We start from the raw sequence: 72,089 nt of genomic DNA, 5'->3' as shown, positions 1-72,089 counted from the left end.
AGTGTCATGCAATACAAAGATTAATACTGTGTGCAAGGCCTATCCTGCCATATAGTCCCAACCTAAATAATTTCCTCATATAATAGTTATATATGCCAATTTTGTTTACATTTTATTGTAACCTATTTATACATTGCAAATGATTTATAATTAGTATAATTAGTAGCAGCTGTGATAATAGTGGCGGACATTTTTATTATTTATATTTTCACACACACACATAGGGGAAGTGGATGTACAGTTTGAGTATGCCTTATCCAAAATGATCGGGACCAGAAGAATTTTGGATAACGGATTATTCTGTATTTTTATATTTGAATGAGGTATCTTAAGGTATCTTGCATTTACTGTATGTTGTATATACATCAAACACATGAATACACCCAAATATATTTTATTTGTGCATGAAACAAGGTTTTAAAACATGAAACAAAGATTGTGTATTATCTCAGGCACAGAATGTTAATGCCAAGCAATCATGACCTTGCACATATTTATTGCCAGTTACATGTTATTTCCCAAGTATTGCCAGTTAATGCCCCTTTCAGACCGCACTTTTAAAACGGTAAATTGCCGTTTTTTTACCGTTTTAAAACGGTAATGTGTGCGGTCTGAAAGGTCCAGTCCCACTTAACCGGTTAGAAAATGCCGTTTTTTCTAACCGGTTAAAATGCAGGGTCCTACCCGTTTCTGAACCGGTATTTTAGCGCAAAAATCGGCTCAGAAACGGTATTTAGGACCCAGCCAATGAGCTGGGTCCTAAATTCAGCACAGTGAATACTTAATGAGCGCTCATTAAGTATTCACAGCACTGGAGCCCCCCCCGCGCGTGTCGACACCCCCCGCGCGCGTGTCGACGCCCCCGCGCGTGTCGACGCCCCCCCCGCGTGTCGACCCCCCCGCGCGTGTCGGCGCCCCCCCCCGTGTCGACTTACCCCGTGCCGGTATCTCCGTTGTGGTTCCCGGCACTGCAGCTCAGTATGCTCGGAAAGCACTTATGAAAAAAGTGTCTTTCAGAAAATGGCTGCCCCCCATACGGAAGACAGTTTTTTTAAACAGGGTTTCCTATGGGGCAGCCATTTTCTGGAAGACACTTTTTTCATAAGTGCTTTCCGAGCATACTGAGCTGCAGTCCACAACGGAGGTACCGGCACGGGGTAAGTGGACACGGGGGGGGGGGGCGCCGACACGCGGGGTGGGGGGGGCGTCGACACGCGCGGGGGGCGTCGACATGCGCGGGGGGCGTCGACATGCGCGGGGGGGCGTCGACATGCTCTCGGTCGACACGCGAGGGGGGGGGGGAGCTGCACGGAGGGGAGGGCTGAAGGCTGCACTGGCTTTGACCCTGTATTTGGAAAGTTTCCAAAAACGGGTCTGCCAGTGTCAAAAAATCGGCACTTAAACGGTAATATACCGTTTAAGTGCTGCGGTGTGAAAGGGGTTTTATCTGGCAGACCCGTTTTTGGAAACGTTTCCAAATACAGGGTCAAAGCCAGTTATGCGGTCTGAAAGCAGCATTACATGTTATTTCCCCAGTAGTGCCAGTTACAGATGCAGCCAGTAGATTTTTAGCAAAAAAATAAAAAATAAAAGCACATTTTGGAGACTATGGTTTTCAGAATAATTTGGATAACGGATATTTGGATAAGGGATACTCAACCTGTATTGTATCGTGGGTGTCGAATCGATGTGCCCACATAGCGGCAAAAACCACAGGGGGTACATTCGGGTGTTCTTTCTCTTGATGTGACTTTAACCGCATGGCTTCTGTAATGAATGTTTGGATTCAGTCACAAGAATTATTTGGATTTCAAAGTGTTCTTTGTTTGCGCAAAAGGAAGACCATGGGCCTAATTCAGAACTCATCGCAGGACAAATTGTTCTTACAATGGGCAAAACCATGTGCACTTCAGGTGGGGCAGATGTAACATGTGCAGATAATGTTTTTATAAGCCCTGAACACTAATACAAAAAACATTATACATCACAATTCATGCGTGAAAGGTTTATTACTGTCTTCTTACACTTCGCTTTGCTGAAAATAGAACAGTACAGTATTTCAGTATTGCCAATGATTTTGTTATTTGAACCTTAACAAATGTGCACTTATCTATCCACTATGACACGTGTCTAGGAATCTAGGCATATAGTGAGATTTGCTGCATTCCATAACCTCATGTTATAACAAACTAATTATATATTCAGCATTCTGACACAGTTGTCTGAATTGTATGTACTGAAAGCTGCATATGTAATAAGTGTGAATGGCATTTCCATTTGCTGCCTGAAACCCAAAATACAGAATGCCTGCAGTACCTCTATACCAAAGAAGTCAAATATTAATGTACAAATATTACCAAATAGATTAATGCATACAGGGGAGGTATTTGTTTATATACTGAATAGATTCCTATGATTTTGAAATGAAAAACCTGGACAATTATGTGACCTAAAGTTTTCTCCAAATTCCCCTTTCACACATACATGAAAATCACAGATTTTAGCATCAACCCGGGATTTCTGTTTGGGTGACTGCAAATGATCTTAACATTGCTTTCAGACATGTGAGTGGAATTTGCTGATTCTAGCATGCTGGCAAATTCCAAGTTCTCAGCTCCGTGACCATGGTCGGGAGCAGGGTCATGGACCCAGGACCTAGTCCTCAGTTGTTTCTGTTCACACACACAGAATGCCCGGGTTGATGCACATTCGTATAGCTCACGGGTGGGCAATAAGTGGCCCTCCAGCTGTTGAGGAACTACACATCCCATCATGCCTTGCCTTAGTTTTGCTATTTGACCAGGCTGCAACTGATGCAAGGCATGCTGGGATGTGTAGTTCCTCAAAAGCTGGAGGGACGCTTATTGCCCACCCCTGGTATAGCTGCATGTGTGAAAGTGGTATAAGTCCCGACTAGGGTCCTGAAGCTGAGACCAATTAATTTGCCATCTTGCGGTCAGGATGCCGGCAGTCAGAATATCGATGTTGGCATCCTGAAGGAGGGAATACTGACAGGAGTCAGGTAAGTATACTAACCCTCATCATTCCTAACCCTCAGCCCTTCCTGCAGCCTGACCCTACCCCTCCCTGCTAGGGCCTAACCCTAGCACCTAGATTCTGGTGTCAGCATCCCAATCCTGTTCATGATTGGGTGCTGGTTTTCTGGATGCCGACGTTTATATAATGAAAGCCAGCATCCTGACCACCGGGATGCTTACCGCATCCATGTCTAAATAATGGGAATTAATGGCCTATTCTAGTTCCTTCTCAAATGGACAAAACCATGTGCACTGCAGGTGGTGCAGATATAACATGTGCAGAGAGAGTTACATTTGGGTGGGGTTTTACTTCAAAGTGAGATCTATATTGCAGTATAGAAATAACGCAGTCAGTATTTTCCCTGCACAGAAACAAAATAACTCACCCCCATCTAATTCTATCTGCACCTGTTACATCTGCCCCCCTGGAGTGCACATGGTTTTGTCCATCTGAGAAGGAATTTGCCTCTAAGAGTGAACTAGAATAAGACCCTAAGTTTTGTGATGAATACAATTTGAGTAAAAAAGGACAGTCCTGGGGATTTCTGCAGAAAGGATGCATAGTGGCCTTGTACAAGCCTGAAAAAGGCCTGCAAAATTTTTTCTGCCCTGCGATTGGCTGCAAATCCATTCACAACCACCCACCATCAAATTATTTTTCCTGTGTGTGCAGTCTGTGCATAGCCCAGCACTTACTCAGTAGCTGCTATAGAAACAGGTTGATTTGGGCGGGAGCGGACATCATGTGACTTCCCCTAAAACCCCTGGGCACACCTGTGTTTTCCCTGAATTAAAACACTCACAATCCATCTACAAAACTGATTTACATTGAATTCTATATCAAGCTCACACTGCACAAATATCAATGACGGTAAATGCACCAATATATGGGCAGCAATGTAGTGAAGAGTTTAGCACACAGACATTTCTCACAGCTCGATGATTGTAAAGGTAGATTACAGATAATTACATGTACATTATTGTCTACAATCAAACTCTTTACAATATTAGTCTACAGGATGTACTGTAGACGTCAAACTTTTTGTTCATCATTGCAAAACACGGAAATTCTCTACGGAAAATGTAGTTTATGATCAAAGGATAGGAAGTGACATATATCCCCTGCTGGTTGTGGGGATATGTGCTCCCCTATATCTTATGGATTCCCAATCAAGGTGGAAAATTCAAACAGCATGAATGTGAGAACCCTGCGGAGACCAACAGTTTAAGGTACTATAAGGACAAAACAGCTGTGTTATGACTGGTTAAATATTTTGTATAGCTTTTGTATCTATATTTATCTCATCTCAACTAAATGTATGTGAAGTGTTTATAATATGTCTCAAAACTAAAATGTTTATGTATTACAGAAATCCCTCCCTACAAAATACCTTAGGCGTAAGTGGCGTGCTGTTAGTTCAGATGCACATAGACACTACAAAGCTACAACAAAAAGCAGATAGAATTATTTAAACAAAATGGTTTTTTTTAAGACTATTAAACGACCTTGTTATCTGGTTTCATTTTTTAAACATAAATTAGGATAAGATAAAAGTTTTTACGCATTTGTACTGTAAACTATAAATGATAGTTCACGATCTGCAGTCTTTCACTGAAATAACTTATTTTATGTTAAACAGTGACATAGAACAAGGGTAGGCAAAGTATCATCTGCCATACTCACATGTACTTCAGAGTTTTGACTATAGAAATTATTAGAATAATACAAAGAAGATATTTACAACTTTTTAAAAATATATTTGTATTATTCAAATAATTCTTATCGTTTTTTTGGGGAAAGGACTGACAGAGATAGACCAGAGGTGAGGCAGCACTGAAATGAGCCTCCCCAGTGTGATAGTCACAAAATTCCAGGAGATGGGGGCAGGGCTGCACTGTGGACAATAATACTGCACAAAAGCACGAGGGGAGGCAACTAACAGAGCCGACTCAAAGTGGGGGAGTGACTTAATGCAGGAACCAGAGCCGAATTTCCCATTAGGCACGTGAGGCACCGGCCTAGGGGCGGCACATGTTTGGGGGCGGCACTTGGAAGCCTGTGATAGTACGGTCAGCCAAAAATGTACCAATAACTGCAAAATATCCACTGTACTGTACTATATTCCATCTTAAATAGAGTGTAAATGGATAGGACATGCAGATATTGCCCCTATAAACTGTCCTACTTAGTAAACATTATTGTTGTGCCTAGGGGCGCCCTCATCCCTAAATCCGCCCCTGGCAGGAACAAGGGTTCAGAAATAATTATTGGGCAATATTTAGCAAGAAACGTAAAATACCATTACAAATGCCTATAAGCACCACAAGGCAAAACATATATGAACATACTGTATACAAAGAAACTAAAGAGCTAACAAACCCAAATCAGTCAACTCGCTACTTCTACACCAACACATTTAAAATAAGTAAGAATTGTTAGGTTTTCTAGAATATGGAGCTGTAAAAGATTCCATTTCACAATTGTACTGAAATTTAAATTGTAATAATAACTTTATCTATGATAGTTGAAAGGCACTATTTAGGTAGCGGGCGAATCATACTCAGAAGCCAATTTTTTGTGCTATTGGTCTGTATGATCTGAATGGACTTCACCTTGTTTAGGGATGATAACTATTAGGACTTCCAACAATTCAAGACGCAAGCTGCCTAGCCTTGTAGCTCTGTGACCTATTCTAACTAAAATAGGAGCTAAAGCAGAACTGAAAGAAGTATAAAAGCAACTGATAAGCCATCATGGCCTGGCGCTTTACCTCAAGGGGGGTATTGTTGTTTTTTTGTTAATATGCCAAAACACTCTATTTAGAGTTAATGCCTTTTCTTGTGTGCGTTTATTTATAGTTTATGCACATAACCATGCCAATGCTTGTCTTACTTTTCTGTCCTACACTGATGAAAGCATTTCAGGCGTCTACTTGATGTCTTGGGGCTGCTGCAAACTCACACCTGGGTCTGCTTCTTCCAGAACAACTTCTAGGCTCTCAAGAGATGTTACATCATTTGGATGCATGCTCATGCCTGTGTCTGCTTCTTGCGCAGCGATTTCTAGGCTTTTAAGTGATGTTACATTATCTGGCTGTGGTGTTACATGCTGCTAGAAAGGGGTGATTACACAGCGCTCTGAGAACATTAACCCTTAGAAGCCTGCACCAATGAGGGACAGTTCTGGTCCCCCTGGCAAAGTCAGATATACAGAGGGGAGGTGCTGGCGCTCTAGGGTTAACAAAGCCAATAGCTAATGTCAAATCAAAACTGGGCTGGGAATGATGAGAACCGGGAGCAATAACTGTGGGCTGAGTGTTATGGGTGAGGTCCGGCGTAAATGCTGTAACCATAAGGAGTGAAACTGTCCCGTGGTGACAAGGCACTCAAATCTGGCAGACTTGAGGCTGGGGGTTCGCCAGAAACGTCCCTTGCATCAGGATAGGGCTGGGTGATGGTACCTTAGATGATATGGAATGAATTAATATATGGCTGATACTGTAGGTGCAGGTAAAAAATAGTAGTTGCTTACCAGAAGGTGTTGATAAATCAGCATGCATTCCTTGGTGGTGGATGATCCTGCCAGTGTCTGCTTCTTGTGGAACGACTTCTAGATTCTTAAGTGATGCTACATCATCTGGCTATTGGGGAGCGACTTCAAGGCTCCTACTGTATGTTATGTTACATCATTGTTTTTGAGTCTGCCGCAAACAACCTCAACGAACTAGCAGAGACTATTATGGCATATGTCAAATTCTGTGAGGATCTGTGTGTCCCATCAAATCTGTGCGCATCTACGCTAACAACAAGCCCTGGTTTACATCTAAGCTGAGGAAGTTACGCCTCGTCAAGGAAGAGGCACATAGGAGCAGGGACAAACTTAGCTACAGACAGGCCAGGAACTCTCTGACTAAAGAAATCAAGGCAGCCAAAAAGCGATATGCAGACTAGCTTGTGACCAATTTCTCAGAAAACGACCCTCGTTCGGTTTGGAAGGGCCGAAGGGTGGCCACAAACTACAAAGCCTCCACCCCCAGCAGGAGATCAAGCCAAAAGCTTGTGGAAGACCTGAACCACTTCTACTGTAGGTTCGAGAAGACCAGCGACACTACAAACTCCCTGCCGCAGGATACTAGGAAGGAGGCTCCCCCGGGCCTAGCGGATGCTGCACCAATCCCACAGGTGGATGTTGCAGAAGTCATCATGCTTTTCAGCCGGCTGAAGCCAAGGAAGGCACCGGGGCCTGACGGTGTCTCTCCATCCACCCTAAAAACATGCGCAACTCAGCTGCCACCAGTCTTCACATCTATCTTCAACAAGTCGCTCAACACTGGAGTAGTGCCAGACTGCTTCAAGTGCTCAACCATTATACCTGTGCCAAAGAAAACTGTGGCACTTGTGAACCTGAACAACTACAGGCCTGTAGCACTCACATCGGTGGTGATGAAAATGCTGGAATGGCTGGTACTGGACCACCTTAAGTCTGCAGCTGGTCCCCTCCTTGATCCTCTCCAGTTCGCATACAGGGCAAATAGATCGGCAGAGGATGCAGTGAACCTGGGTCTGCACCACATCTTGCAGCACATGGACTCGCCGGGCAGGTACGCAAGGATACTATTCGTGGATTTCAGCTCGGCATTCAACACCATCATACCAGGCCTGCTGAAACCGAAGATGCTACAACTGGGCGTCTCGGAAGGCCTATATCCCTGGGTGTTGAATTTCCTCATGGAAAGAGAGCAGAGAGTCAGGATGGGGAAATTCACCTCTGGTGCACGGTCCACCAGCACGGGAGCTTCCCAAGGATGCATCCTCTCTCCCTTCCTATTCTCTCTTTATACCCAGGGCCGGCGCTACCCACTCAGCAGCTCCTGCAAAGCAGGGAGGCGCCATGCTGAAAAGGCGATGTCTCCCTCCCTGCTCTGCTAAAGCTGCCTCAGCCCTCACTGTCACAGCCTCCTGCACACTGCCCGCAGCGCCTGTCTGACAGCAGGCGGGCAGCAGAATAAAGAGCTGCTCCCTGCACCGCGTGCGGCAGTATGGAGAGGCTGAGCAGCTCCCTGCACCACACACACACTGTCCTCCTCCTGCGACCTGCTCCCTCTTCCTCACGGACACTTGCGCTGAGGCATGTAGCGCTGTCTCTGAATGCCTGGATGACATGTCATGTCCGGATCCGCCCCCTACCCATTGCTCCCTGCGCCTGTCAGCTGTCAAGCAAATGATGAACAGGCAGCAGTGCCACCTCCCCTTCCTTCCCTTTTCTCAATGTGCTGTGCCAGTGCCACTGCCAGTCCTCAACACTCCGCCCCCTCTATCTCCTCCCCTCTTCTTCCATCTCCTTCTACTCTCCCCTCCTTTCCCCCTCAGTCACACGAGGGGTGTAATGCTGCACATACTTTTTGTACTGCTTTCAGATCGCATCGCACACACATTGCATGCATGCCATGTGATGCCATCTAGCCCATAACGTATGAGATTCTCGCAGCGTGTATGGGCACCTTTAGTGCCTGCAACATTTTGCGGACACAGCACTGAGATGGTGTATGCATACATGTACATGCACCCGAGATCCTCCATAGGATCGCATGTTGCATACGCTCCCACAATCGGGCTGCAGCTTGTTGCAATGGCTATGTGAAAGGGTGCAAAATGTATGGTTTGCAGGAGGGCGCCGGACACCCTAGCACCGGCCCTGTTTATACCAACAACTGCACCTCCGTGACACATCGATGAAGCTTCTCAAATTTGCGTATGATACCACGCTAATTGGATTGATCACAGAAGGTAATAAGTATGCCTACAGACAAGAGGTGGAAAGGCTATTCACCTGGTGTAGTGCTTACAACCTATAGCTGAAAGCATCAAAAACTGTTGAGATGATCATAGACTTCAGGAAGAATCCCCCTACAGTGCAGTGGCGGTAGTGGAATCTTTCAGATTCTTAGGCTCCAACATTGCCAGGGACCTGAAGTGGAGGGCCAACATTGATGGCATTATGGGAAAAGCCCAACAGAGACTGTTCTTCCTACTCCAACTCAGGAAGTTCAAACTGCCACAGGAACTCCTGGTGCTCTTCTACTCTGCAATTATACAATCTGTGATCTGTACCTCAATCATAGTCTGGTATGGGTCGGCCTCAGCTTATGACAGAAATAGATTACAGCGAATTGTAAGAGCAGCGGAAAAAAATCATAGGATCGGGTCTCCCGGCGATTGAGGACGTGTATAGGTCAATGGTCACAAAACGTGCCGAAAGAATTATCAGTGACCACTCCCACCCTGCCCATGACTTGTTCAGGAGGCTGCCATCTGGGAGACGATACAGCTCTCAACTGGTGAGGACAGCCAGACACAGAAACAGTTTTTTTCCCCAAGCTACTTCCACAATAAACTCAAAGGTCAAAGGTCAGCAATTCCGACCCATTGCGCTAATCTTGGCACTCAACACTTTACTCTAAATACAACCCTGAAACCCTCCCCTTGAAATGATCCTGTTTGTATTGGTCTGTTATGTATGTACACTGTGTGGGAGCAGTGGTTATCGGAAACAAATTCCCTGTGTATTATGTATGCTGTACATGGATATACTTGGCAATGAAGTGATTCTGATTCTGATCTGGATGCATACACCTGCATGTATCTACTTCTTGTGGAGTGACTTCTAGAATCTTAAATGATGCTACAGTATATCATATGGCTGCATACTGAAGTATCAATATTGTTTGCAGGATCCTCTACTTTATCATCGGGAAACGGTCATCTGTCAGATCAGTCTTAGGTGGACAGTCATTAGGTCGACCCCGGAAGGTCGACTGGCCCCAAGTTTGACAGGGCTAAAGGTCGACATGGGTCAAGGTCGACATGACTTAACGTCAGCATGGGCGAAGGCCGACATGGGTTTAGGTCGACAGTCATTAGGTCGACATGAGTTTTTCACCTTTTTTTTTGAGCCGACATGTGCCGACAGGCGGTATTTCATGCCCTACCATCCACTAGGGCGTGGTGGGAGAATAAAATAGTGTGCCAAGCGTAGCGAGGCACCGTGCCGAAGCATTGCGAGTGAAGCGAGCGATGCGAGGGGCTGCGGTTCAACTCCAACTGTGTCCATGTCGACTGTGTCGACATTCGGGTCAAAAAAGTGAAAAAACCATGTCGACCTAACCCTATGTCGACATTGGCCAGTGTCGACCTTAAGTAATGTCGACCTTGACCCATGTTGACCTTTAACCCTGTCGACCTTGGGGCCAGTCGCCCTTCCGGGGTCGACCTAATGACTGTAGACCTAAGTCTGTTCTGACAGATGTACCGCTTCCGTATCATCAGCATTCATTATACCGAATAGTCTCCTGTATCTCAATTTTATCCTGTTACCACGCGCCTTGGCTGGTCAGTAATGGTTTGCAATGACCAGTGACTATGGAAAAAAGTCACAACTACTGGTGGACAGTACTGCAATGGAAACAATTTAGGGACACTTCTGCGTATCCATGGCGCAGTGGTCTTGATTAAGCACTTTGAACTTGCCATAGAATATTGGTGCTTTTCCCAGGAACCCATATTCTCCCGTTGTCTTGATGGCATGAGTGGGTTGTGCAGCCTCATCTTTTTCCATCTCGATTCGTTTTTTATTGTTTATTCTAACACTTCCTCCATTGCTTCAAATTAACCTACTAAAAGAGCAGTCAATCAGGAGAGATCTCTCACCCATTTATCATAAAATATTTGCGGGTAGCCACAATTATTTAGTATCAGCTAAGTATATGAAGTAGGGATCGCAGTGTATATTTGCTGCAATCCTTCCATTCCCAATTGCAGCCCCCATAGGTTTTCAGGCGCATTTGAGGTCTCTTCATGCACTGAAGCGAGTAGATCACAGGGATGGGCTCCTTTCAGATGCCCAGAATCCCTCACAGAGCAGAGAAATTGGATTGTGGATAGTGCTTTATAATAAAACATTCAGCTCAGGCATGCTTACCCTACTGTCACATGCGATTTATCACATGCAACTCCCAGGGAGCCAGGCAGGGGGAGCCGGGAGTCAAGCTGCAAAAACACAAACAAATGAATAGGAAGCCATTGATTGGGTGAGAGCTCTCCATGCCTATTAGTGGTCTCCCATTTGGGCAGCCGCTGATTGGCTAAGCGAACTCCCAGCCAATCAGTGGCTGCCCATTTATTCATGTCCGCCTCTCTGTGTCTCCTCGCTGGCTCGCGGCGTCTGATGCTCGCCTCTCTGCATCCCCCCTCCGGCTCCCAGGCTCCAGGGTGCACATAAGAATTATCGTCTGGCCTCCGACTCTGATGGGAAAGCACATCGGGTTTGGCGGGAAGTCAAACACATGAAATTTGGTCCAATTTATCATCCCGATCTGCCGAAATCGGGTCAAATCAGACCAAATCTCACTAGTGTATGGGGTTCTTTAACCAGAGTCAGTTAAGCTGTGAGTATAAGATGTACCAAATGCAGAGTAATATCTATTATACAATCCCTATATTGAGAGTAGATTATATTGTGGTAAAAAAAACTCGCTAGTAGTTTTTACATTATGTTTTAATTATCATTTAAGCTTTCATTTTATGAAAACATATTTAGACCACACCTAGAAAAGCACAAACCATTGTGATGTAGAAGAAATCAGCTGACATCTAACCAACGGCTGTACAATGGGGAAATATATTTGTCTTTTACTGCTACAGTTCCTGTAACCTGATACTTAATGCACTTCACTCTTGCTGCCGTGCAAGTCGAAGAACCTGAACTTATATGACTTTGACTATTGTTATTCAGTTGTCACCACCCTTGTGTATTCAGTTGTTGAACCTGATATTGTACATCGGTATGTTTTATGTACCATATTCTACTGTTGAGTTTACACTAGGACACTCAACAGGCATACATTCCAAGAACGTATGTTAAATGCAATTAACATGTACAAATCTATACGTATAACAGGAGCTGGAGGGAGGCCTCTCTTTTTCCTGATATCCTTTGTCTCCAATAATCGGCAAATGAGTGGTGGGTGAGTATATGGGGGTACATGGATTAATTTCCATGCATGCCAATGCAAAAAAAGGGTGCACCAGTGCCTTCAGCGGTGAGAGTCTGCTCTCTACTCCCAATTCCCATTTTCTGAAGCGGAGGAGGGGATGCAGGACCTGGGCCCCTCCAACAGACCCAGGCCCAGGTAAAAAGTAACTGCCCCCCCTCTCGATGGCACTGAATACAACACAATAAACAGACTCCCTTAAGAGGACCCTTAACCCCTTGAATGGTTGGTTTTCCTGGGGCAGGACAAACCTACAAGGGCAGGTTTGTCCTGCCCCAGAAATACTCACTACAGAAGGGGCAGCCTCTACCTTCTGCAGCAGCCCCTGCTCCCCTGGGGCTGCTGCCACAGCAGTACAGCCTCTCTCCCCTGCTCAGCACATGCTGCCCAGTGCCATGAGCTGAGCAGGGAAGAGAGGCAGCTGGCACACAGCCTGCACACCCCCTGCAAAAATTTTTTTTACAGGGACGTGGCCACATACCCTCCAGTTGGTCACGCCCCTCCCATTGACTGCGCCTCTTTTTGATGGGGCCCAGCGGTGCTTTCAGTGGCCCTGGTTGTATTCAGAAAGTCATAAGCTTTCCAACAACATATCACAATACATGAAAACAACAGAACTAGCATGGACCCTAATGACAGCACCCTTAAGGGGTCATTCGCATACCCTTAAACATGACCCATTCCATTAGATACAAAATGCTCTGTTTCTCGACTTCCTACCAGTAGCAGTAGCAGAATAGGGGGTGTAGCACAGTCCAATATTCAAAAAGGGGAGCCACACCTAATGCTACTCCAATCATCACTGTCCTAGACTTACTGGCAGTTGATGTTACTCCCCCTCTTTGAATTTTGGACTGTGCTGGAGTCCAACCTCTGTAACTGCCACTGGCAGGGAAGTCCAGGAACAGAGCATTTTGTACCTAATGGAATGGGTCATGTTGGAGGGTATGCATCCGATTAAACCCATCTTCAAACATAGATTGTTCCTTAAGATGGTAAGGTAGTGTGCAAAGTATGAAGATGATCAGTTATAGCATTCAAGAGTTATCATGGAACATCCATACATACCACAAACATCATTCAATTATAGTTATGTAGATTATAGGTGAAATTTACTAAGATGCAAAATACCCTTCACAGGTCATGTTGCTATGGGCAACCAATCAGAAGCTACTTCTTATTTATTTACCACCCTCTAGAAGATAGTAGACAGGATGTGATTGGTAGTGGATTACAGGGAGAGGCAAGGGGAGACAGAGTGCGACATGGAAAACAGTGGGCGACAGGAAGAAGGTGATGGGGCAGCAGTGGGCCCCCTGTTCTTCAGGGCTTCAGGGTCTCCTGTGCACCAATGGTTATTCTGCCTCTGTGTGTGTGTGTGTGTGTGTGTGTATATATATATATATATACATATATATGTATATATATATATATATATATATATATAAATTGTAGAATAATTCGCGACACTCCAAGGGACTTTTCAAGTAGTTATAATTGAAGAAATAAGTGTAATAAATTTACATCATTCAGGTCAACGCATATGTCGACGTTTCAACACACGGCGGTGTTTTTGTCAAGACTGCATAACCTGACTAGGGCTTGCACGGCGGCAAGCTACAAAATACATGTTTATGTATTTTGTAGCTTGCCGCCGTGCAAGCCCTAGTCAGGTTATGCAGTCTTGACAAAAACACCGCCGTGTGTTGAAACGTCGACATATGCGTTGACCTGAATGATGTAAATTTATTACACTTATTTCTTCAATTATAACTATTTGAAAAGTCCCTTGGAGTGTCACGAATTATTCTACAATTTCTGCATCTACATCGAAGGCACCCAGGGCAATTGCAACCAAGAGGGGAGTGCCGGCTCTTATCCCAAAACTCTCTCTCTCTCTCTCTATATATATATATATATATATATATATATATATATATATATAGAAAAATATATATATATTCAAAGAACATTGGGTACACTTGATCTATGGCACTTTAACGTACAATTTAAGCACATTAACATAAAGTAATTGTTATGCTACTCCAGTCCTTAAGCCTTCATGGTAAATTAGCTGTGGGATATGGGTGTAGCACATAAATCCATTTTTTTTTCTACAAAGTTTTTTTTTGTCATCTAAATTACAAATATCATGAATATTTTTGAGCTTATTAGCGCTGCAAAATGTATTTACATTTTAAAATATATGGGCTGACTGGATAATCCAGTTTAACACATATATAAACGAATGACCTTATCTTGATGTTTGTGCCCACCTTTATATGAATCATATCATTATCCATCAGGATTATGTAACACCCAGTGATATCAGAGCTCCCAAATAGTTGTTGATAAACAGGTCTTTTCCAGTGCAGCGTGTTGGTAGGTGTGGTGGTTAAGGTGTTGGCTCTGTATATATATACGCTTGCTGGGTACATTTCTGTGATTGCGTTTTCAGGAAAACTCACATTGACATTTAAATTGCCCAATACACAGAGCATATGGCGTGTGAATGTTGCAGGAGCATTTCAGAGCATAGCTCACTAACAGAAAAGCGAACCTTCTGAAATAAAAACAATGAAGATGGTTGTGAGTCATTGTACAAAGGAATAGTTGAAGTTGTGTAAATAGTTGATAGCGCATCATCTCGGTGGAGCTTTTTAGGTCAGTAATACAGGTCATCAACAGTGAGATTCTATAATAAAGAAAATACCACAAACCATTTTTCTTAAATTCCATGCTCAATCTAGGATCGTTGTCCACCTTGGTCACACAAATTAGATGTCGGAATCAATTTTATTTATTACTTGTGGACCATGTAGTGTACAAGGTTATACCTATATAATTAAAGGATTTTTAATAAGATAACCATACATACTAGACTATACTATTAATCTTGACTTCATCTTAATGTATAGGCACATTGGCCCTTATGTGATCGCAGTACAAATTTGTTCTCAAAATGGGCAAACCCATGTGCACTGCAGGTGGGGCAGATGTAACATGTAGAGAGAGTTAGATTTAGAGGAGTTATTTCTGTGCAGGGTAAATACTGGCTGCATTATTTTTACAGTGCAATTTAGATTTCAGTTTCAACACACCCCACCCAAATTTAACTCTCTCTCTGCGGATGTTACATCTGCCCCACCTGCAGTGCACATGGTTTTGCCCATTTTGAGAACAAATTTGTACTGCGATCAGGTCTGAATAAGGGCCATTGGCAGCCGCCCGGGATATTATAAAAGACACACGCGCGCCCCGCCATCTTCACTCCAATCTAGGAGAGAGAAGAGGGTAGGTGGGAAAATCCGTGCTCCATGGCCTGTGCCCCGTGCCCTGTGCTCCGTGCCCTGTGCTCCGTGCCCTGTGCTCCGTGCCCTGTGTTGTAGTGATTTATGTAGGCCTGAGCCCTGTGTTGTGTGATGTAACTAACTAGGTGCTGCAGTGCTCACACACAGGGGCTGCAGTGCTGCTGAATGTACACACTGTGTACAGGGGCTGCAGTGTCCATAATACAAGGGGTTGTATCCAGTGTGTCGGGGGCTGTGTCCACTGTCCAGGGGCTGTCCTGTGCCCTGTGGCCCGTGCCCTGTGCCCTGTGTTGTGATTTATTTAGCCCTGAGCCCTGTGTTGTGTGATTTAACTAACTATATGCTGCAGTGCTCACACGCCATGTGCGGGCGCCGGGGGCTGCAGTGCTATAGTTACACCCCGCCGCCCTGCCGCCATCCCCCGCAGTCTTTACCTGTCAGTGTCTTCAGTACGCGCTGGTCCCGGCTCCCTTCTTCTGATATGAGGACCACCACAAAATGTCCGCCCCCATGTAGCAGACAGTTCTCTGAAACTGTCTGCTGCATGGGGGCGGACATTTTGTGGTGGTCCTCATAGCAGAAGAAGGGAGCCGGGACCAGCGCGTACTGAGCGTAGGTAAGACTGGGGATGGGGGGATTGCATGGGGGCGACGAGGCGGGGGTTGGTGCGGCGGGGCGGGCGAGGGTTGGTGCGGCGGGGCGGGCGAGGGTTGGTGCGGTGGGGCAGGCGGGCGGGGGTTGGTGCGGCGGGGTGCGTGGGTGGGCGCCCTCCCTTTAACGGCGGGGGGGCGCCCAAAAGCTAGTTACGCCACTGTCACACGCAGGGGCTGCAGTGCTGCTAAGTGTACACTGTGTACAGGGGCTGCAGTGTCCATAATACAAGGGGCTGTTTCCAGTGTGTCAGGGGCTGTGTCCATTGTCCAGGGGCTGTGTCCAGGGTAACGGGCTGTGTCCATTGTCCAGGAGCTGTGTACAGGGTGACGGGCTGTGTCCATTGTCCAGGTGCTGTGTCCTGGGTGACGGGCTGTGTCCATTGTCCAGGGGCAGTGTCGCAGTGTCCAGGGGCAGTGTCCAGTGTGACGGCTGTGTCCAGTGTACAGGAGCTGTGTCCAGGGGCGGTGTCCAGTGTACAGGAGCTGTGTCCAGAGGCTGTGTCCATTGTCCAGGGGCTGTGTCCAGTGTGACGGCTGTGTCCAGTGTATAGGAGCTGTGTCCAGAGGCTGTGTCCATTGTCCAGGGGCTGTGTCCAGGGTGATGGGCTGTGTCCAGTGTCCAGGGGCAGTGTCCAGGGGCTCTGTCCAGGGGCAGTGTCCAGTGTCCAGTGTCCAAGGGGCTGTGTCCAGTGTGACAGGCTGTGTCCAGTGTAAAGTAAGAAAAATAAATAAAAGTAATAAATAAAATTAAAACACATTTTTGGAGGATGATGGAGAAGAAATAGTGGGAGATCAGCAACCTGATAGAAGTGCTGAAGCTGCTACCACCAGTCATGACAAGGCCGATACCTCTTTGTATTTTTTGCTCTTTGGAGCATTTCTCTTTTTTTGGTATAGTTTATTAAACTGCCACCCTGTCTACCCCTGCAGTGCCGCTCTGCTTCCAAGATGTGCCAGGTTGGAAGTGTAAGGTCCATATGTATGTGATGCCCACTGCTGCCGCTTAGCTTAGTCATCAAGCTACCTCGGTATACCCTTTTGGCCCAACTAGAGTAAATGAAAACAATTTTGTAAGCTGTGAAGTGATCAAAATTGACTAGAAACGAGTGGAAACTAATGTTATTGAGGTTAATAATACTTTAGTGGCAAAAACAGGCCCACGTTCTTATTTTAGCAATTTTTAGCATTTTTTCATAAAAATCCAGATCCAAAACCAAAACCCACAAGGGTGGTTTTGCCAAAACCAATCCAGATCCAAAACACAAAGGGAGATCCAGATCCAAAACCAAAACCCGAAAAAGTGGCCGCCGCACATATCTAGATTAAATTAGTAGCGTATCCATGATGTGCATTTTCAGAATACCACATTGTGGTCAGCAACATCCATAGTTTTTCTATCAAAACACAGATTAGTGATGTTGCCCCTTCCGTAATAGGTGTATAATTACTATGTTAGAACCAAAAATTTTACCTAATATCTTAAAATGCTGGCAAAAGTATTCCAGCAGCCGAGGGCCTCAGCAATCCCCTCAGTGCTATGCCATACATCCTCACTTTCAGCTGCTCCTTTTTCCCCCCAAAAAAAATTTGAACGAAAAAGTGAATTTAACATTAACTTGGTCAGACAAAGGCAACACTTTACTTTTTTTTATTGTATACTCCTGTAGATAGAATGATGTGTCAATTAATGTCAGACGATCAGTCACCGACATGCTTGCCAAACGCACTAAAAGCGTTCTACCACTCCCCATATCTAGGTGATCTTCTAGCTCTGAGGCACTGTTCATACCTCAGACATCTGACAGCGTAAACACTGCCTGGCACGAAGTGACTTTTCAACACATACGTAATCCAACAGTTCTGTCAGATTCATGTGCTGAGCTTGAAGTCAGTGCCCAGAAATGTGACAAACAACATCTTTATCCTTTGCTACTGCTGTAAGCTAAAAACAATGATATACAGTAATCACCCAAAAAACTATACAAATGTAATATTTGGTATACTACTTGACACAAATAGAAATAAAAACATTTAAATTGTACAGAATAATGGTAATGGGGCTGGTGGTGCGGAGATGTTGGCACATACAGGGCTGTGAGTGGCATATCAGCAGCATATGCACCTGAATTACTACAGGTCATTATCATGAGTTTAGTTGCATCTGTAGCAGGTGCAAAAGATACCTCTCCTCCTAACGTGTCTGCATGAGAGCATTACTGTCTGCCTTTCATATAAATAAATGCGTGTGCCCACTCTCTGGGCAGAAACAAATGATTTACGTGCAAGACGGGCATATATAACATTCTACATAAGGCCCATTGGGGCAGATGTATTAAGCTTTAACAAGAGATAAAGCCAAGGGTGATAAGGAGAGATAAACGTCCAGCCAATCACCTCCTAACTGCCATGTTACAGGCTGTGTTTGAAAAAAGTCAGTAAGGAGCTGATTGGCTGGATGTTTATCTCTCCTTATCACACTTGCATTTATCTCTTGTTAAGGCTTAATACATCTGCCCCAATGTATGTAAACCAGCTACACCTAAATACAAGCTGGTTTGTGAAAAAGTGCTATTCAAAAATAGATTTTTAAGATGAATTACTGTAATTACTTTCTAGCTACATTTATGTACTTTTGGTCAGTAAAATCGAGGCACATAATGTCATTTTACATATCATGAAAAAAATATACAGTAATTCTTGTGAATGCCTCATTCTATTTATGCCGGGATAGCTCTTGTGGAAAAGTAGTGTCCTGTCAGAGGCTCATATCTTCAATGTAGCACATCATTTTGCCATTTAAATTTTTTTAAATTAATGATTAGCTGAAGTACCTGGTGTTGCCCAGAGATCAGTGTTGGCATACCTCCCAACTGTCCCATTTTTCCTGGGAACAACCCAGTTTTCAGAGACGTTCCCACATCCCTCCTAGGGCCGGCAGTGTTCCGCGGCTCGGGAGGGGGGGCAGTTGGGAGTCCCCGTCTGTCACTGACTGAGCAGCGCTAAATAGATGCTGTGCGCATGTGCACAGGGTCTATTCCACAGCCAGAGGGGCTGGGGGCATGGCTAGAAGCTCACAGAGCCATGCCCACACAGCATCAAAATGGAGGAGTGGCCTTGAGGAATGCTGCAAATTATAGGTCATACCCCTTTTTGGTAGGTCCCCCCTAATTTTGGGTGTGCGCATATGTCCCTCCTACCGTTGGCTGAAAGTTGGGAGGTATGATGTTGGATGTAACCAGGGGTTGAAGTGGTGATGGGGACAGAATGTAACTGAATTCCACCACCCATAACAGTAGGGGGAACTATATATATTTATATATATTGGAAAGACGTTGGAAAGGGGTATATAGTGACCTATGGTATCCAGGACTTATATTAAAATATACAATAAAAGATATTGCTAAAATTGTTAGCAGTAAAATGTGCTGGTAGACGATGGCTTCCTTACATTTTTTTTACATTTAATCAACCAATAAATAAACATATAAGAATAGCGACCTACTGTATATAGTGGCAGAATGAAGTGTACATCATCACTAGACAACACTAAAGCAATTGACCAGTTTCAGAGCAGTGCTCTCCATCTTCCTGTGCTAGTCACACCCCTAGAATTTGTGAATGGGACTGCCGGAAGGATAGTTGTGTAGAACTGCCCAGATTGTATACACCATAGAATGTCCACTGCATATCATTGCCAACTCTTCTTTATTATGGGTTGGTTCATAGGGTTGACCACAGGAAGGTCAACATACAGATGTAGCGCCGCTCATCCAACGCTGGGGCTCGCCACTACATCTGACTGTTTCCCGCCGGCGGAACCCTGCCCGTCTCTGCTTCAGGGAGATGGGCAGGGTTAGGGGGGAGCGCAAAGGTGGGGGACGGCGACAAAGCAGTGGGGACCCAGGGGGAGCTCCGGTTGGAGGGGATGGACGTGCGTCTCGTGCGCGCTCATCCCCTTCCGGCGGCTGGTGTGGCCTGCTGAATCTACCGCCAGCCCGGGCCTGAAAGGGGGGTGCTAAATCTATATATAAGGTTGACCACTGAAGGTCAACAGGCCTTAGGTCGCCACACTGAAAAGGTTGACATGGGTCTAGGTTGACAGGTTCATTAGGTCGACACAAGCATTAGGTCGACATGAGGAAGGTCTAGTCAAAAGGTTGACATGGGGTTTTCACTTTTTGTCGACACCGTCAACATGGACATGTATCGGTGCACCTTGTCCACTCACCATGCATCGGGCACACTATTTTATTCTCCCTGCCCATCCTTGTGGATGGTAGGGCTTGAAATACTGCCTGTCAGCACATGTAGGCTAAAAAATATGTGAAACCCATGTCGACCTTTTGACTGTTGACCTACTGGCCCTGTCGACCTAGACCCATGTCGACATTTTGGCTGTGTCGACCTACGACCTATCCACCTTCAGGGGTTGACAATGTATGTCGACCTTCCTGTGGTTGATCTAGTGACTGTATGCCCTTTTTTATGTCACTCTCCACCAACAGTACACTTGCTGCAGGGACCGCCCACAATTCCAATGCCGCCTAGCTGTGACATCAGGACGACATATTGAGCAGCTATACTTAACTGAATCGGACACTCTGACGACACAACCTCGACATGCCGGTGTTGTACTAGTGTGTACCCAGCATTACTGGGTACACATAGTAGAACCAATATTTATTTATTAATCATGTTATCTCTAGACTTTTAGCTAAAATAGTCAATTATCTATCATTCAATGTATATTTGTTTAACTCAAGAAAGAACAACATAATAATATGTTTCTCCTTGGCTTGCACCTGGATGTGGTGTGCTCTGATACTCAGGCTTTATAAACACAGTCACACTTGGGCTGTAGGAACGTACTCACTGACCCTGGCAATGTGCCAGCTATCTGCATGTGGCAATGTTGTGTCTTGCTTAGTGTTACAGCGTTCTGTGTGTGACTGGTGAACCTGCACTTAGGGCGTAGTCTATCTAACTGCAACTACTGTGTTTCTGCTGTGTTGTTTTCAATGTTGTGTCAAAACTCGTAGACACAATACAAGACACATTTAAGGAAAAATATATGTCACAGTATGTAGTAAGCAGCGCACTTTTATACTAATGACTTTACCATATAAGACACATTTGAAACTATTAGTGAAATAGTTATTTGTGACTTGCTTATTTTGGGGCATACATTTCAGTACATGGAATGTTTGTAACCTAAGTATTAAGAGTAATACATACTTTGCAATGGCTTGTATTTGTTTCCACTGTTCAACCCCAGGAACAACTCCCCCTCCATTCTGCAGGAGACTCCCTCAAATAAAAGCAATCTCCCTCTCTACCTCATTAGTCTAGCAATCTCCCTCATTTCACCTAGCCCACATTACACTGTTACCTTTTTGGGGAATAAGGAATAAGATATAGGTACATTTACATTGAATCATCTGCTCCATTTCCCAGCACTTTACCAAGTATAGTATCTATTACTAACTGCTTTACGGCTCATCTATATGTGTATAAGTAATTTTACAATATTCCTCTTAGTACACACTCACGATTCTAGGTGCCTCTTTGACAATCCTTTTTCACAATCTCTCCATTAATGGAACTAGACACGCTCACTGGGTGGACATGACCCCTCAATGGGAGCGCTTTGCTAAATTCAATTACCAACTATAATCTCCCTGAAACTAATTTTCAAAAGTAGGCAAGTATGGTTCTATTGAAGTAAATTTACCACACCCCACTGTTTGGTTTGCAGGCAATTCAACACAAGCACTTTTCCTTTGTCCAAGTGTAACTGATGAGCAAGCATTGCTTTAATTGGGTGGTGCTTGTTACAAGGGCTGTAAAGAGCATCACCAGGCCAAGGTACTGCATTGGGGCATGGCCCAAACAGGGGGCGTGTCCACTTCTCCTATGAAAAAATACATACTACTGTACAGATGTGCTGTGTGGGTGGTTGGGGGGCTGATCATGCAACAGCATCATACATTGATCCTAAGAGGGTCACACCTTCTTGGCTGGCGCCATCTTGCCGATGAACATACCTCCCAACACAATGTTCTGCTGCTGGACTTTCTTCCTAATGCATAATTACCATCACCTGTGTTGAACAGGTGAATTGATAAGAAAGGTGTTTCACCACAGGTACTGGCAATCATACATTAAGCGGGAAGTGCAGGAGTAGAGCAATGTGTCCCTCCTGGAGAGGGTCATGTTGGGAGTTATGCAATGAAAGTTAGGAAGATGGCGCATGTGTACTGTAGTTTTTGCATTCACTGTATCAGAATCAGAATCACTTTACTGCCAAGTATATCAATGTACAGCATACATAATACACAGGGAATTTGTTTCTGATAACCACTGCTCCCACACAGTGTACATACATAACAGACAGTGGCGTAAATAGTGTAAGGCAGCCCCCGCTGCCGCTTGGGGGAGCAAGCAGCAGCGGGAACTGCGTGGGCGCCGGCACCCGCCCGGCACACTGACAATCATCTGACTGCCGTAGTGTGCCGCCTGCCATCGCACGGGAGGCGAGTAGCCACACACAGGAGGCAGAAAGCGCTCCTCCGATCCTCCCCATGTAACAGGCGGTGGCTGCAGAGTGGGAGGCTGCAGCATTGGTTATCCACAGCACACTAACAGCCCAGTCCAGGCCAGGATCCTCCCTTTGTAGGTCCTTTGAAGTTTGGCAAGTGCAAGGTACAGTAAGCAGAGTGGGGTCAAGGTTGAATGTGTCTGTCTAGATGTAGTGGGACTACAAGTCCCAGGACATCATGGCAGCTAGATGTGCTGGGACTTGTAGTGCCATCACAGCTGATGTGTGTATGTATATATGTATGTGTGTGTGTGTGTGTGTGTATATATATATATATATATATATTTATGTATATGTATATATATATATATATATATATATATATATATATATATATATATATATATAGTACTGAAGTGGAGAAAGAATGGGCGGCACTCACGGATTTAAATTAAAAAAAGCAACTTTTAGTGCAGGTGTCACGAAAACCGACGTTTCGAGGCTTCTTTGCCTCTTTTTCAAGGTGTTCACACCTTGAAAAAGAGGCAAAGAAGCCTCGAAACGTCGGTTTTCGTGACACCTGCACTAAAAGTTGCTTTTTTGAATTTAAATCCGTGAGTGCCGCCCATTCTTTCTCCACTTCAGTACCTAATCTTCACAGGGAAGGCAACACGGTCCCTCACAGCAGTCATCCAGAGTGCCGACCGACCTCCGCGTTTATATATATATATATATATATATATATATATATATAACTGTGTCTATGGTGCTGATACACCCTGACAAAGGGGCTATTTTTGTTGTTGTTATGCATTCAGTTTGAACTTTAAATCAGTGTGGAGTGCCGCTGTCTGTCTATATTGCAGTCATATAATTGTACACACACACATATTTTTGTTTTGTTTTAGGAGTTCTCTGCTATGTATATATGTATACCTATTCTAATTATATCTTTTGCATATTATTATTATTTTTATTATTGACGTTGAAATTTACTTTGTATATTACTTTTCTTCTAAACTTTTTTCCTGTTTTAATTCCTTTCCTTATCCCTTTTTCTGTCTTTTCCTGTATATACCTTTCTTTTCTACACACTTGCTCTAGCTATTTCTTTCTACATATACACTAGGACAGTATGGGTATGGATCATTGGGTAGACAGCAGGATGGTCAACAAGGGTTAGGTCGACAGGGTCATTAGGTCGACATGGGGTTTTCACTTCTTTTTTTTTGTCCCGAATTTCTACACAGTCGACATGGACACTGAACTGTAGCACCAAGTGAACTCGCTGCGCTCGGCACACTATTTTGTTCTCCCACCATGCCCTAGTGGATGGTAGGGCATGCAATACCGCCTGTCAGCACATTCCGGCTCAAAAAGAATGTCACCCTAATGCTTGTGTCGACCTAACCCATGTCGATCTTCCTGCATGTCGACCTAATGGTGTTGATCTAATGCTTGTCGACCTTCCTGCTTTAGACCTAGTGACCATATCCCGACAGTAAGCACCACGGTTAAAAATGCATCCAAACCTCCAAAAAATGCTGTTTTCAGAGGTTAAGCTGCTTACTGCATATATACCAAGCCCTGGAATGTGATACTGCCAGGGGTGGGATGTGGTGGGCAAGCTGGTTCAATGGCCTTGCTGTATAGAAGCCTACAGTATTTGCTTCTATCGCATTTTCCCACTGCAAGGGATTCAATCGCATACCTTCCAGTACAGATAGAACTCCTGGGAATGGCCCTGTATGTCATGATATAGCGACACAGGGTTATTATCCACTATATATATATATATATATATATATATATATATATATATATATTTATATTGGCGTATAGTGTAAGGGACATTACGTGTGTGGTGTATAGTGTAAGGGGTATTGCAGTAATGTGCATTATGATATGTAGAGTATAGTGGGAGGGGCATTATGGGGGGGAGGGGCGCCAGTAACTTTTTTGGCAGGGGGGAGCAAAATTTATAGTTACGCCACTGATAACAGACCAATACAAAACAGGATCATTTCCAGGGGAGGGCATCAGGGTTGTATTTAGAATCATGTGAATTTATGAAACTTATTTATGAAACTTATTCTATCTTTAAAATATGCAGAAAAATGCTGTTTAAAGCCTAATTTAGTTTCACAATAATAAAGCAAGATACAGTATCTTCAGCTTTGTGAGGAATAGAGCTCATAGCAGCCACCCCCTAGTCTTCTATGTGGACCTTTATTTGACAAGCTCCAAAAAGCTTAGCTTGCAATAGCTGATTGAGGCTATGACATCACATGCAGCCGCTGCAGACTGGAAAATGGCAGCAGGCTACTCTAGTTATGCGAGTGCTTTGCAGTTCTGTGATTGCACTGCCCTGTGGTTGGACGGCTCCCAGCATGTTAGAGAGAACAGTTGTAGTTTTGTGTTTTTCGCAATACTACAACTGATGCTGAATCTGGCCCATTTTCAGACTGCATCACAATTTTTAAGAAACATGTGAGTAATACTTATTTCAAAGCTTAACACAGCCTTAACCTCTCCTCTACACCTGACCTCAACCTCCTAACCCCCACATCTTATATATACGATAACCCTTAGTTGGTGTAACTTACCTCAGCTGAGAAAGGAGCACTTGGGGCAGGGAGAACAAGGGAAGATTTAGTAGCACCCAATAAAGATGTATAGGAAGATGATTAAAACAGAAAATATAAATATAGCATTCAGAGAAGTGGCTACAAAAACTTTCAAATATATCAAGGGTTTTAACAAGGTACAGGTGGGAGACATTCTTCACAGGAAGAGGAGCAGCAGAACACGAGGACATGCACTGACACTAGAGGGAGGAAGATTCAGGGGAAATGTGAGGAAGAATTACTTCACAGAAAGAGTAGTAGATAAGTGGAATAGCCTACCATCAGAGGTGGTAGACGCAAATACAGTAGTACAATTTAAACATGCTTGGGATAAGCATATTGATATCCTTACAAAAAAATAAGGATCAAATATGGTTTGAGGTAACATGTTTAAAAAAAGGGGCAGACTAGATGGGCCAAGTGGTTCTTATCTGCCGTCAAATTCTTTGTTTCTATATAAAATAATACAGACTCAGGGGTAAGACATAGAAAGAGACAACACAGACAAAGCAAGTGAACTAACCCTAACCCTTAGTGACTAACTCTCCCTAAACCTAACACTCCCCCTTCACAGCCTAACACTATTCCTCTTCAGCATGCTTACGACAGAGTGCCAACAGTCAGAGCCGTCTTAACAGCAGTGTGGGCCTCTGGGCAAAGCAATGCACTGGGGCCCATACCCATTCTCCCCTCCTAGGGGTGGGGGGTGGTATCAGCAGCAGCTTTGATGTCCCATGGGTGGCAGGGGGTGCTCTATCTTCCACTCAACATGTAGGAACTGGAGCAGTAACTTCTGCTAATTACTTCTTTACTGCAAAGGTGGTGGGAGGGACAGGGCCGGCTCTACCATTAGGCAGCTTTAGGCAGCTGCCTAGGGCGCCAGGAGCTGGGGGGGGGGGGGGGGGGGGCACCAAGTCTGCCTATCAAAAAAATCATTGATGTCTATGAGGATCCTTGTTGTACTTAATGTGGGTGGCTACTGTGGAACTTCTAAGACCTCACCTCCATACTTTTACTTGAGGCATACATCCCTACTTTGCTGCCCCCTTCTCCTTGTACTCTATTGTGGCTGGCAGAGGGAGGCCTCCTGGGAAAACAGGGGACTTGCCCACATTCCTGGGGGTGCTGGTAGGGTCACCACATTTTTGGGATCCTCCCTGCCACTCTGTAATGTTAGGCAAGTATGCCTTAAGTTGGTGTGAAAGTGTGTATTGGTTGCAGTATGGGGTGGGGGGGGGGGGTGCAAAAGGTTGAAGTTTTGCCTAGGGTGCTGAGAAGGCTTGCACCGGCCCTGGGGAGGGTGAACACTAACGTGTGGAAGAGGGCACTGGCTGAATGAAGGGTCCATTGTAAATTACTTCCAGGGAGGTAGGGGTGTTTGATACGCAGGGGAGGGTTGGATAATGGAGTGGGCTGAATATTCGTCATTTTCCGGTGGAAGGGCAGCTTGTTTGACTGCAGATATCGCCATTATCTGGAAATAGATTTCTTAGCCTTCAATAGTATAAAAACCTAGAGTCCCAACTTTCAAGAGGTGCTGGGAACTTGGGGATCAGAGATCAGGAGCCAGAGCAATCCATTGACAAAAATAAAAAACTGTACACCAGATGTTTGGAGCTGGAGCAGGGTCCGGCTGCTGGAAGGCTGATATCTCTGGTTGTGGGCATGATAGAGACAAGCTCCTAGTGTCGTCAGAAAGGGGAGAGTCCCAACTTTTGGAATATACTCTCAGAAAAACTCTAAGTCAGAGAGAACCTGAGAAATATGACTGGAAAATGCAATTAACAGGTCGGATGTGGACTGCTGCTTTGAAGTTGGATATCTCCAGTTCCCCAGGGCCGATTTTCTAAATTCTGGTATCCCTGGATCCTCAGCTATCAGCATAGGGCCCTTATACACATGGGGCCCCTGGGCAAGTGCCCATTAAGCCCATACAAATATATGGCCCTGCCAACAGTTTGGATTCCGGTGCCAGCATTGTGATCAATGTTAGGGTCCTAGCGCCTGTCTCCTAAGAGTGGAGAAGTGGTCCAGCTGTGATGTTGTCCATAGTCAACAATCAGCTTTGGCAGCAGCTGACTCCCCTGGCTAACTTCTCCACCTTTTTCACTGCTTTGTATATTTCCCCCCTTAATGTGTTTTCAATGGATACAGTTTTCAATGGATCCATTTACCTGAATTAATGCCATATTTTATCACAAATTATGCCACAAACATTGCCAAGATTTAAGTTGTTGCAATTCCCAAATGCATAAAGGTATACAATGCTATGGGGCTGCGATGTATCAGCTTCGAACAATCAAACTTTCAAGAGTTTGTTCCCAATAGGCAATATCATATATAGATTCAGTTGCATATTTCTATACCATAGGTATTTCATAGGTTTCTACCTATGGGCTTCTTTAGCAATGGGGTCTGAAGGGTCCTTCTCTGACCCCACCACAGCTTAAACCCAGAAGTTCTCACAATGGTCGGGATGTACTAAGCCTTGAAAAGTGATAAAACAAAGAGTCATAAACTACCAACCTACCAGTCTGTAACAGAAGCTGATTGGCTGGTATGACTCTTCACATTATCACTTTTCAAGGCTTAGTACAATACAACTCTTGTCAGTGTTAATAAATTTCATTATGCATGAAATAAGTAGCTGGATATGTTGCATGTGAGGTGGCCAATCCCAGGATCAGATTTGTGGGATCCCGGGATTTGGCCCTAAAAACAACAGGATTTAAATCCCGGTATTGGATTTTGCAATCACAGGATTCTGGTATTGGCCTGCACATGTGCAAATCTAATGCCGAGCTCCCACTCAGTCGCTGCCCCTGACCCCAGTTGTGCGGCTATGCAGCAGTGCAAAGCGTGACATGATGTCAGAGGTCATGCTGCACAGCCTGCCTGCTGCTCCGCTCCCACCCACCGCACCACCCGGCTACTGCCGCAATACTGCCAGGCTCTCACCCACACACCACCACCAGTTCTCCCGACCACCACCGCCTGGCTCCTGACCGCCACACCACCGCCTGGCTCCTGACCGCCACCTCACCGACTGTCTCCTGACCACCGCACCACTGCCCGGGTAAGTGACACTGCAGGGCACCCAGTTAGGGGGCGAGAAGGAAGGATTAAAGTCTAAATCATTATATTGACAAACTCAATCCCTGGTATCCCGGGATTCAAAAAATGCCCCGGGGGTGGCATCCCTAATTGCATGCCTACTTACCTATCTTTTCCTCTTCTGGAGGAGCGTGTTTCTCAAATTTGCATAAGGGTGGGGTCAAAACAATGTGTTCCATAGAGACACATCACTAGGCCGCACCTCCTTCATGAGGACCCTTGGATTTCCAACAAAAATCCCCCCATTCTGCCAACTTTACTAGGAAGTGGGTGGGATGCAGGGTCGCAAAGGACTACCCAAAAAATCAGGTGTCTCCCACAGGATCTGGTTGAGTGGTCAAATATGATTGCATGCAATATGCAATGACTGAGATACATCCCACCATATATATGAGAAAACTAACAGCATAATATAATAATTTACTATGACCAATTGTTATTAGCCACTTGAATACTTGGAGTGTTTTCAGTCTATTTCCTCATTTCTCACTTACGCAGATACAGTATCACGCCACTTTTTCCTGGTTCTTCCAAAAATGTAAATAGAAAATTGTATTTAAATGGCTCAAATATTTTCATTCACCAGAAACATCTTGTTGTTTTGTGATTTTTACCATTCCGGCTCAACCAGTAAGCAGCTTTAGGCAGCTGCCTAGGGGCTACAGAATCTGGGGGAGCGCCCTGAGTCTATGACAAAATGAAGGATGTCTCTGATAGAGGCATTGTTGTTGGGCTTAACGCAAACAGCAGCTGCTGAAACTTCTGTCGCCACCTCCACACTTTCACCTGAGGCTCTGGAAAGTCGCTAATGGTGTGTGGGTGGTGGTGGGAGCAGTAAGTTGAAGTTTTGCCTAGGGTGGTAAAAATCTTGCAACGGCCCTGAATTTTACAATTAAATGTAAAACTTTTCTATTGTAATACAGTATATACAGTTTCTGCATAATGTTAGCCATTTCTGCTATGTACTAACAACCTGATCAAAACATTCCACAGATGGTTCCCAAACTTTGTGCCGTGGCACCCTGGGGCACTTGCTGTAACAGGCAAAACCTGTGCTGGTGGCTGCCAATCATAAACTATGTGGTCAAACAGAAGAAAATCATCTCCCTCCCCTCATATGTAGGGGGAAATTTACTAAAGGAAATTTGTAAAAAAAATAGGTGTATTTGTATCCAGAAATACACTTATTTTTGACATTTAGGGGGAAATTTACTAATATGGAAAACCTAAAAATTCGTATTCGTATTTTACCTACGACCGATTACGAATGTGTACGAATGGTATTGTTGTAGAAAAAGTCGTGTTCCGGGCTTTAATTTACTATGTAGTCGTAATTGAAAAATTCGTATTTTTCGATGTCGTAGCCATTCGTATTTTGTTTTACACATGTTTTGTATTTTTGTAGAATCGTAAATTGAAATACAAATGTCCTAGGGAAGTTTGTTTAAAAACCAGGATATTTTACGAATTTTCGTGAAATGAAATATAAAAAATTGTATTTAATTCCACATGCATCACTATGAAAATGAAACCAGAATCGTGATTGGTGTATTTGTTTTACACTTGGGAGGTCTCTCACAGCCATATATAAGTCGTGGAGGCGCCAAAACTTCAGTTTAATGTATAGCACACACTGTTTGCATTACAACACAATAGCACAGGTTAGGTCTGCAGAAACACTGCAAACCACAATACTCATCACTCTTTACAAGCATTTGCCACCATTTCTGCCCTTGTAATTCCCAACGTTACTTTTCCAGATTTTTGTTCCCAACACTTACATCAGACATAACATCTGTAAGTGTGTACAGAACTATATATATATATATATATATATATATATATATATATATATATATATATGCAGACAATAACATAATATCTGCTCATAACCTTCAATACGAATTAATGATTCTCCTCACCTAATTTGACACACCCTTGTTTGCACAGCTCATCAGTGCAGCAGCTGACATCATTTCTTCATTACTCTGAAAGTCCAGAAGGTTACTGCTTTTCATCCTGGTTTTAGCCATTTGCAATATTACAGTGTTGTAAACATTATACCCACTAACTGCAGTTTGTATTGATCATGTGACCTGCTAATTGAATGTGTATTAATGCTGTGCGTCACTGATCTTGTTTAGGAAATCACAGGTTCAATCACATACATGTATGTTTTACTGTGTGAGTGCTTCAGGTGGGCTTTAGCTGCTCAAGGGTTATTAGTGGACATACATTTATTCTGCTCTCAGCACACCAAAATTTCACAATCCACATTTTCAAACTCTTGTACAGTGCAGGTGGGGCAGATGTAACATGGATATAAACAGTTTTATATATTTCTATGATTTTTAATTCCTGTGCAGCCTAAATAATGTACTTATTTGTAAAAACACAGCACTTTACATTTCTGCTTCCACACACCCAAGCCCAGGGCTGGCGCCACCACTAGGCAATGGTTGGAAGCAGGGCAGGAGGGAGGGCTCACTGCGCTGTGCGCAGTTCAGTCCCGATGCATGTTAACGACATTTTCCTCCACGCGTACAGCCGTTCAGCGTCTGAGGGTGAGCCAAGTGCTCAGCGCTGCCCGGCTGAGTGGCTGTACGCGGTGCGGGTGGAGGAAAATGTCAATTAACATGCATCGGGACTGAGCTCTCCCGCCCGCCCGCTCGCTCGCTGGACCGTCACCCGAGGTCCTCCTTAAGGGTGAGTGGTGTCCCCCCCCCCAGGAGCAGCATGGCGGCCGTATTCCTCCCCCACCCCACCCCCCCGTAGAGCGGGTGAGCGCCGGGGCGCTCCGGCGCCTTGCACCGGCACTGCCCAAGCCAATTGTATCTGACTCTGCACATGTTACATCTGGCCCACCTGCACTGCACATGCTCTGACCCACGTTGTTGAAAACATTGAACTACCATCATAACAGAATAATAGGCATAGTGCAACGCTAACACAAAGTCAATTTGTACACTACAAATGTTACATGAACTCAGGCCACAGCACAGCATGTTTTCCTGCATGAGTGTGTGTTCTTCTCACACATGTGTATGGGGCTTGTTCTCCTGGGCTGGCTGGTACCAGGATGTCAGTTGCTGGTCATGTCTTTGATCAACTTAGCTGATGTATGAGTCACCATAACTGCTGGTTACAGCTGACTTTACAACAGTAAGAGTGTGTACACACGGTTCGATGTTCTGTGCGATCCGATGTACGATTCAATGTTTTGTCCGATTTTTACTTTTCCCTTTTTTTTTTTTTTTCTCTACTCCTTAAGATATGCCTTCAGATATGCTTAAGATTTTGACTTTTTACCATACAATTTGCTATGCGATTTCCTATTTGATTTACTATGCGATTTCCTATGTGCCTTAAGATTTGCTTAAGATTTTGACTATGCGATTTTGACTTAACAACAGGATGACTGACAGGGCCCTGGAAATCGTATAGCACATCGCATCTTAAGCATATCGCAAGGCACATACGATGCATGCGATATGCTTGCGATTTGTGCTAGATAGAGTGTGCTGCCCACTCTATCTCCCCTCCGATCTCTCCTTAAACGGGAGCGCGCATCGTGCTAGGAAGCCCTTACAATGCATACAATCAGTATGCGATATGTATGCGATATGGCTTCCGATGTTGACGATATCGTCAACATCGGAAGCCATATCGAACCGCGTGTACACACTATAACAGGTGTATTTGATCAGCTGTGTGTAGTGGTGCCTCGCTGACATCTGTCTTAGGGCCAGATGTACTAAGCTTGAAAAGTGATAAAATGGAGAGTGATAAACAACCAGCCAATCAGCTCTTGTCTGACAATTTTCAAACACAGCCTGTGACATGGAAGGTAGGAGCTGATTGGCAGGTTGTTTATCACTCTCCATTCTATCACTTTTGAAGCTTAGTGCATATGGTCCTTAGAGAGATAGAGAGAGAGATATGGGGCAGATTTATTAAGCTTGGAAAAGAGATAAACTGGAGATAAAGCGGAGAAAAGGTAAAAGGAGATAAAGCACCAGCCAATCAGCTGTGTTTGAAAAAAGACAGTTGGGAGCTGATTGGCTGGTGCTTTATCTCCTTTTACCTTTTCTCCGCGTTATCTCCAGTTTATCTCTTCTCCAAGCTTAATAAATCTGCTCCTATAGAGGGAGACAGAGACAGATTATAATGTATTCATAATCACACAAAAAGCCAGAGAGATAAACACACATGTGTAATCAATTCCCTATATATCGCATACAGCAGTTTATACAGTATTAGAGACTTACCCAGTAGCCAGCCCTCTGCCATTGATCCGGCTTCAAACTCATCAAAGAGGACTGACTGGCCGAGGATATAGGAGTCATGACATGAGCCAGGGTAGCCTGCAAACACACACATGATCTTAAGATTGGCATCACAGACCACCTGCACGTTGGTACTTGTGCTTCCATGTCGGTTATAATAGGAACGGGCAGTATCCCGAGGTGGTCTCAGCGGAATGTGTGTGCAGTCAATAGCACCAAGCACATTTGGCATGCATGCAATGCGATGGAATGCTACCCTAACATCATGCCACTCTGTCTCCTAGCTTGGGAAGCAGATTGTGGCATATATGTGGCAGAAAAGCTTCAAGCACCTGGGTCAGGTACCTGGACAGTGTGGGCTGAGATATGCCAATGCCTTGGGCAATGACATGTTGAAAACTGCCAGACGCCAGAAAGTACAACACAGCCAGCAGTTTGTGCAGGCCTGAGACAGCGCATGAGCGTCCTGTCACAGGATCTAGCTCCAGTCTAATGAGCCCATACAGACGGAGAATGTTGGTACGATTAAGCCGGAACATCTGTATAACCACATCATCCGGCAATGCGTCTAAACATAAACGCGGCCTAAATAAACGAGGCCGACGCAGCCTCTGTGATACCTGCTGGACCTGCTGGTCATGCTCAGTTTCATGATAATAATAATAATAATAATAATAATGATATTTATATAGCACTTTTCTCCCAATAGGACTCAATGATGCCGGCGTCTTCTTCCTTGGCACTGCCAAGACATCAGGTCTCTCAAAGCCCACACTGAAGCACCCTGATATAGCATATAGTCTGCCATGCTAGAAGTCAGGAAGTGTTTGTAGGTAGTTATTTGGCTTTTATAAGGCACACATTTGGGATTATTATGGTCTGTGATGTATTGTTAAAATGATAACACATGTGTCCCATTGAAGAAGGCGAAAGACACTTCAAAATACACCTTGCAAAGGAAGGTGTATTTTTTTTCACGAGTTTGTTTACGAATCGTAGGTGTTTACGTGTTTTAGTAAATGGTGAAAATACGCCTAGCCAATGCAAAAATCAGGCGTATTCTATCGATGGTGTAGACTTTTCGTAAACATGCGTAATCGTATTTAAAAATACGAATACGATCTCAATATGACATGTTTATGACAATACAAATTTCACGAATCTACGAATTTTGCATTTGATAAATGAACATTTCACGAATACGACAGAAATTCACGATTATTTCCCTACGAATACGACTTTTTTCTACTTTAAAATACGAATCCATATTAGTAAATTTCCCCCTTACTATACCGAAAATATGGCAGTTCGTAGTCGTATTGATGTTCTATCAATACGAATACGAATTGCCATATTTTCAGGATAGTAAATGTCAAAAATAAGTGTATTTCTGGATACAAATACACCTATTTTTTACAAATTTCCTTTAGTAAATTTCCCCCATAAGCACAATTTATGTAACTTTATATTTAAGTGTATACAGTATATCTGGAGAACATTTTTATCAGGTCCGGATTATGAGTAAAAAAGACCTGATAAAAAGGTTCTCCAGATATATACACTTGACTATTTAAGATCGCAGGGATACTGGGGAATCACTTCTAATCCCTAATTGTCATTTGACTAGATAGAGTACCCCCAAAAGGCCCGGTGGGTTCCAACTACGGTATCTCTTTAACTGCATTCCTGAAAAGTGACAATATTATTTGTGAACTATTTTGTTATATATTTTTTATAAATATTTCATACATACTGCACATGCGCTGGCCCAAGCTTCTGGGGGCTGCCTTTGCATCAGCCCCCGGAGGCTTGATCGGGTTCCCGGGTCCGGTGCATGTGCAGTATGGCCCGCGGTACTGCACATGTGCAGAACTCGTTTTGGGGGCTGCCGGCATTTGCGCAGAGAGAGGCATCCATGAAGGAGGGAACACCTCCCAATGGGATGCCTTGAATGACTGGCAGGTCAGACTTCCAATAGGAAGTCACTGCCAGTCAGAGCGAAGCCAGTGCAGTCTCACAGACTGCATCTGGCTTCACTTCAGGCAGAGACAGTGGCAGATTTTACCTGGGGGGGCTGCAGCCCTGCAGCCCATAGGTAAAAACCGCCATTGTAAAGTTGTTTATATGTTATTTTTTATTTTACCCTCTCGATGCAATAAAGACTGTGTATGCAAATATAATTTTAAAACAAAGAGGAGTTGTTTTTCATTCTTTATTATTTGGAAATGACAAATAAGCAATTTACTGGGACTACTCTTAACAACGAGTTCTTTATAAACTAAAGGTCCAGCGCTGTAGGAGATCCTCAGATTCTGTGTAAGTTTAACCCAGTTTTCAAGAGGCAAGTTTAAACTTGGTACCTCTCCCCCGCCCCTTAAAAAAAAAGGTACTGTCCTGTTCCCTATACCAGGTGTTAGCAGGGCTCCTGTGACAGAGCCGATTAACTAGTAATGCATTAATGGGTGTGCTGGAAGCCTTCATTGGAAGAGCTGTGGACACACTGTGATCCCACAGGTGCCCCTTTAGGGCTCGGAGCCCGGAGGTAGGTGATTCCATTGCCTCTCGAAGTTACACCCCTGGTCAAGATATAACAGCTTTGGAACAAATAAATAGTGGGGCACAAATCAGAAGTTAAGTAGGGAATCAGGTTGTATGGTTTATTTATGGCCATTCTCACCACTCCTAGGTCATTCTGGTTTGCCCAGGCCAGGGTCCCACGCCCCCTCCCCTGCTGCAGAGAAAGGGCAGTGGGAGTAGAGAGCAGAGGCTGCCGCAACAGCATAGTCTCTCTCCCCCACTCAGCACACACTGCTTAGTGCCATGTGCTGAGTGGAAGAGAGGCAGATGCAGCAGCCTGTGTGCCGGCACACAGCCCCTGCACCCCCCGCTACATTTTTTACAGGGGTGTGGCCATGCCCCCTCTCATTGGCCACGCCCTCCCATTTACCACACCCATGTTTTGGGGCCTGGCGGCGCTTTCAGCAGCCCTGGTTGTATTCAGAAAGTCATAAGCTTTCCAATGACATATCACAAGGCATGAAAACAACAGACATAGCATGGACCCTTATGACAGCACCCTTAAGAGCTCAACCGATTAAACCCATCTTCAAAGTTATATTGTCCCTTAAAATAATAAGGTAGTGTGCAAAGTTTGAAGACGATTAATTAAAGCGTTCTAGAGTTATCGTGGAAAATCCATACACACACATATGTACACACACCCACACACACATGTAAACATCATTCAATTATAGTTATGTAGATTCTAAGAAAAGCACATTTTGTCATGGTGCAGCACATGCATTTATACTGTATCTTCACCATTGGGTGCTCTTTATTTTTTGAAAAGGGGTCCCAGTCATGAGTCTTAAAGCAAATATCATATGTGGATGGCTACAAATAGTATAGTGGTGGTGTAGTGCAGTCACAGTGAATTAAGTAAGCACCAGATCAATTCTTGATTTCAAAACATGGCTTTATTTGCACTCCGCTTAGTCCTAGTCCAGCTCAGTCTGGGCTGGTGCAAGGTATTTTGGCACCCTAGGCAAAACTTCATCTTACTGCTCCCACCACACCCACACACCAATAGCGAATTTCCAGAATGTAAAGTGAAAGTGTGGAGACGGCGTGTTAGAAGTTCCTCACCTGCCATTATGAGCAATAGGGATGTTTCTCGAAGGAGCACCTCTAGTGTCTGTCTCCTTTAAGGCTCCAGCCATTTTTGGAGGGGCGCAGGGTCTCTGCACCCCTGAGGCGCCGATTCCCCTGTCAGCTGTCTCCATCTCCCGGCGCAGCAGAGAAGGAAGGTGAGGGGCGGTGGAGTGCCTCCCTCTTCTCCTCGGCTCCTAGAGCTTGAGCTCCATCTGAGCCACCCTCCCTACTCCTCTGGGTTTCTGGTAGCAGCATAAACAGAAACTTCCTATGGTCTGTCCTTTTAGGGAGACGTAGCCACTTCTCCACCATCTCAATCTCAAGCACTGTGCTTTTCCCTCCACTGAGGGCCTGATTAAGAGTTCCAGGTGCCCTAGGCTAAGACACATGTTTCTTTTGGCTTTAGGCTACCCGGCTGGAGCTGAAGCACAATGTACATAAAGTAATGGTTCCATCAGTTAGACACAGCCATCTGGCAGTCACCTTAATAACTTTACCCCCATAATACATTAGGATGGGTGCTAGCTAACAAGCTTGGAATAAATTAGGCCTTCATTTTATTCCTCGCCTGTCACCTGCAACAACCCCCCCAGTCCTGGCACAGCCTAATCATCCTATTGGTTAATCAGGCACTAACTGTCGCCCACTGACATGGTCACTCACTGTCACGGCTTCACCTCACTCTCCTGGTGATTCTTGTCTGCCTGTGCCAATAGGGAACGTAACCCACATGCCTGCTCAATGGGGGTGTTATATATGTAATGAGATAATATTGTACTATGAATAATGAACTAGCAACTGCAACAATGTTTGTCAATATGTTTCAGATAAAATTATATTTGTTGCACGCTTTGAATAATTGCCTGAGGCTAGGCATTTGAGCCAAACACAAATTGGTAAGTTAAAGGGAGCTTTAAAAATTGTTGAAACACAATTCTCTCTCAGTTGTTTGCAGTGTCATTTGTAAAGACAGCGTAACCTGGCAGCACATCAAATTGGCAGGAGTGTCCTGGTCATGTGTGTATGGCATCACTTAGCAGCACAGACGTGCGCTGGATTACATTCTCTCCTGTCCAGTAATGCAGATAGCTATCCCAGGGACTACTACAACTACGTGTGTACAGTACATTGGCCACCTGCACTAATAAACTCCCACAGGATTAATCTGCTCAGTCTTATCACCGAACACCCTGAAAGCTCCGTACAATTATATAGACATTACAGTCACTGTAACTCAGAAACAATAACACAAAACGTAGATAAAGAAACACACAACTTGGTACTTAGAGTTCTTTATTCTTAATAAATACATTGTTGGCTTTCAAACACACAATGTTTCAACATAGTATGTACAAAATATTAATTAGTGCTAACAATTTGGCATAAAAAGTGCATTATAGTAAACATGAACATTGGAAGAGCACAAGAGTTGGGAACCCTGCAGAGTGTTGACTCATTTTTACATGTTATTATTGTTGAAGTTGTGGATATAAGTATTATGTGACTTTCCTGAAAACTGCTGCAGACTAGTGGATGCATTTTTGTGTTACAGTTTAGAAAATGAAAGCAAACATGGTTGGTTGCCATGGAAACAGCTACTTGTGCACCACTGTTTATAATGTCCTCTAGCAGGTATTATCCACAAAAGAATCAGGGGATCCTCTGTGTTTTATGCGAAGTATCCCCTCAAACAAAAAAAAAAAAAAGGAAAACACAGGAACTACAATGATTCAATTATTTATAAATCTTTAGAATTTAATTGGCACAAATTAAAAAAAAATATGAAGTATCTATATGTTTGTTGGCATATACATAAGTATATCTTTGTGGCAATTCTATGTACACATTTACACAACAGGAACCCAACTCCTGCAAATCCCAGATGCCCACGAAACCCAAATATGAGAGCGCTACAGTATATCTACATTGCTTGCACGAATGTGTTAATTAAAATAACAGTTAAAATGTAATTATTTTCCTTTGACAGTGTCGGATTGTACATACATTATTATCATCATTTAAAGTAGAGTAAGGCTGGGTACACAACTTAATAGTTGATCAGCTTTGTGTTCTGAACAAACAAATTGTACACACACCTTCCTATCTGCTGCCCAACAAGCCTGGCCACAGGGGCTGGTAGTGACACCATTGCTGGTGGTTCCTGCAGTCTACATAGGGGGTCAGTTGGCAGGTTCCTGCACAGACAGATGTACGAATATATCTCCAAGATATTTCAGCATGTGTGGTGCTGCACAGCTGACATTATAGGTCTGTGAACTACATCGTTCACAGACATATCAGTTGTACACTCAAGCCAATGGTCCAGTCGATGTATTCGGATGTACTAATGATTTATCGGCAAGTGTGTACCCAGCCTAATTCAGCAACAATACTGGAAACACCAGGATCAGTTATGAAATGGTATCATAGAACCTGGTGTAGTACAGATTACAGATGCGATTTTATGTGTGTAAAGAAAATGAAGTATATAGTGTTGCTATTGGTTACAACTCTTTGGGAAGCCGTAAGAATTTTTAGGGCTTCCCAGCTTTTCTTTTATCATTTTTATAAAGTGCTCAGAGAACCCAGCTATTACTATATGCAAGAAACTTAAAGTGTTATAGTAATTATTTTATTATATAGTGATATGGATGGTAAAAAAGTCATGTTGCCTTATTAGATATAATTATTTTGTTTACAAGGTGACATTGTAACATTTACAATGAATGTGGCCAACATATAATGGCACAAATGCGTAAGTGCAAAGTTTGCCTGACTGTAAAGTGCTGCCGTAAATCATAGCTTTCAGTGTTGCAACAGATACATTGTGAGGAATATGTAATTGGTAGAAGGTGCAATGTTTTACTGTATCTAAGCCATGTTACGCTGCAGGAGAAGGTCCAAGCGACATGTGCGGAATCATGGCAGACATATTTTCCCACCTACTTTGTATACAGACCTTATTTTATTGGTATCAATGACGAGTGCCATGCTAAATTTTGAGGCATATTCAATGCCCTCGGGGAGCCTAGATGGCGAGCTATATGGCGAGCAACGCTGATAGCTAGCTGTCAGAGTTTCCAATGCCGTCCCTTTCACTCGCCGTTTCCACCTCGCCTGTTCCCTGAAATGAGGTGGAAACAACGAATGTGCCCATCAAAATGGCGAGGCTCACCACAAAATGTAGTGGGCTCGCTGCATTTGCGGCAAACCTAGCCGTTTAAGGGAATCCTCGCCGTCCTCTACAGTGAGGGGGGTTGGATGGTGAGGATGGCGTTTCCACGCCAAAAAAAGCTATCCTTGCCATACAAACCCCCCTCACCACCGCTCGCCGACGGCATTGTATATACCCTTAAACATCACTCTTCAAGTGTCTGCATGTAAGAGGAACAGAGAAACTCAGGTCGCAGAGACCCAGCATTTCCCTGTACTCAAGGCATTAAACTAAACAAAGGTAATGGTAATCTTATTCTGTGCAGAGTACACCTGTGTACAAACAAAAGAATAGCAGCTCAGATGTAGAGTAAATAACACATTGCACAAGCAATACAGCTGTAGCTCTGTCACATTTTAGAGCCTTCTTATATTTTCTATAAAAAAATATTTCAGTCCTTAAAATAATTTTGCCAAATCTAATCTAAACATTATATAAATGCACATAAATTAATATAATTTCTTTAGTAACATATATACAGTACACAAATGTGTGTATTTCTACCACACCTTAAATTAGCAAAAAGCCCAAAGTATTGCCATACACTAATCATTTCCAAAACATAAATAAAACATTTAACAACAGACAACACATAGTTTAAACATGGATTTCCATGAGAGAATATCTTAAATATATGAATATGGGTAAAATGTACAGCAGTATACAATCCAAAACCCAGAGAGTGCTTAGTAGAACATAAACAGCAAATTGCCTAGACACGTATATGCTGAAAACCCAAAAAAACAGTATATCAAATAACACATACTTGCCTACCTGACCCTCTCCTTCAGGGAGAACATGCTCTGTTCCTGGCCTTCCCTAGTAATGTATGATTGCCATCACCTGTGGTGAAACACCTTTCTTATCAATTACCTAGCTCCCCACAGGTGATGGCAATCCTACATTACCAGGGAAGTCCAGGAACAGAGCATTTTCTCCCTCATGAAGAGGGTCAGGTGGGCAAGTATGAAACAACAATACACTAAGGTCAGCAACACTTGCCAAAATAAAATAGTTTAAATGAATGTATTTGTACCATCAAATTTAGTATGTGTTCAAGTGTTTACATGTATTTTTTTAGGCTGTCTTTCCTTCTTCCCTAAACATAGTATATAGAATATAGACTTTTATATGATGCACCACACTAAGGGGGTCCTTCTAGTTGATTCTAGTTGGTGCGCATTCGCACTGGGGAGCAATATTTTGTTTCTGCGCATGCACATAACCATTTATGCACATGTGCAGGCTCTGTTGGCGAATGGACGCAGTGACTTGCATAGTCGCCAGCCCATTCGCACAGAGCAGTGCGGGTGGGGGGTGGCGGGCACTGGTTGCGCCCATGGGAACCCCTATCCAATGCTGGGTGTTCCCATGCAAATGGCGGCGTGATGTGGGTGCCGGCAGCTGGCATCACCAGATGTCAGCTGCCCACCCTGTTCACGTAGCAGGGTGCCGCAAATCACCAGAGACTGACTTAGATTTTCGAGCGCTTAAGAAATCATTCGATGGTCGCTGACCATTGAATAATTTCGGCCCCGCAGGCAAGGCTGCAAATGGATGTTTATGCGAAACACCCATTTGCATGTCTGCAGGGAAAATCAGTGTGCAAGTGGGGGGCGGGTGTTCGTGTGGGCGGCGTTTAGTTGGCTCGCAAAGCTGCAAAATTTGCAGCTTTGCGAATCAACGAGAATGATCTAAATCCACATATATGGCTATAGGCAAATTTGTTCATGTTGCAACAATTAACTGTGTCTGCATTTTCCATCACTGTACAAGGCGGGTTCTAAATGGAAAATATTCATAAGCATTCAGCATTGTTTCTTTAGACTCCATTTCAAGTGAATGGAGAGGCATTTTAGGAATGACTTAGAGCATTAAAATGCTACTAATCTTTTTTTTTTAACGCCCATTGATGAATAATATACAATATTTTTACATTTACAACATCCCTTTTCAATATATATATATATATATATATATATATATATATATATATATATATTATATACAGCACACACACACACACACACACACACACACACACAAGCTTGTGTGTGGAGCCGCACTCCCAAAACAAGATGGTTACTTTGTATACTTTGAATTGTATAACTCCACAATTCTTTCAAGACTTGCAATTACATATGTACTGTACACACATGACACACATTAGCCCTTGGATAACATTCTTCATATACATGCAGTTAATAGTGACTTCTTTGGAGCTAAATCTGTTTTCCTATAAACAAGAAAGGGGGCTAGTCACTCTCTAGAGTCTGAATGAAGTGCATCTATATTTCCAGCTGTTCAACAATCCAGGTATTGTCTATATATATTCGTAAGTAGACGATTTACATCCTCAAACGGATATTATTAATATGGAAAGGTATACTTTAATTCTTGTCCTGAGGAAGGACGCTTGGAAAACAAGCTTTGTGAGGTCTGGAACTGGGCCAGCCAGGACTAGACTGGCTTAGAGTGGGAAGAGCAGCGACGTTTCACTTGAAAGAACTCTGTGGAAAGAGCAAAAAAGTAAATGATTTGAACATTCTAGAGAGGCATATACTCCTGTCAGTAGGTGTATGAGTTCCTAGGTGCTGGGGGATTAATGCTAATACATTATAATGATGATGACAGTTGCCTGCACTAACTAGTTTCCTCTGATTGGCTGACTGCGGATTCACATATGAAGCTGTCAAGTGCTGTAATCATTGATTGTGATATATTATGAAGTTTGCGCTATTAAACCTTAAACCTACTGTCAACTGAAAAGAGTTTTTTTTCGGAAAGAGAAAACATATTTTCATTCCATAATAAGTAAATGAGTTGAGTGAGATCCAGTGAATCTTACAATCAACATAGTCTACAGCTGCAGTAGCAGTTGTATCACTGGGGTTATCATTTGAGATATAGAGGCAGTCCTGGCAATGGCTTACACACCCAATTTTACCATGCATTGGATTTTTGCCCCATAATAAATAGATGAAGTATATGTCCCATATGGCTGCCACAAGAAATTGTGGGGCTCTGGACTAGCAAAACAGGCCAGAGAACCCCCAAACCAGTGGTTCCCAAACTGTGTGCCTAGGCTCCCTGGGGTGCCTCTGGACACTTGCAGGGGTGCCTTGGGTTGGTGGACCAGGATCAATTTATATTATTAATGGTCAATGTCACAGGCAAAACTAATGCTGGTGGCTGCCAATCATAATATATGTGGACAAACAGGAGCAAGTCCTGTCCCTCTCACCAGATAACTGTGACATATAAACACAATGTACTTAATTTAATATTTTTTTCAAAATTCTCGATAAGAAGCATTTGGCCTAGGGGTGCCTTGAAAACATTTTGATGCTCTAGGGTACCGTGATTCAAAAAAGTTTGGGAACCACTGCCCCAAACTGCAGGGTTCTTGGGTGGTCCATCTCCCAGCCTGGGGCAAAGCGAGGAGCTGCAGCATCTTCTGGAGGCACATGGTGCATGTGTCAGGGGCTTAGAGCAGGGCAGATTAACGTTGCTTTGGCTGGAGGGGGCAGAAATGTATGTCCCCTGAGTGGGTAGTGTTTGTCATTGGGCTGAGGGAAGGAAGGGTTGTAGGGTGGGGAGTGTATAACTCGAGGCTTGTGTAGTATAGGTTGAGTGGGGGTGTAGAATAGGTGGGGGGGGGGACCAGGAGGGAATGTATGTCCCTGGAGCCAGGGGTGTGTGTGTGTGTGTGTGTGGATAGTGTATGTCCCTGGGTGGGTGGGACTTGGTGACAGGTTCTAGTGTAGCGGGCCTACACCACTACAAGGCTGTGTTCAGTAATAGTCTGGCATGAAGGCAAGCACTATGTCAGACACCAATGTTACACCGCTGCCCCCCCGGGCTAATGTTAATCTTAAAAGTGATGCAGTCAGTCCATAAAAGGTGCAGCACAGACCAGACCGACAACCAATGTGAAGGTGCCTATACACGGTGCGGGCTGGATTGCATCGCAACGCATGCGTTTCGAATGCGATTTGCGTGCGATGCATTGCGATCAGAAGGCAGTACAAAAAGTGTGCAGAACATACTTTTTGGACTGTGCGATGCGCACAGGAGCACTGTGTATGGGCACCTTATTAGGACAGACTGGCCACTGAGTGGACCCGGCAGTCCCCCTCTTATTGCGGCCTTGCATATTATATTGTATTTTTAAATATTCTTATAAGAGATAGATTATTATTAATAAATAATGAATAATTTTTTTTATGTAAAGCAAAGCTAGCTGAGGACTCTGTATACCTTCCAATACTATGGAATATTTTGAGTTACCTGTAATAAGACTTTGTTTTCGTTTGCGACCATTAGTTTCTGGGAAATCAACTTTCTCCCATTTGAATTCACCTTCAAGTGGAACCTCATTGACAAAATCAAAGTTCCATCTGCGTTTAGCTTCTTCCACAGAATCGCTTATCGCTGCTTTTATAGTCCATTTTTAAGGCATTCATGATCCACAGGTCCAAAAAGGTTACGACAAACCTCTTTACTGATGCTGGCATTGGACTTTAGGATGGCACTGGCTGAACGCATGTTTTCTATGAAATAATAAAACCGAGAGTTAAGCGAATAAATAAATATGATATATATATAAACATACATTTTCACCAGATTACTAAACAAAGCATAAGTATTGTGATTCAATTATAATACAGAATTTAATTGATCAAGATCAATCTTATGTACAGTAAGTAGGGAAATGACAGTAATAAAAGAGCACATTTATAACCATGTGTATATTTTCAATCAGACATATCTAATAGGACCTACACACATGCAGATATTAAGGAATTTTCCAAGTGATTTAAGGCCCCCATACACTACGCAATTTGGCCCCGATTTCACCCGATTCTGGAGGATTGGCCGAGAAATCTGGTGCAATTGTCCAAATTGCGTAGGGTATGACATCTGATCTGATGCGCGGTCCCGTGCGCAATGGATCAGATCCGGATGTCGGACGGTCTGCACATAAGATAAATCATGTGCAGCCATCTGGGGGAGCGGCAGGACCAGGCTGGGAGTGGGGACCGGTCTGGGGGAGCGGCACGAGTGGTAGCGGCAGGCACGGAGCGGGGACTGCAGATGCAGAGACCGGGGGCGCGGCAGAAGAATAGAAAGAAATCCTATTCAAAAGACTGGGCGGCTGCTGATTGGCTGAGTTCCCAGCCAATCAGCAGCCGGACAGTCTTTTGAATAGGATTTCTTTCTCTTCTCCCACCACGCCCCGGTCTCTGCTCTGCATCTGCGCCGCGGTCCCCGCTCCCTGCCTGCCGCTACATCTTGTGCTGCTCCCCTGGACCGGTCCCCACTCCCAGCCTGCTCCTGCTAGCTCTCCTGCAGCTCCCCAGATTTTTACATGTGATAAATCGCATCCGATTTATCACATTTAAAAAATGGCACATCAAGTGCCAAATCTTATCAAGCTACCCGGGGAGCTGCCGGGGAAGCTCAGGGGAAATCGGGGCTGACTTGTCCTTAGGACAAGTCGCCCTAGTGTATGGGGGCCTTCAGCTTAGTTTGTCAAAGTCGCTTAGAAAATGCCCCTACATCGGTGTGTGTGTGGAGGCTATAGTGACAGCAATGCGTGCCGCTGATGCTGGTCGAGATTGATGAGCAGTGGCGCTGTCAGCTCGCTCAGCACACAGAGCTGACAGCTTGCGCTGTGTGTGGGCTGTCAGCGCTTTGTGCTGAGCGACAGCGGTGCAGCACTACCCAACCTAGCATAGCTAGGCCGCCCTACATCGCTATGTGTGTAGGGCCTATAAGAGGCATCACGCTGTACATCTGCATCGCATTTTACTTCAGGAATAATATATGGGTACATTTACAATATGTCACAATAGCGTGTAGGTGGTGCAGGGATTGCGTAGCTAGGAAAGGGATGTGGTTTCACATTGTTAGCAGTAAATTTGAATGACACATAACCCTATTTATACATAATAAAAAATAATGTAGTGAAGTGGCAGACATGCAAGCAGAGTAGTTTAATAGAGGAGGGGGTCGCAGTATGGGCCCCTCCTCCCTTGTGGTGCAGTTGCGAGTATATTCTGCCTCATTCTGGGTGACAAGCAAAGCTGCCAAATTTGCAGCTTTGTGGGTCATCTAAACGCTGCCTTCCCCCCCCCCCCCCCCCCCTTGCATGCCAATTTCCCTGCACACAAGTGAATAGATGTTTAGCATAAACATCCATTCGCAGCCTTGCGTGCAGGGGCAAAATCGTTCGATGGTTGCCAACCACCAAATGATTTTGCAAGCACTCACAGACATAAGACACCTCTCTGGTGTCTTAGATATGCTGGTCCCTGTATGGGTCCCCATGACAATGCTGGGCGTTCCCATGCTAATGCGACAGTGATGCAGGTGAGAGGGGCTCCACCGCATCACTGGCGCATTACCATGGGAACGCCCAGTGTAGTCATGGGGACGCCCATGAATGCTGGGTGTACCCATGGGCGCTACCTGTACAGGGACCAGCATATCTAAGACACAGACAGGTGTCTTATGTCTGTGAGAGCTTGCAAAATCATTCAATGGTCGAATGATTCCGCACGCAAGGCTGCGAATGGATGTTTATGCTAAACATCTATTTGCATGCGTGCGGGGAAATCGGCGTGCGAGGGGGGGCCCGGCATTTGTGCAGGCGGTGTTTAGATGACCCACAAAGCTGCTAATTTAGCAGCCTTGCTTGTCAACCAGAATGAGGACCGCCGCCCCACGCCCCCTGTCCGCACTGCTAGGTGCAAACGGGCGAATAAGCAATTTGCTGCACCCACTCGTACAGTGCAGCTACATATGAGCATAAAAAATGTTTATGCACATGCACAGTCACTAAATATCTCTCCCTTGTGCGATTCTGTTAGGGTTACACAAAATTCATACACCCATCAGCACACGTAACATATGTGTATGTGCTTTCCTCCCCTCTCTGATGAAACATGTATGTGCCAATAAACTTAGTCACTGAGGAATACTCTGTGCAAAGAGAGAGGGAAAACAAATGTGATAAAAATAGTTTTGTTTGCTTGTATCATATTACTACTGTTCCCACCCAGTACAGTCCCATGCTGACATCATTGCAGAGTGAGTCAGGCATGTCCCAGCCCGCTCAAACATGCACCTTGCCCTTGAACTAGAAGAAACATGTCAGTACAAGTACAAACCTCAGTTCTTGTATCCAGATTATAGAGGTCACTTTATCTGCAGTAATAAGGACTTTTTGTGTGCAAACAAATATTGTCCGGACAGCAGATATTATTGTGGCCCAAAGATCCTGCCTCAGAGCAGTAAGGGTTAACTTACTGCTGTACTGGGTCAGTCTCTCTCTGTCTGTCTCTCTCTCTCTCTCTCTCTATATATATATATACACACACACACACACACAAATGTGTTATAGTTAAAAAAAATGCGAGTCACAGATTTGGGGTTTTAGTATTTTGAATAAATTTTTTTTTTTTTTACAGAGCAAAAAATGGAACCATATTCTGTCGATAACAGAAGTGGTAATAATGTGATCCTGAGTTGTTAACCCTTGTGATATAGAAATGCCTTATTGCTAGCAAAAACATGAGACTTGCTTCCTAGTGGAGTGGACAGGATGCAATGATAATACAGTATAAGAATTTGTGAATCCGTGTAGATGGGGCAGGGTTAAATGTCATTTATGTGGGGTGGAGCCAAATTATGTAGGCATTGGCTCCACCCAGAGGCGTAACTAGAACTCTTTGGGCCCCATAGCAAAATTATGCTATGCCAAATTGTGTGGGTGTGGAAAACTAGTTAAATCAACTTGGTCTGAATGCTCTCAGTGTCTAAAAGTCGGTATGTGACAAGTTGACATTTTCAACATAAGAAAATGATGCATGTTGACATAAGGACCATACTATCTAACCCTCACTACAGCCAATCCTAAAGCTGGATACACACACTAGACGACACTGCACTGCTAGTGAGAGGATGTGGGTGGTGCGGGTAGCGAGGGCAGGCATTCGGCAGGGTGGTGCTGACCTGTTCGCTAGGCTAGGAGTATACTCAGCCTAGCGAAAAGGTCTGATTCAGGCCAAAAGTGGCCAGAATTGCGGTCTTTAAAAAGGGTCTATGCCTGTATTCAAAGTTGGCCACACCTATGCGACCACGCTGTCCTCATCCATATGCTGATGCAAGTAGTCAGCATCAGCATGCATGTGCACCATCCCTAGCTTTGGGGTTAGAGATGTGTCTGAAGTTGGATGAATCTCTGCATACGCTCACATCTGAAGAGACAGTAAAGGGCCCTACATACGCAGAGATGTGTGCCAGAGATACATAACGGGAGATTCAGCACAAGAGATTTCACTCTTGTGACTCATTTCAGACAATGAGCCACATACAGAGAGATTTGTGTCAGAGATTCATAATGGGAGATTCAGCACGGGAGATTTCAAATCTGTCACAGAAAGTGAAGTAAAAACACTGCACTTCATCACAAAAATGTTATTATTACTGAACACATCTAGCACATAACTTTATGTCTTCTTTAATAAGTATTCTTTCACCTCCCCTAATATGCTGCCCCCCCCCCCAAAAAAAAAATTAAATCATGGTGGCTAGTGGTTCCCCCTGAACCGAATGCAAACCCATATGCAAACTATTAAACGTTGGTGGTACAGTGGGAGCTGACAAAAAAATACTTACCAAGTCCGGGGTCCAGCGTCTCATCCGCTGTCATACAGACAATAATTTTGTAAAAAAAAATGGCATGGGGTCCCCCCCCCAGGCATGACCAGCCCCGGGCTTTTTGAGTGGTCCTGGTTCCCAAAATCCAGAGGACAAAGTGCGTGGGGTCCCCCAGATTTTGGGGACCAGCACCAGGCTCTTGAGCTGGCCCTGGTTTCCAAAATACAGGGGACAAAATGAATAGGGGTCCCCCATATTTTGGAGACCAGCACCAGGCTCAACTAGCAGGGGGTGTAATGCCATAGCCAGGGGACACGCTTGATGGTGTCCCGTGGCCAAAGCATTACCCACCCTAACTAGTCAGCCCAGGCCGGGAGTTTTTGGGGAGGTGGGGACCCCCCAAATAAGGGGGTCCCCCCTCTCCAGGGCACCCCAGGCCTGGGCTGCAGCCCGGGGCTATCCCCTGCACCCCTGGGCGGTGGGTGCAGGGTTGATAGCTTATTTAACAGTAATATTGTCTTTTACAGTAGGACTACAGGTCCCAGCAAGCCTGCCCCACATGTGGGCACTTGGGAGAACCACAGGTACCAGCATGTGGGGCATTAAAGGCCCGCCGGTACCTATAGCCCCCCTGTAAAGGAAATATTAAAATAAAACAACAAACACTGGTTTTAAATGTTTTATTTAATAAAAACACAAACACAGAGTTTTTAGTATTTTATTAAACTGCATCTGGTCTTCACCTGGGGGCAGCGGCCCCCTAAGCTCTTTTGCATGGCCGCCGCCTCCCAGGGCTTCTGCCTCTTCATCTGTGTTCTTCACCTGGGGGGCGGCAGCCTTTTAAGCTCTTTTGCATGGCCGCCGCCTCCCAGGGCTTCTGCCTCTTCATCTGTGTTCTTCACCTGGGGGGCGGCGGCCTTTTAAGCTCTTTTGCATTGGCCGCGCCTCCCAGGACTTCAGGAGCTCTTCACTCCTCCTCCGCCGTCGGACTGACTGCCCCGACCCTGTCTCGAGCTGGCTAATATAGCCAGCTCTAGGGGGCGGGGCAATGACGCGGCGAGCCGTGATTGGCTGGCCGCGGCCATTTTGAAATTTGAATTTTTTTTTTTTTTTTTTTTTTAACATCTCCGTGACCCGTCCCGATGCCGCCGCGCTGCCGCCGAGAGGAGAGGAGAGGTGAGGTGGCGATGGGTGCTCCTGCTGGTGGGGGAGGGAGGTCAGGGGTGGCGGCGGTGCGGGGTGCGGCGGTTCTGCGGTGCGGGGTGCGTCGGGTCTGCGGCGTCCGCAGTCGCTCAGTTCTGCTCATCTGCCCGCAGCCACACATGCGGGAGATGAGCAGGAGCTTTCTGAGCGACTGCTCTGAATTGTACAGCCCGTCCGTTCTGAATCTTGGACAGATTCAGAACGGCGGGTGCGCGCATGTAAATCGCTGTGTGGGCTATATACACAGCGATTTACATGCATCTTCAGGCATTTTCTGAGCGATTTGTTAGAATCGCTCAGAAAATGCCTGAATATCGTGCTGTATGTGGGGGCCATAAGTCCGTCAACACTCCCATAACACACCCATGGAATGCTTATCCTATGTGCAAGTTTGTAGCTGCCGCCCAGTTACTCTCACTTAGACAAAAGTGGAGATCCAACCAACATATATTCAACTGAGAATCTCACCGGTAATTGCTCTACGCTGAGTATGAAGTCGCAAAAAATTGTGAGATCCGTACACAGACAGAATTGCGTGCAACTCTGATTCAGGCACATAATGAGCATTGCATCCTGCAGTTAGAAAAATAGAAGTGGTACCTTGCAGTAATTCAATATTATATATCAGAAGGCATCATTGGGACAATTCCTCAAGATAAAGCTAGAAAGGGCGGGGCAATGTTTATAAGTAAGTTCTACATGATCCTGGATGTTAGTTAAAAAAAAAATATATATATATATAATATGTGGGGGTTATGCCGCACCCGCTTCCAACGGATAGAACTGTGCCAGGTTAATATTGATATAGTTCCATATCCAAGTAATGTATCCACAAGTCCTCAGACAAACCAGCACCAGTACACTTTTTGCAGGTAAAATATTTTATAATCCATGAAAAGGATCCATTTTCATAAGCCAAAGTCCCAACATCACATGGCAATAACAGTTTAGAGAAAGTGCTCTCAGGTATACATTACGTATCCGGCTTCATTGGCCTCAGAGAGAGTCCCTTAACGGGCCGTTTCGGCGTTACTCACGCCTTTCTCAATAGGAGGATGAGAATAATGTTGCACAAGTCCGTGGAGTGCCTCTGTTTCTGCCTATATATATATATATATATATATATATATATATATATATATATATATATATATATATATATATATATTGGGCAGATGAGGGCACTCCAGAAAAGCTTTGCAGTAGATGCCGGGGTGCAGCAAACAGCGGTGACAGAGGAAAGCGATTGCTCCAGTTAGAAACACAGTGGATAGCAAGATTGGATACAGTCAGACCTAGAGGTCTCAATGAACAATTGTCGTATGGAATGTTCAAGTAACTGACTGCCCCATTCTATCTGCTGCTACCTGCCTCTTAGCCCGTGTACATAGATTGTTTCCATGCAGCTTTCCTATATGTGTGTTCTCCCACTTTATATTATTTTATCTCACTGATTGTAACGTTGTTTCATTATGACTTTTTGGTGTCTCCCTGTCTAGCCCAACCAGTGACTTCTCCGCGTCGGCGTTGCCAGGCAACATGATGCTCCGTGCGGGGATCCCGGAAGCGGTAGAGTGACGTACACCAGCGACATGGTCACCTGACCCGGAAGTAATGATGGACGCCGGCTCGCGGCGGGAGATACGGCACCAGAGGCGGACCCTGACAGGGTTTAAAAGGTATGTTGTCTTGTATGTATGTTTGTTCATGCCTTGAAGACGGATTAAAGTTCCGAAACGTCGGCCACTTCTGTGTGTCCCTGTGCCCGTTATTTAACAAGTCCGTGGAGTGCCTCTGTTTCTGCCCTTCTATATATATATATATATATATATATATATATATATATATATATATATATTATTTTATGAATAAGAAGTAGTGGTGAAACATTGCTACAAATGAGAAAAGTGATAACACAAAAAACCTGGAATCTCATCTCTGTCAGATGCATGTGACTTATTTACATCTATAGTAACCAAAGCAGTTGGACGTTATGGAAAATCCCACTAATGTCTGTTCTCCACAACATTAACACACTTCTTTTTCAGTATCTAATGGAAATGAATCCTGACTATATACTTTTATTACCAAGTACACATTTATATGTAAAGGTTGATGGCGTGATTGCCTCAATGGTTCATTTGAAAGTTGAAAAAACCTATATGTATATATAATATTGACATGTTTATACATAGAGGATTTACATATAAATAAAATGAAACATATTTGTGTCCATATTCTTAATCACTTTCACTTCAATAAAATTACATATTACTCATCAGCATATGTCTATGTTATTGTCTAAAGTGGTTATACCATATAAAGTGGTTCCATGTTCAGGTACAGGTGACTTAATTGGTACCTCAGTCAAATTGATTATACCATCTGTGCACAAGTAGGGCTATCCCTAAAAACTGGACATTTGGGGTGCCTTGAGGACTTTGGAAGTTACTGCTATATGTGTCCAATACATCTAGCCTCCTTGTGTGTTAATCAGCCCTATATGACACACCATCCGGTGGTGTGACTTGGTAGCGCCACAATAGTTTTTGTGTAACTTATTTGTAAAGTTATGTTAATAGAATGCACAAGCAGCTTATGCTGATGAAAATGATATGCAGCGTGCCTATATTCCATGTGCGATTGTGGCTCTATCTGCATACAAAATGCTATGCTAGAGTGTTTGCAAATAAGGGGCATTTTTCTGAAAAAAAAAGTGGCACGAAAAGGTGCTTGGCGCTACCAAGTCATTTTATGTAAGGCAACTTGTAGCGCAAGGAGGATAGGTGTATGGTGGAACATCTGTGTATATTGTATCTGCATTGTGTTCGGTTAATTGCTTATGAGCAATAACAAATTTAGGTGTTGCTTACATGTTGCTTTTTTCACATTGGAAAATGTCTACTAATGTGTTAGCACCTACATCTGCATCTCCTTATCCCTAAGATCTTTTTTGTATTAAATAACACTGATGTAGTAGGTAAGGAGGGAGGGCCTTTATAATTTAATAGCATAACCTCTTATTGCTATAGGCATCAATGAGCTGTCAGATTTAATAAGAAAGTCCAGACCATCTGACTCAATGCCCGTTAAATAATGATGAACCTTTATTTCAGTGATCAATAATTCCTTATTTACAAGCCTACAACACACACATAAGTAAATGAGCTCTTAATGGTAAGTCAATATTTGTGCTTATTGTTTTACACAAAAATACATTGTGTCTGGGCAGATTTGCATCTGTTTTCATTTTTAGGAACTGGCAAGCTATTTTCCTAGCTAAGAGTACTAGCCATAAATACAAACAGAACAGTGGTCCTTATTCTGATCCGTTCGCTGCAGGGCTGCGTTCGCATGGGGACCGATGTTTTTGTACTGCGCATGCAAATTTCTACACATGTGCATATGCAGGGTGCGTGCGCCCACGGCGCAGGACAGCAGGCGGAGGGCAGAGAGAGGCGTGAGGCGGTGTGCGGCCCCATTATCATATGGGAACGCCCAGCGTTTCATGGGCGTTCCCATGCTAATGAGGCCATGATGTGGGTGTGGGGGGAGGGCAGCTGACATCGCCAGATGTCAGCTGCCCGTCCATTTCCTTCCCAGCGTACACGCATATATAAGTGACTTGAGAGTCACTTTTATATGCATGCACCTTCATACGATGTGGAAGATGTTTTGCGTCTCCAACGGAGAACACTGGCGCTGTCAGCTCGCTCAGCACACAGAGATGACAGCTCGCGCTGTGTGTGGGCTGTCAGCACTGTGGGCTGAGCGAAAGTGCTGCAGCAGAGCTGAATTAGCAAAGCTAGGAAGCCCCACACACATCGCTAGGGTTAAAGGTAATAAGATGGGAGTTCTATTGAAGATGAGCTGTTGCTATGGGCAACTAATTAGCTGATGAACGAGGGGGTAGACGGCTTTCAATAAACACATTATATATGCATTCTAAACAGCAATATAATAACCAAATATTGATGCAATATAATAAAACATTATTCATAATAAACTGTTATTACAAAACACTGTTCACTGGGAAAAAGGAACGATCATGCGTTCAGCACTTATTAGTAAACAAGCGCCTAGACAAGGCCTACGTACCTTTGGCCAATAGCCAGTATGTTGCTGCTGTAGGATATGTCAAGTTGTCAGATAACAAAATTAAACAGTTAAGTAAAATGACACCTCATAATTATATATAATAGGTATCCGGTCTATAGGTCGACACATGCAAAAGGTCAAAATGGCAATGGTCGACACATGAAATGGTTGACATGGTTTTTTAAAAACTTTTTAATACTTTGCCATTTACATGGGCACTGATTGGGATCAGTACGGTGTACCGAGTGAGTCACAATGAGGCACTGTATCCAATGCATGGCGAAGTGACCCATGTGAGGGGATGCAGAAAACTAATTTGGGGTCCATGCGATAAAAAGCTACAAATTGACACATAAACAAACATTAAAAACTCATGTTGATCCTGTGCATTTCAACCATTTGGTGTCAACCTAGACACTGCTGACCCTTTATACCAGGGATGGCCAAATTGGTCCTCGAGATCTACCAACTGTCCAAATCACAGCTGTAGTCATTACTAACTGTCACATTTTTAAACAAGCTGCATTCATTCCTCCTATAGATGCACAGGTTGCCTCAGAAACATGAACTGTTTGGTAGATGTTGAGGACAGGTTTGGCCACCCCTGCTTTATACCATAACCACATAATAATGATACTTAAATCACAAAACTTTCTGTTGATCTGCATAACACTAAATCTTGCTAGAATGTACATATGGAAGAAAGCCAGATTAGTAGTAGATATTGAATAGCCACCATGGTCACATGGAGATTTAACTACAATACATGTGCGGAAGTCATGTTCACTCTCATATAATAGCAATATACACATATATATGTATATATATATATATATATATATATATATATACACATACTAAAGGCAGACACATATAACCCACAGATTAGACTCATGTGTAAGAGCTATTAAGGTACTTCCTCATCTTTGCGGCCACCGCTATGCCGGTTACTTTAGCAGCTACTTAACCGCTACGTAAGGATTTTCGGCGAGGGAACTGTTACAAATCTGCTCATTTTTTGAGGTAAAAGATGTTTACTAGATTTAATTTACCACAAACTGAGGAGGATGCGGTGACTTTTTTGAAGCAAAGAGGCATTTACCGAAAATTAGTAAATGTGGCAATGGAAATTAGATGAAATTATATGTCTGGGAGAGTGTGGACGATTAGGCTTAGCAGCACCATTGTCTCCTCGCGGGCCCGCTTCACTCACCATGCTTCGGGCTCAGTGGCTCTTTCCGCTACGATTGGCTCGCCACAACGTTACTTAAGGTAATAGATGGTGGCGTGGACCCAGGGTGGTGTTGCGCAGATTCGTGACCTGATACTGCTTTTTTTCTTGCTGGTTTCTGCTGTTATACGGCCATTTTTCTGGACATATATTATTTCATCTCATGGCCCATTTGCACATTTTCTCATTTGTGTTTAAAATGTTTCTTTGTTCAAGAAAGTTACTGCACCTTCCTCAGTTTGTGGCAAATTCGATATTTTGTTTTTCCTCAGTTTGAGGTAAATTTCAAAATGTGTTCATTGTTAATAAAATAATAATTTGTTTACGGACTTCTTGTACTCTCAGTTTTATTATTTATGCCAATTAACACACTGTAATTGCTTTTTTTCGGTGATCCTCGCTCATACAGTACGGCTCGCCGTACAGTACGTAAGTTCCATAGCGTAAGCGGTAGCCACAAAGATGAGGAAGTACCGCTATTAATTAATAAGCAAAGCTAAAGCTGTCCATGATGAATGGTCTATTGCAGTGGTTCCCAACCATGGTTCTTAAGTACCCCGAACAGTGCACTTTTTCCAGTTCTCCACAAAGAACCGCAAGTGAAATAATCAGCTCCACCTGTGGAACATTTAAGATGTGTCTGAAGAATGAGTGCACCTGCAGCGTGACCTGGTTTGTTTAATCACTGTGGTTTCCATTTCTAAAGCACAACAGAATATGCAGCACTATATCAGAAACTGCAAATAAATAGTAATATGAAGAATGGATACATTTGCATGATGTTCCAGAGTTATTGAAATCAGTGACTGTTACAACTTATCCTTTTGTCCACAAGGTGGCAATATTTGTAGCTCAAACAATAATGTATTACCATTTTCAGTTATCCAGATTTTTTTAAATCAAATGTATCACTGTTTCGTTTATAATAGGCTGTAAACGGTGGTTATATTGATGCACAACAATTCGTAATCCACTGCCAACAAAGCAACAAAAGACAAGGGGCCAGATTCTCTAAGCTTCAAAAGTGATAAAATGGAGAGTGATAAACAGCCAGCCAATCAGCTCCTGTCTGACATTTTTCAAACAGTCTGTGACATGGCAGGTAGGAGCTGATTGGCTGGCTGTTTATCACTCCCCATTTTATCACTTTTGAAGCTTAGAGAATCTGCCCCAATGACTATATGCAGAGTACTGATAATCATCAACACATTCACCAAAATAATCTGTTAGACAACCATAGCTGCTTAATTCTTATGGCATTATATAAAGTGATATTATCATTTATATATATATATATGTCTAGGGTCTGCCAGGGGATACCATGATCTGCCACTATGGGATTAACTTGGTGTCCCACTATGGGGTTAACTTGGGGTGCCACTATGGCAAGCATGTCCAAACTATGGCCCTCCAGCTGTTGTGAAACTACAAGTCCCATCATGCCTTGCCACCGTTTTGCTATTAGGGAATGCTAAAACTATGGCTGGAGGGCCACAGTTTGGACATGCCTGCACTATGGGGTTAACTTGGTGTGCCAGTGACCACTATGGGGTTAACTTGGTGTGCCACTATAGGGTTAATTTGGTGTGCCACTATGTCTTTCTCCTGCAGGCAGGAGATGCGGGTTGGGCTGAGTGGGGTGATCATGCTGCTGCGTCGGCCGGACAGCCGGGTGGGGGTGGCCACAATGGCTTTCGGCGAGGTGACAGCATGATCTCCTCCCACAGCGGCGGCTCCAGCAATCGCAGCGCTGAACATAGACCGTGGCTACTAGTATGGCGAGCCCTGTGCAGGGAGCGGGAGAGCTGGCACCCGAGCAGTGCACAACGAAGAGCATCGGAGCTGGAGGCCAGGGCAGACGAAGGCCCCCCATATCAGAGCAGGTACGGCGGTGCTATGTTAAACCTCGCACCAGATCAGAGCCAATCAGGAGCCGAGCTACCACTGCCGCTTCTGTTGGCTCCCGAACCGCTCACCACAACGGACCTGCTCTTGCCCCTCTCTGGCTCCTATACTGCCAGTGGGAGGAGTGGATGACAACCGCACCACAGGGTACAAGCCCTCCCAGCAAAGACCAGATTCTGCTTCCTACCGCAAAAAAACTGGTAGCCAGGGAGCAGAATCTGGTCACCGTGGCGACCTGGGTTTGTGGAGCCCTGATGTAAAATTAATCAAATAGGGATGGCCATTGTTGCCATTGTCATTGTTTGTTGCCCTCGATGGCAATTCTGCAACTGGCCATAAATAGTGCTTAACTATGCAATGGATGACCAACAATATTTTTACCTATCGATGGTCATCCATTGTGTTTGATTGATTGGCCTGTGGGCAAATCAAAACACGGGGGCGGGGCTTCGTGGGTTCGGGGGCAGAGCTATGCTCCGTGTCTTGGCACTTTGGAGAAAAAAAAGGAAACATTGTTTTGCTATTCCATCAATGGAGGGAAACCATCTGGTTCTCCCCCATCGATGACAAAAGTATTCGACATCGGCCATGAACCATCGATGATTTTGAATCATCGATGGTAGGTGGCCATCCCTAGAATCAAAAGAAAAGCGAATCATGAAAATTAACAAAAAGAAGCAATTTCCCTTTTTAATAAGTGGTCATAAATGCCTGTCGCCTCGGAGGCAATCTTCCCCATAACACGGAAGGAAAGAACTCAGGTAGTGATTACATGTTGTTTACAACAAATCATATAGTCTTATCTTTGCTTCAACCTTGGACTCCACACACTTTCTGCTGCTAGTAAGAGAACACTACAGTATATCATATCAAACAATATCAGATGCTAAATGACAATATGGATGGTACAGTACTTATTTGTATACTGCCGAGCACCCACCCCTAATTGCACAGATTTGTGCTTATAAATATGGGTGGTAATAATTTTAATGTAAATAGTCATCAAATTGGCAAGTTTTGCCATTTGGTCAATATATCAATGAGCAATAGGCCTATTGTTAGTTATTTTGTTTATGTGCAGGGTAAATACTGGCCGGTTTAATGTCAGACTGGAATTTAGATTCTGTTTCAACACGACCCACCCAAATCTAACTCTCTGCACATGTAACATTTGCTCCACCTGCAGTGTATATTGTTTTTCCCATTTTGGAACAAATTTGCCCTGCGATCTGAATTAGGCCCAATTTTTGTTTACATTTACCAAGCTATAATTCCAAAAGCACAATACAAGATACAGGGCCTAATGCCACATACACACTAAGTGATGCCCCCCCCCCCCCCCCCCCCGCACGCGCTGCCGGAGGGGGGGGGGCAGGCATCGGCAAATGTATAGACACTTACCGATACATGCTTCGAGGTGAGCGAAGGCATTAAGGTGGCCGGGAAGCGACGGCCATGCTGTAACTGCAACCTAAGGATGCGCAGGTGTGAGCATTGTTATAGACCGAGAGCGTACACACTAGGCGATATTGTCCACAAAAGCCCTTTCTGAGTGATATTGTGAACAATATCGCCTAGTGAGTATGGGGATTAATTCAGTAAGGGTCGCTAATCAGCAAAAATAACTATTAGCCAATCAGAGGGCGGTCCAGTCTTTTGAAATTATTTTTTTTTACTAGAATATATTTAATTGGAAGAGTAAAGGGTAGTTTTCAGGAAAGGAAAACTAAATAAAGAGGAAGAGTAAAGGGTAGTTTTCAGGAAAGGAAAACTAAATAAAGAGGAAGTGTATTAAAAGTTAAAGGCAAATAATGTACAGGAAGAATTGTGCATAAGCTCTCGTCCTTATTTAGACATGAAAGTGATTATTTCATTCTGTGTTCCTAGAACAGGCACATTTCCCTTGTTGGTGTGTAACGGGCTGAGTCACCCAGCTGCTCACAACACTGCAGCGTCATTCAGTGTCATCTGGGTCCTTGTGTTTAGTCACACATCGTAGGGAGGGGAGAAGCACTGTCTGGGACATGTCCAAGCATATTCCCCTGCATACTCATGCACTACACTATAGCGTTACTGTCTCTGTGTAAAGTTGACTGGAATAAAATGTAAGCAGATTTTTTGGTACATGTATAACTGATTTGATTTACATTGGTACGGTTTGTTGCAACCTTTCAAATTATCCTGTTTTCTGATTATTTATCTGCTTAGTGGAACGTTATTTAACAGTCAGTGAATTATCAGACTGTTTGGCTCCTTAATATTACACAGAGTTGCCTACCCTACCGTAATGGCCGGGGCTTGATGATGTCTACATCAGGCCCCACCCCCCAAAATGCTGCTGACAGTCTCCTCTCTGATCTTCTCCCGGAGAGGAGTCTAATACTAAAGCCCCATACACACTAGATGAGACAGTATATGATATCGCTCAGAAGGGCCTTTTACTCTCTCGTGTAGTGTGTACACACACCATCGTTAATGATGTGCACTCCCGTGCATCGTTGACAACCCCCATGCAGAAGCTGCAAAATGGACATCATTAACAAGGACCTTCCTCATCTGTACATGCAGGATGAGGAAGGTCCTTGTTAATGATGTCCATTTTGCAGCTGCTGCATGGCCCCCGCTCCCCCATTGCTGCCTTCCCTGCCAGCATCGGCCAAAATATTTATATATATACAGTATATATATATATGCAAAATATTTCCCTATTAACACAAATGGAGATACGGTCATGTCCTCATACATAACAGCAAGTGGACCATCTCAGTGCACCAGGTCCCATGAGACTCTGTTCATCTAATGCCCCATACACACAGAGCGACGAAGCCTCCATGCTGAATGATGTAGAGTAGTACATGTCGCTCAGCACACAGTGATTGACCAGCCATGTGTGCAGAGTGATCTGTCACAGGCAGTGTTCTCTGGCTAGAGAACACTGGCGAGGACTAGATTTATACTACAGGCTGAAATGAGCTAGCTTGGCGATAGCGACCAGGCATCGCCATACACACTGAGCGTTTTCATCTTTATTTCTAAGCAATCTAGACAAATCGCTTAGAAAGCAAACTCAGATCTCTATGCCCCATTAGTTGCAACATGATGTACTTAGAATGCACCAGGAGGTGGTGCTGAGTAAGTTCATATCACACTTCTATATCTGTGTGTGAATGAAATGCTACAATGTAGTAGCCGCTGATTTTTTCATACAAAAGTTCTGTCCTGCTCTGTATAAAGACTCAGTCACATACAATAAACAAATTAAACAGAAGAGTCTCCTGATGCGTCCTAGTCACACTGCAATGCAACTAATGCCTGGTACACACTAGAAAGATTGAGATCAGGAGCAGATCGTAAGACCAGTGGCGTAACTACTATCCAGCGACCTCCCCCCCGGGAATTTGGGGTGCTGGATTAACACACACACACCCGCCTGGCGCCGCTGCCTCTAACCCGGACACACAGATCTGTCGGCCGGGTCCCTGGTTCTCCCGACTCCGGCAGCAGTGCTAATATAATAAGTGACACTCGGAAAATGGCTGCTGTAGCCGAAGCCAGGAGAGCTGGGGACCCGACAGATCTGCGTGGTTAGAGGCAGCGGCACCGGCGGCAACGGGGTAAGGAGGGCAGGAGTCGGGACCCGACAGAAGGTAACTATAGTCCCACAGACAGCCCCCCCCCCCCCCCCCCGGCGCCCACACCTTCCTAGCGCCTCCCCACCACGCGGGGGCTGTGGTACTATAGTTACGCCACTGCGTAAGACGATCGTACAATCGTCTCACGATCTGCGCACAATCTGCATACGTTCTGCTCCGATCCGATCAGTACCCAGTTGAAGGGGTCATTTGCAAATCCTACATGCTGCAGGTAGGATCTGAGAAACGATGAAACGACACCCGGGACCGTGCATCGGATCGGAATTGTCTCTGAAATGGCCCAAAACATGCCCAATTTACATACAATCGGAGGCCGGACCTGCAGCACATAGGATAATCGGAATTGGACCCATCAGCGCCACATCGCAGGATCTTTTCAGCACCAGCACCTTTTTGCATTCGATTCCTTTGAACTCCCCTGGCAGCTTCCTGGGAGTCCATTCTATCCTGCCTACCCTACCCCTCCATCCGTTCCCATCCGTTCCTACTTATCCTATTGTTTTTCGTTCGTCCACCCACCTCCTTTTAGTCTGTTAACTCTTTTGAGTAGGGTTCTCCTTCCTCACGTACTCACCCTACCTCTTTACCTCACCTGTGCTCCTGCCCTGTTCTTCCCTTCCTCTACTTCATCTTCAGTCTCCTCGACAATTTCCACACCTACTTCAGAACTGATGCTGATTTTAGTTCTACCAGCTATACCCCTATTTATGCTGTGTTTTATCAACACACCCTGTACGTTACCTTGTAATTTGTTTTTTGTTTGCTATGTACGGCGCTGCGGACACCTTGTGGCGCCTTATAAATAAACGTACTACTACTACTAAATGCGATGATTTGCATGCAAAAAAATTACACATCAAGTGCCAAATTGAATGTGAGCCACAAGTCAGACAAGAGCCTTTCCTTGTTAGCAGTATCTATATTCTACTCTTAAATTATGTACAGCATATTCCCCACAAGCTACAGAGAAATGGGTGCTGGGGAAATAGTATTAGGGACTAGAGACTGTGAGTTCCAGGTTCAGCATTATGTGTCTCACTATAGGGGTTATTCTGGTCCGTTCGCATGGACCAGAAGATTTGCACGGGGACTGATTGTGGGCGTATGCGCATGCGCAGGGTAATTTCTGCGCATATGCATATGCAGGGTGTATGCGGCCACGGCAAACAGACTGTTCGCCGGGTGCACGCACCCAAGGCTGCGGCCGGGGGGTGTGAGGCGGATAGCTGGACGTTCCCATGGTAATCGGCCCGTGATGCTGGGGGCGGGCAGCTGACATCACTGGATGTCAGCTGCCCGCCCAATTCCTCCCGAAGTGACCTCACTAACATATGCTTGCACGTTCCACATCATTCGATGGTCGGCGACCATCGAATGACGTGGGTGTTCACCGACAGGCTGCGAATTGATGTTTATGTAAAACATCCATTTGCAGCAAGTGCGTGCGAACACACGCTGCACATGGGTGGAGGCCAGGCCATCATTTGCAAGGCGGGGTTTGGTGGACTCGCAAAGCTGCAAGTTAAACATTCTGCAATATATCGCATATGATATATCGCATGCACAAAAAGCACTACTTTTTCCATCCATTTCTGATAAATCACAGGTGGAGACTGAACAACCTAGGGGCTCCTATCCGACACTCGCGGGACACGCATCGAATCGGATGGAAAACACAAACGATGTGGCACTTATTCAGATGATATATCTATCGACCCCAATGGACGTAATTGGCCGAAATCGTGCAAAATCGTTCTACTATCTTTTCCCAGCAGTATTATATAAGGAAACCAATGGGCGGTTACTACATAACAGGCATCAAATAAAAACAGAAAATGACAGCAGCTATAAAGATGCATCCGGAGCACCTGTTATTAGATGTCTATTGAACATATAATGCAAACACTGTGACATAATGGGCTAGGGAGGAGACTGTCTAGTTCATCTGGTCTTACAATCTCCCCTTAGATACAATCTCCAAGCTTTAAATGACATGTTTATGATAGTGTGCATGATAGTTTGGTGTGTCACCACTAATTAGGACTTATGCGGGGTACACACCAGGACGACCCGCTCACGATGCACATCGTGAGCGGGTCGTCAGTGTCTCGTCCGACCCGCTCACGATGACGCGGGAGGGCACGACCCGCTCACGATGTGCACCGTGAGCGGGTCCGATCCGATGGCGACCCGCACCCGGTTCTATGGTCGTCATTGAGATCCTACCTGCAGCAGGTAGGATCTCAATAACGACCGACCGACCCGCGGGACCGCGCATCGGATCGGAATCGCTCCACACCAGGTCAGAAAAGGGCCCAATCAGCACACAATCTACATCCGATTGATCGGAATTGGATCTAGATTGTGCTGATCGGGCCCTAGTCGTCCTGGTGTGTACCTAGCATTATACACGAGTTATCCTTAGGTTTCTACAAGCCACAGGAGTCTCAGAGCTTGCCACAGCCACTCCTTATGTTCCGCTTAATACTTTGTGTAGCCATGACGAGCTTCCCCCACCTACAGAAATTATGGGTTATTATTACCAAACTTCTAAGCTTCAAAAGTAAATTAGAGATCTATGTTTCCAAACCTTTGTACTTGTGGATGAGAGACCTGCTAAGGTTTTGTATACACGATGAGGACAGCAAATGCTCAGAAAGATTTGCTTACACGAAGGAAAAACGCTGAGGTTTGGAAAGATCCGCGCACATGAAGAAAGGACCAGCAGTTTTATAGAAAACCTAGAGCAGTGGTGTCAACCTCACAGCACAGCAGCTGTTGTGGAACTACACATCCCAGCATGCCCTGCCACAGATTTTATATATTGGATTGCTGAAACTGTGGCAGGGCATGCTGGGAAGTGTAGTTCCACAACAGCTGGAGGACTATGAGTTCGCCACCACTGCCATAAAGGCTCTAATAAGAGAACTCGTGTAGATTTCTATATCCAAAAGCGCTGAAATGATTCGGGATACGGTCTTTAGGTCATGGTCGACCACTGAAGGTCGACACCTGAAATAGGTCGACATGGCTAAGGTCAAAAGGATTGGAAGGTCGACACAGGAAGTGAGTCGATGTGAGTTTAAAAAAAAAATTGGAGCCGACATGTGTCGACAGGCACGTTCCATGTCCTACCATCCACTGGGACCTGGAGGGAGAATATAATAGTGTGCCAAACGCATGGTAAACACAGCCAGCCAACATTGATGGTGTCAATGTTGACCATGTCGACATTAAGGACAAAAACGTGAAAAACTCATGTTGACCTTTTGACTGTCAAACTTGCCATTGTCAACTTAATGCTTGTGTTGACCTTCCAAGCCTATTGACCTTCAGTCTTTAACCCAATGCATTTTGGCCTAAAGTTGGTCAACCCAATGTCACATTCCCAATGATTCTATAAAGCAAAAAAGCTGCAACTGTGTTGTTACAGGCACAGCATTTACATCTCGCCCAAAATCTTTAAAAAAGTATGTACCTAAAGTGACAGGCATCCAGGTACTACAGTGCTCCAGTTCTAAAAAGGGCAGCCTGTCATATCAGTAACCAGGAGGAGGAGCTGCATCATGGGAGATTTCCATGCCCATGTTGTGTTTCCTTATAACTCAAAAGTCTCAAATCAACAAAACAAGACCACACCCAGTTTTAGACATCAACATTCTATAGCCGCGCAGTGGTTCCCAGCATTTCTGATGCTGTAACACACCTACCGTCACTACAGGCTATTTGTTTTTCTACCCCGTGCTACAATATTATCATTTAAGAAACAACAATCATAAAAAAAAAGGAATGTATTCAAAAAATCATTTCAAATCTTGTGACACAATGATCCAGTTGGGGGTTGTGACACATTTGTGTTCTATAACTTAAAATAAAAAGGTAAATAAATCTGTCATATTTCCATTGAATACTATAAACTGCAATATCAGTTGAATGACACTGATCTGATGTAAAGACAAATGATCACCTAAATAATGATACTTGTGTTGTTTCGTAGACACAATAGAAAGAACATGTCATGACATGCCTTTAGGGTGGACACACAGCGTTTAAATGAAATGAAATGATATTTTCTTCTTGTAAAGTGGACCATTTCCTTATAGATAACTGTCTGGGGCTTTTCAATCCAAATCAAAGCAGTAAAGAGAGCAGTGTGTTGCTAAGAAAAACAAGCTCAGAGGTAAATGTGTGGTGCATATTGAGCAGCAGAGAGAGTGGAGTGTGTTTCGCTACCTTTTGAGTAATATAGTAGTTTCAGATTGATGTATTACAGTGTACATAGCTTTTCTACCAGCGCGGTGCCATGGGTGGTGATCATTTGGTCTACAACAACTATGTCAACAAGCATTTGGTCGACACCACTAGGTCGACATGCAGCAAGGTCGACATGGGTCTAGGTCGACATGGCATTAGGCCGACACAAGCATTAGGTCGGCACACACATTATGTCGACACAAGCATTCGGACGACATGGGGTTTTTCACTGTTTTTTTTACCAGAATGTCGACACAGTCGACATGGACAGTTTGAAGTGCACCGCATCCCCTCGCGATGCTTTGGGCATGGTACCTCACTACGCTCGGCAAACTATTTTATTCTCCCACCATGCCCTAGTGCAGTGGTAGCCAACCCTAGCCCTCGAGAGCTACCAACAGTTCATATTTTCCAAACAACCTAGCTGTTGCACAGCTGCACTCATTAATCACTGACACATTTTAAAAGATACACAGATGGGGCTAATTAGCTCACTTGTGATTCTGTGAGGAGACCTGCAAAACATGCACTGTTGATAGCTCTCGAGGACTAGGCTTGGCTACCCCAGCCCTAGTGGATGGTAGGGCATGAAATACCTTTTGAAAGACCTTTTGGCTGTTGACCTAGCCCATGTCGACCTAATGTCATGTCGACCTAGACCCATGTCGACCTTGACCCAAGTCGACATTAACCCATGTCGACATTGATGCATGTCGACCTAGTGGTGTCAACCAAATGCATGTCGACCTAATGACTGTATCCTGGTGCCCTAGCGTTAGATAAGACCATCCTCTTAGATGATGCATTACATCTTGCTATTATGATGCACAGAACATGATTACACACTTGAAGTATAAAAAACAGGCAAACTGTACCCCACAGCATTTCACAGGAACATGCTGTGACATACATTTCAGAAATTGTTACGCAGAATTTAGGGAAGAAACGGACATTTGTAAGTCGTCGCCGGTACATAACTATGCACTTAATAGTGCACAGTGCAACCATAAGAATATATTTATTTGTGATACACATACGATTATAGAAATATATACTAATGGATATGGATGCATTGTAAGGCTTGTAAAAAGAAACTGTTAACCTTTGATTTATGGCATATGTATTTAAGCGCCAGCAAATAGAGTGCAGGTGAAAGAGAGAACAAGCCATAATAATGTACACCTAGACATTGTTATCTAACAGACCATATGTTTGAAATGTCTCGTCACGCGATGAATGTGACAAGGTGAGTTAGGTGTGGGATTACCTGAGCTCAACTCCGCTGATACCCGAGTACTATACACACTGATACTTCAGTATCTTTTTACTGCTGTACATTAGATCTGCCGGAGCAATGAACTGACTCTTGGAAATTTTCTCACAGAAATTTCTCAATACTTATATATAACATAATATACAAGTTCTTGTAGTACTTGTTTTTGGTAGGTCTTTTTTTCTGTATAGAGAGCAGCATGTTCTCGGTACTCTCTCTTTTCATCATTATTACTGTATAGCAGCTACCCAGCTGCTGTGGAACTACAGGTCCCAAAGTGATCTGTAAGGGGCAAATGTTGTATACCACTAAAGTATAGATTACATGATAATTAGCTTTTTTTTTAATACAGGTCTATTTTTATTATGTAAATCAATACATTCTCACTATATATTACATTGCAGGTGCCGCACATCCCTATGGGGCACACACACACAGAGAGCCGTGCTTCATTTCTAAGCAATCTACTCAGATCGCATAGAGATGGGGCGTAAATCGCCCCGTGTGTATGCCCAATTAGTGCAATACACTGCAATACACTACTTTAATAACTGATTGTGTAGTAGTATTATTGTTCGGAGTAACGTTATCTATATTTATCATTGTTGGAATGGGATGTAGTTGGCTGAGAGACCAAAAGAGTTACAATGTCCAGAAGTAGAAGGGAGACAGCAGTATATCAAACCTGACATCCTGGCATGCTAGTACCGCACTGTACAGCATTGTCAGCATCTTAGATTTACAACCTGAAGCTTTACCACAGTAGCATGTCAGGTACAACACACTATTGCCCCCCTTCAGCAATACTGAACCTGGATGCATATGTATAATGCGAATGTATCATTTCAATCAACTAGTGCTGTTATTAAGTAGGATGCCCTAGTGTCATGGATATGCCAACATAACTAGCATGAGAAGAGCACTGCTGGATACGAAACATGAGAACAGAGCTGGATGAAGGGCAAAAGAGTAATGGATGAGGGACAGCAGCACAGAAAAGAATGAGGGGCAGGAGAATAGACTAGACTAGAGTAAGGGACATGAGGAGTGCCCTGGATGAGGGACAGGAATGAGTACAGCACTGGATTAAGGGCATAAGAGTCTGGAAAGAGGGATGAGTGAACAGCCCAGGTGAGAGGCAGGGGGCTTGCCCTGTATGGGATACAGAACAGCAGCATTGCATGGTGAACAATCCTGGGTGAGGTGCAAGAGAACAGCCCAGCATCTGATGAAAGAACAATGGATGAGGGGGCAAGGGAACAGCAATGAATATTGACAACTGGGCAGCTCCGAGTGAGGGGTATTGGTCAGCCCTGGGTAAGTGTAAGGAGAACATTCCCTGATAAACAGAGGGGCAACAGTGCACTCCTGGGTAAGGGGCAGCAGGGCACTCCTAGGTGAGGGGCAGCAGGGCACTCCTGGGTGAGGGGCAGCAGGGCACTCCTGGGTGAGGGGCAGCAGGGCACTCTTGGGTGAGGGGCAGCAGGGCACTCCTGGGTGAGGGGCAGCAGGGCACTCCTGGGTGAGGAGCAGCAGAGCACTCCTGGGTGAGGGGCAGCAGAGCACTCCTGGGTGAGGGGCAGCAGGGCACTCCTGGATGAGGGGGCGCAGGGCACTCCCATGTGCCCACAATAGTGTTTCACACATACAGTATAGAGACCTCTGCATCCGCACTGCATCTCGTACCTCCCTTGCTGCCACCATCCACAGCTATGTGCGGCAGGTGTAGCACCACCAAGCTCACTCCATGAAGTAGCGCAGCAGCTAGGGAATCACATGCATCCTCCTACGTGACAGGTACAGTAATAAGCCCCCATGTAACGTATGTGCACAGCCCGGGGGCACAGGGGGAGAGAGCATGCCTCAGTGTAGAAAGACAACATGAGGAAAAAGTCTTTGTACAGCCCGTTCAGAGTAATAATAAGTGATGAGCCTGTGAGGATGGCTCTGCCCCCTACCTGTCATACACCCGTCCAGCAGCAGCAGCATGAGCAGTGTTACCCGAGCAGCGTCTGTCACTCCTGTCTGTACATCACACTCACACACTGGCTTTTTCTATTAGGAGTTACGTCACTGGCAGGAGATCCCAGCACGGGGCGGGGAGTGGGCGTGGCCTATGTTCAGCAGCATGGGGAGAGACGCTGGGTGCCTCCCTGTCTGCAGCAGACAGCGATGATTATACATGTGCACACACACTCCACATCCCTACACTCATTGTCAGCGGCACATTGCACTACTAGTGCTGCACGGAAGCATCCATTTATTTTCGCACGGTCTTGAATGTAGTTATCTTGAGATGTGAGAGACATATTTTAGGGGACTATTGTCAGGTTAAAATTTTCGAAAACGTGTGACTAAAACGTGTGACTAAGGCTCAGTTACATTTTACTATTCCGCAATAGAAGCCATACATGTGCAGTACTGTGGCTTCATTTTGAGGTGGCTGTAAAGGGTGTGGGATCATTTGGCCTACAACAACTAGGTCGACAAGTATTGTGTCGACACCACTATGTTGACATGCCGCAAGGTCGACATGGGTCAAGGTCGACGTGGGTTATGTCGACGGGGTCATTAGGTCAACATAAGCATTAGGTTGACATGGGCAAGGTCAACAGTTTAAATGTCGACATAGGGTTTTTCACAGTTTTTTTACCCAAATGTTGACACTGTCGACAAGGACACAATTTGAAGTGCGCAGCTTCGCTCGCTATGCTTTGGACATTATTTGGTACTTGTGTATTATCTGGGCGCTCATTGCATCGCATCGCATACCACTAATTAAGGTATGCGATGGCATGCGATAGGACCCGATTTCAGGGTTTCCAGGGCCGACTATACAATTTTAATATCGTGTTGCATCGCATGCCATTATAATGGCATGTGATGCGACGTGATTATACCCGATTTTACATTGTACAGGCACCCTGATGCCTGATTCCTATGTTAAATGCACCCCCAGACCCGATTTTAAATTGTACAGCCACCCTGATGGGTGATGACTATGTTAAATGCCCCCCCCCCCATTGTTAACGCCACCCCAATATCAACGCCAACCCGAAGCGCGGTGAGCGAAGCGAACCGGCAGTATGCGTCCTCTGACCTTTTCATACCCACACTATCCACTTTGGCGTGGAGTTGATTTTATATAGTGTGGCGAGCCATCGAGCCTGAAGCGTGGCGAGCGGCCGCCGAATAAATGTGAAGTAATCCGCGTCCCCTCGCGGGGCTTGCTGCGCTTGCCACGCTTCGGGCTCAGTGGCTCGCTGCGCTCGCCACACTATATAAAGTAAACTCCACGCCGACGTAGATAGTTAGGGTATGAAAAGGTCAGAGGACGCGTACCGCCGCCCCTCGCAGGCTCGCGGCGCTCGCCACGCTTCAGGTTGGCATTGATACTGGGGTGGCGTTAACAATGGGGGGGGGGGGGGGGCATTTCAAATAGTAATTACCCATCAGGTTGGGTGTCCAATAAAAAATCGGGTCTGGGGGTGCATTTAACATAGGAATCAGGCATCAGGGTGCCTGTACAATTAAAAATCGGGTCGCATCGCATGCGACATGCGATGCGACTGATTTTTGATTGTACAATGCCTTACGATGAAAATCTTGGGTGCCCAGATAATACACAAGTACCCATTATTTTATTCTCCCACCATGAAATACCACCTGTCGACACATGTCGGCTCAAAAACCAGTGAAAAACCTCATGTCGACCTTTTGTCTGTCGACCTTGCCCATGTCGACCTAATGCTTGTGACGACCTAATGACCGGTCGACCTAAACCCATGTCGACCTAGACCCAACTAATCCACAAAAAATTCCTAGTGTGCGCAAGCATACATGGCCAATAAAGTTGATTCTATTCTATGTCGACCTAGTGGTGTCGACCCAATGCTTGTCAACCTAGTTGTTGTAGACCATATCCTGCTGTAAATGTACTGTACATTAAAGAATGAGAGGCAGGAGAATAGTCTAGAACAGAGTAAGGGACATGAGAAATGCCCTGGATGAGGGACAGGAATGAGTACAGCACTGGATTAAGGGCAGAAGAGTCTGGAAAGAGGGATGAGTGAACAGCCCAGGGGAGAGGCAGGGGGCTTGCCCTGTATGGGATACAGAACAGCAGCATTGCATGGTGAACAATCCTGGGAGAGGTGCAGGGGTGCCGAGAAGGGGGGGGGGGGGGAGCAGGTACAGTTTACCCGTGCCCGGCCACAGTTTTTCTAAAAAATCTGGAGGCGAGTACGCCGGGTCTGAGTGCGCCGGAGTCAGCTGTTCAGGGAGTGCGGATGTGTTGTGGGTGGACGTGGGGCAGCAGCATCACAGAGCTCCTTCTGAGTGTTGTTCTGCTCTCGGACTCAAGGGCCTGCCACTCAGCAAAAGGAGGATACTTATAGTAGTAGTCCCTGGGTGCTGGGAGGAGCTGGGTCAGAGAGAGGCCACCTCCTGCGGGAGTACCACCCTCTCCGCAGAATCCAGCCCGCCCTGCTCCCCACATTCCCATCCCAGCCGCCACCACCAGCAGCAGGTGCCAGTGCCATGCCTCCAGCCCAGCAGTCCCAGACCTGGTTCCCCACCCATGTCCAGGTCACTGTGTTCCAAGGTGGAAGGTGGGTGGCGGTTGCTCTGTGTCTGCTGCCTCCCTGCATGCTGCTGAGGCTGAGATCCAACTCTGGAAGTCAGCATGTTAACCCCTGGCAGAGCATGTAACACCTGCCAGAGCAGGTTAATCCCATGGCAATGAGCATTTTAACCCCCTCATATGTGATTACAGCATTACAGTGTGTGGAATAATGTGTAATGGGCATAATGGCATGTGGTAAAATATGTAATAGGTATTACGGTGTATGGCATAATGGGTTCTTCCCACTACGGTGTGTGGCATAACGTGTAATGAGCATTATGGCATGTGGTATAATATGTAATGGGTGTGTGACATGTTTAATAGGCATTACGGTGTAAATTGTCCCTGTATCCACCTTGGAAGCAGTGGCGTAACAACAGGTCCACAGAGGAGCTCCATCTGTGGGGGCCCCAGGAAGTTGTACTGCGGCCCAGGATTTCTCTTGGCGGCCCTGGTGAGGTGCAAGAGAACAGCCCAGCATCTGCTGAAAGAACAATGGATGATGGAGAAGGGAACAGCAATGAACATTGGCAACTGGGCAGCTCTGAGTGAGGGGTAGTTGGTCAGCCTTGGGTAAGTGTAAGGAGAACATTCCCTGATAAACAGATGGGCAACAGTGCACTCCTGGGTAAGGGGTAGCAGGGCACTCTTGGGTGAGGGGAAGCAGGGCTAACTCCTGGATGAGGGGCAGCAGGGCATTCCTGGGTGGGGGATAGCAGGGCACTCCTGGATCAGGGGGAGCAGGGCACTCCTGGGTGAGGGGCAGCAGGGCACTCCTGGGTGAGGGGCAGCAGAGAACTCCTGGGTGAGGGGCAGCAGAGCACTCCTGGGTGAGGGGCAGCAGAGAACTCCTAGGTGAGGGGCAGCAGAGCACTCCTGGGTGGGGGATAGCAGGGCACTCCGGGATAAGGGGCAGCAGGGCACTCCTGGGTGATGGGCAGCAGAGCACTCCTGGGTGAGGGGCAGCAGAGCACTCCTGGGTGAGGGGCAGCAGAGCACTCCTGGGTGAGGGGCAGCAGAGAACTCCTGGGTGAGGTGCAGCAGTGCACTCCTGGGTGAGGCGCAGCAGAGAACTCCTGGGTGAGGGGCAGCAGAGCACTCCTGGGTGGGGGATAGCAGGGCACTCCGGGATAAGGGGCAGCAGGGCACTCCTGGGTGATGGGCAGCAGAGCACTCCTGGGTGAGGGGCAGCAGAGCACTCCTGGGTGGGGGATAGCAGGGCACTCCTGGATGAGGGTGAGCAGCATGGAACTCCTGGGTGAGGGGCAGCAGAGCACTCCTGGGTGAGGGGCAGCAGAGCACTCCTGGGTGAGGGGCAGCAGGGCACTCCTGGATGAGGGGGAGCAGGGCACTTCCATGTGCCCACAATAGTGTTTCGCACATACAGTATAGAGACCTCTGCATCCGCACTGCATCTCATACCTCCCTTGCTGCCACCATCCACAGCTATGTGCTGCAGGTGTAGCACCACCAAGCTCACTCCATGAAGTAGCGCAGCATCTAGGGAATCACATGCATCCTCCTACGTGACAGGTACAGTAATAAGCCCCCATGTAACGTATGTGCATAGCCCGGGGGCACAGGGGGAGAGAGCATGCCTCAGTGTAGAAAGACAACATGATGAAACAGTCTTTGTACAGCCCGTTCAGAGTAATAATAAGTGATGAGCCTGTGAGGATGGCTCTGCCCCCTACCTGTC

General features: G+C 44.9%; 1 protein-coding gene across 1 annotated transcript; it reads right to left on the bottom strand.

The window, feature by feature from the left end:
• Window positions 1-37,544: 37,544 nt before the first annotated feature.
• LOC146059968 (cyclin-dependent kinase inhibitor 1-like) lies at window positions 37,545-44,031 on the bottom strand. The gene is given in 3 exon segments (XM_083172699.1): window positions 37,545-41,992; window positions 43,773-43,929; window positions 43,932-44,031. Coding segments are annotated over 3 exon segments (306 nt in total). The 5' UTR covers window position 44,031; the 3' UTR covers window positions 37,545-41,942.
• Window positions 44,032-72,089: the final 28,058 nt, after the last annotated feature.

Source organism: Crinia signifera, chromosome 2 (assembly GCF_055691185.1).
Source record: "Crinia signifera chromosome 2, ASM5569118v1, whole genome shotgun sequence".
Lineage (NCBI taxonomy): Eukaryota > Metazoa > Chordata > Amphibia > Anura > Myobatrachidae > Crinia > Crinia signifera.
This window is presented reverse-complemented; position numbering and strand designations above follow the sequence as displayed.